This window comes from Macrosteles quadrilineatus, unplaced genomic scaffold (assembly GCF_028750875.1).
Source record: "Macrosteles quadrilineatus isolate MER2022 unplaced genomic scaffold, UCM_ALF_1.0 Scaffold_117__1_contigs__length_322204, whole genome shotgun sequence".
In the NCBI taxonomy this organism is placed as follows: domain Eukaryota; kingdom Metazoa; phylum Arthropoda; class Insecta; order Hemiptera; family Cicadellidae; genus Macrosteles; species Macrosteles quadrilineatus.
This window is the reverse complement of record NW_026542710.1, coordinates 164,001-236,089: the sequence shown is the minus strand read 5'-3', so window position 1 is coordinate 236,089 and position 72,089 is coordinate 164,001.

Below are 72,089 nucleotides of genomic sequence, written 5' to 3'. Positions count from 1 at the left end.
CATGATAAAATGTTACATTTTAACATGTTGCATTTTAACATGATAAAATGTTACATTTTAACATGTTTCATTTTAACATGATAAAATGTTACATTTTAACATGTTGCATTTTAACATGATAAAATGTTACATTTTATCATGTTAAAATGAAACATGTTAAAATGTAACATTTTATCATGTTAAAATGCAACATGTTAAAATGTAACATTTTATCATGTTAAAATGCAACATGTTAAAATGTAACATGTTAAAATGAAACATGTTAAAATGTAACATTTTATCATGTTAAAATGAAACGTTAAAATGTAACATTTGATCATGTTAAAATGAAACATGTTAAAATGTAACATTTTATCATGTTAAAATGAAACATGTTAAAATGTAACATTTTATCATGTTAAAATGCAACATGTTAAAATGTAACATTTTATCATGTTAAAATGCAACATGTTAAAATGTAACATATTAAAATGTAACATGTTCAAATGTAACATTTTAAAATGTAACATTTTATCATGTTAAATCGCAATATGTTAAAATGTAACATTTTATCATGTTAAAATGCAACATGTTAAAATGTAACATTTTATCATGTTAAAATGCAACATGTTAAAATGTAACATATTAAAATGTAACATGTTAAAATGTAACATTTTAAATTGTAACATTTTTAAATGAAACGTTAAAATGTAACATTTTATCATGTTAAAATGAAACATGTTAAAATGTAACATTTTATCATGTTAAAATGCAACATGTTAAAATGTAACATTTTATCATGTTGAAATGCAACATGTTAAAATGTAACATTTTATCATGTTGAAATGCAACATGTTAAAATGTAACATTTTATCATGTTAAAATGCAACATGTTAAAATGTAACATATTAAAATGTAACATGTTAAAATGTAACATTTTAAAATGAAACATGTTAAAATGTAACATATTATCATGTTAAAATGAAACATGTTAAAATGTAACATTTTATCATGTTAAAATGCAACATGTTAAAATGTAACATTTTTATCATGTTAAAATGCAACATGTAAAAATGTAACATTTTATCATGTTAAAATGCAACATGTTAAAATGTAACATTTTATCATGTTAAAATGAAACATGTTAAAATGTAACATTTTATCATGTTAAAATGAAACATGTTAAAATGAAACATGTTAAAATGTAACATTTTATTATGTTAAAATGCAACATGTTAAAATGTAACATTTTATCATGTTAAAATGCAACATGTTAAAATGTAACGTATTAAAATGTAATATGTTAAAATGTAAAATTTTAAAATTTAACATTTTTAAATGTAACATTTTAAAATGTAACATGTTAAAATGAAACATGTTAAAATGTAACATTTTATCATGTTAAAATGCAACATGTTAAAATGTAACATTTTATCATGTTAAAATGAAACATTAAAATGTAACATTTTATCATGTTAAAATGAAACATGTTAAAATGTAACATTTTATCATGTTAAAATGAAACATGTTAAAATGTAACATTATATCATGTTAAAATGAAACATGTTAAAATGTAACATTTTATCATGTTAAAATGCAACATGTTAAAATGTAACATTTTATCATGTTAAAATGCAACATGTTAAAATGTAACATTTTATCATGTTAAAATGCAACATGTTAAAATGTAACATTTTATCATGTTAAAATGAAAAATGTTAAAATGTAACATTATATCATGTTTAAATGAAACGTAAAAATGTAAAATTTTTAAATGTAACATTTTATCATGTTAAAATGAAACATGTTAAAATGTAACATTTTATCATGTTAAAATGCAACATGTTAAAATGAAACATTTTATCATGTTAAAATGCAACATGTAAAATGTAACATTTTATCATGTTAAAATGAAACGTTAAAATGTAACATTTTATCATGTTAAAATGAAACATGTTAAAATGTAACATATTAAAATGTAACATGTTAAAATGTTACATTTTAAAATGTAACATTTTAAAATGAAACATGTTAAAATGTAACATTTTATCATGTTAAAATGCAACATGTTAATATGTAACATTTTATCATGTTAAAATGAAACATGTTAAAATGTAACATTTTATCATGTTAAAATGTAACATTTTATCATGTTAAAATGAAACGTTAAAATGTAACATTTTATCATGTTAAAATGAAACATGTTAAAATGTAACATTTTATCATGTTAAAATGCAACATGTTAAAATGTAACATTTTATCATGTTAAAATGAAACGTTAAAATGTAACATTTTATCATGTTAAAATGAAACATGTTAAAATGTAACATTTTATTATGTTAAAATGACACATGTTAAAATGTAACATATTAAAATGCAACATGTTAAAATGTTACATTTTAAAATGTAACAATTTAAAATGAAACATGTTAAAATGTAACATTTTATCATGTTAAAATGCAACATGTTAAAATGTAACATTTTATCATGTTAAAATGAAACATGTTAAAATGTAACATTTTATCATGTTAAAATGAAACATGTTAAAATGTAACATTTTATCATGTTAAAATGAAACATGTTAAAATGTAACATTTTATCATGTTAAAATGAAACATGTTAAAATGTAACATTTTATCATGTTAAAATGAAACATGTTAAAATGTAACATTTTATCATGTTAAAATGAAACATGTTAAAATGTAACATTATATCATGTTAAAATGAAACATGTTAAAATGTAACATTTTATCATGTTAAAATGCAACATGTAAAAATGTAACATTTTTAAATGTAACATTTTATCATGTTAAAATAAAACATGTTAAAATGTAACATTTTATCATGTTAAAATGCAACATGTTAAAATGTAACATTTTATCATGTTAAATGCAACATGTTAAAATGTAACATTTTATCATGTTAAAATGCAACATGTTAAAATGTAACATTTTATCATGTTAAAATGCAACATGTTAAAATGTAACATTTTATTATGTTAAAATGAAACATGTTAAAATGTAACATATTAAAATGTAACATGTTAAAATGTTACATTTTAAAATGTAACATTTTAAAATTAAACATGATAAATTTTACATTTTATCATGTTAAAATGCAACATGTTAAAATGTAACATTTTATCATGTTAAAATGAAACATGTTAAAATGTAACATTTTATCATGTTAAAATGAAACATGTTAAAATGTAACATTTTATCGTGTTAAAATGAAACATGTTAAAATGTAACATTTTATCATGTTAAAATGAAACATGTTAAAATGTAACATTTTATCATGTTAAAATGAAACATGTTAAAATGTAACATTTTATCATGTTAAAATGAAACATGTTAAAATGTAACATTATATCATGTTAAAATGAAACATGTTAAAATGTAACATTTTATCATGTTAAAATGCAACATGTAAAAATGTAACATTTTTAAATGTAACATTTTATCATGTTAAAATAAAACATGTTAAAATGTAACATTTTATCATGTTAAAATGCAACATGTTAAAATGTAACATTTTATCATGTTAAATGCAACATGTTAAAATGTAACATTTTATCATGTTAAAATGCAACATGTTAAAATGTAACATTTTATCATGTTAAAATGCAACATGTTAAAATGTAACATTTTATTATGTTAAAATGAAACATGTTAAAATGTAACATATTAAAATGTAACATGTTAAAATGTTACATTTTAAAATGTAACATTTTAAAATTAAACATGATAAATTTTACATTTTATCATGTTAAAATGCAACATGTTAAAATGTAACATTTTATCATGTTAAAATGAAACATGTTAAAATGTAACATTTTATCATGTTAAAATGAAACATGTTAAAATGTAACATTTTATCGTGTAAAAATGAAACATGTTAAAATGTAACATTTTATCATGTTAAAATGAAACATGTTAAAATGTAACATTTTATCATGTTAAAATGAAACATGTTAAAATGTAACATTATATCATGTTAAAATGAAACATGTTAAAATGTAACATTTATCATGTTAAAATGCAACATGTTAAAATGTAACATTTTATCATGTTAAAATGCAGCATGTTAAAATGTAACATATTAAAATGTAACATGTTAAAATGTAACATTTTAAATTGTAACATTTTTAAATGAAACATGTTAAAATGTAACATTTTATCATGTTAAAATGAAACATGTTAAAATGTAACATTTTATCATGTTAAAATGCAACATGTTAAAATGTAACATTTTATCATGTTAAAATGCAACATGTTAAAATGTAACATTTTATCATGTTAAAATGCAACATGTTAAAATGTAACATATTAAAATGTAACATGTTAAAATGTAACATTTTATCATGTTAAAATGCAACATGTTAAAATGTAACATTTTATCATGTTAAAATGCAAAATGTTAAAATGTAACATATTAAAATGTAACATGTTCAAATGTAACATTTTAAAATGTAACATTTTATCATGTTAAAATGCAACATGTTAAAATGTAACATTTTTATCATGTTAAAATGCAACATGTAAAAATGTAACATTTTATCATGTTAAAATGCAACATGTTAAAATGTAACATTTTATCATGTTAAAATGAAACATGTTAAAATGTAACATTTTATCATGTTAAAATGCAACATGTTAAAATGTAACATATTAAAATATAACATGTTAAAATGTAACATTTTTTAATGTAACATTTTTAAATGAAACATGTTAAAATGTAACATGTTATCATGTTAAAATGAAACAAGTTAAAATGTAACATTTTACCATGTTAAAATGAGACATGTTAAAATGTAACATATTAAAATGTAACATGTTAAAATGTAAAATTTTTTAATGTAACATTTTTAAATGAAACATGTTAAAATGTAACATTTTATCATGTTAAAATGTAACATATTAAAATGTAACATGTTCAAATGTAACATTTTAAAATGTAACATTTTATCATGTTAAATCGCAATATGTTAAAATGTAACATTTTATCATGTTAAAATGCAACATTTTAAAATGTAACATTTTACTATGTTAAAATGCAACATGTTAAAATGTAACATATTAAAATGTAACGTGTACATTTTAACATGTTACATTTTAATACGTTACATTTTAACATGTTGCATTTTAACATGATAAAATGTTACATTTTAACATGTTGCATTTTAACATGATAAAATGCTACATTTTAACGTTTCATTTTAACATGATAAAATGTTACATTTTAACATGTTTCATTTTAAGATGATAAAATGTTACATTTTAACATGTTGCATTTTAACATGATAAAATGTTACATTTTTACATGTTGCATTTTAACATGATAAAAATGTTACATTTTAACATGTTGCATTTTAACATGATAAAATGTTACATTTTAAAATGTTACATTTGAACATGTTACATTTTAATATGTTACAATTTAAAATTTTGCATTTTAACATGATAAAATGTTACATTTTAACATGTTGCATTTTAACATGATAAAATGTTACATTTTAACATGTTACATTTTAATATGTTACATTTTAACATGTTGCATTTTAACATGATAAAATGTTACATTTTAACATGTTGCATTTTAACATGATAAAATGTTACATTTTAACATGTTGCATTTTAACATGATAAAATGTTACATTTTAACATGTTTCATTTTAACATGATAAAATGTTACATTTTAACATGTTTCATTTAAAAATGTTACAATTTAAAATGTTACATTTTAACATGTTACATTTTAATATGTTACATTTTAACATGCTGCATTTTAACATGATAAAATGTTACATTTTAACATGTTGCATTTTAACATGATAAATGTTACATTTTAACATGTTTCATTTTAACATGATATAATGTTACATTTTAACATGTTTCATTTTAACATGATAAAATGTTACATTTTAACATGTTTCATTTTAACATGATAAAATGTTACATTTTAACATGTTTCATTTTAACACGATAAAATGTTACATTTTAACAAGTTTCATTTTAACATGATAAAATGTTACATTTTAACATGTTTCATTTTAACATGATAAAATGTTACATTTTAACATGTTGCATTTTAACATGATAAAATGTAAAATTTATCATGTTTAATTTTAAAATGTTACATTTTAAAATGTAACATTTTAACATGTTACATTTTAATATGTTACATTTTAACATGTTTTATTTTAACATAATAAAATGTTACATTTTAACATGTTGCATTTTAACATGATAAAATGTTACATTTTAACATGTTGCATTTTAACATGATAAAATGTTACATTTTAACATGTTGCATTTAACATGATAAAATGTTACATTTTAACATGTTGCATTTTAACATGATAAAATGTTACATTTTAACATGTTTTATTTTAACATGATAAAATGTTACATTTAAAAATGTTACATTTTTACATGTTGCATTTTAACATGATAAAATGTTACATTTTAACATGTTTCATTTTAACATGATATAATGTTACATTTTAACATGTTTCATTTTAACATGATAAAATGTTACATTTTAACATGTTTCATTTTAACATGATAAAATGTTACATTTTAACATGTTTCATTTTAACATGATAAAATGTTACATTTTAACATGTTTCATTTTAACATGATAAAATGTTACATTTTAACATGTTTCATTTTAACATGATATAATGTTACATTTTAACATGTTGCATTTTAATATGTTACATTTTAACATGTGTCATTTTAACATAATAAAATGTTACATTTTAACATGTTTCATTTTAACATGATAAAATGTTACATTTTAACGTTTCATTTTAACATGATAAAATGTTACATTTTAACATGTTGCATTTTAACATGATAAAATGTTACATTTTAACATGTTTCATTTTAACATGATAAAATGTTACATTTTAACGTTTCATTTTAACATGATAAAATGTTACATTTTAACATGATAAAATGTTACATTTTAACATGTTTCATTTTGACATGATAAAATGTTACATATTAACATGTTGCATTTTAACATGATAAAATGTTACATTTTAACATGATTCATTTTAAAATGTTACATTTTAAAATGTAACATTTTAAAATGTTACATTTTAAAATGTAACATTTTAACATGTTACATTTTAATATGTTACATTTTAACATGTTTCATTTTAACATGATAAAATGTTACATTTTAACGTTTCATTTTAACATGATAAAATGTTACATTTTACATGTTGCATTTTAACATGATAAAATGTTTCATTTTAACATGTTGCATTTTAACATGATAAAATGTTACATTTTAACATGTTTCATTTTAACATGATAAAATGTTACATTTAAAAATTTTACATTTTTACGTTTCATTTAAACATGATATAATGTTACATTTTAACATTTTTCATTTTAACATGATAAAATGTTACGTTTTAACATGTTGCATTTTAACATGATAAAATGTTACATTTTAACATGTTGCATTTTAACATGATAAAATGTTACATTTTAACATGTTGCATTTTAACATGATAAAATGTTACATTTTAACATGTTTCATTTTAACATGATATAATGTTACATTTTAACATGTTTCATTTTAACATGATAAAATGTTACATTTTAACATGTTTCATTTTAACATGATAAAATGTTACATTTTAATGTTTCATTTTAACATGATAAAATGTTACATTTTAACATGTTGCATTTTAACATGATAAAATGTTACATTTTAACATGTTTCATTTTAAAATGTTACATTTTAAAATGTTACATTTAAAAATGTTAAATTTTAAAATGTTACATTTTAACATGTTACATTTTAATACGTTACATTTTAACATGTTGCATTTTAACATGATAAAATGTTACATTTTAACATGTTGCATTTTAACATGATAAAATGTTACATTTTAACATGTTTCATTTTAACATGATAAAATGTTACATTTTAACATGTTTCATTTTAACATGATAAAATGTTACATTTTAACATGTTGCATTTTAACATGATAAAATGTTACATTTTTACATGTTGCATTTTAACATGATAAAAATGTTACATTTTAACATGTTGCATTTTAACATGAAAAAATGTTACATTTTAAAATGTTACATTTGAACATGTTACATTTTAATGTTACATTTTAACATTTTGCGTTTTAACATGATAAAATGTTACATTTTAACATGTTGCATTTTAACATGATAAAATGTTACATTTTAACATGTTTCATTTTAACATGATAATATGTTACATTTTAACATGTTTCATTTTAAAATGTTACATTTTAACATGTTACATTTTAATATGTTACATTTTAACATGTTGCATTTTAACATGATAAAATGTTACATTTTAACATGTTGCATTTCAACATGATAAAATGTTACATTTTAACATGTTGCATTTCAACATGATAAAATGTTACATTTTAACATGTTGCATTTTAACATGATAAAATGTTACATTTTAACATGTTTCATTTTAACATGATAAAATGTTACATTTTAACGTTTCATTTAAAAATGTTACAATTTAAAATGTTACATTTTAACATGTTACATTTTAATATGTTACATTTTAACATGTTGCATTTTAACATGATAAAATGTTACATTTTAACATGTTGCATTTTAACATGATAAAATGTTACATTTTAACATGTTGCATTTAAACATGATAAAATGTTACATTTTAACATATTGCGATTTAACATGATAAAATGTTACATTTTATAATGTTACATTTGAACATGTTACATTTTAATATGTTACATTTTAACATGTTGCATTTTAACATGATAAAATGTTACATTTTAACATGTTGCATTTTAACATGATAAAATGTTACATTTTAACATGTTTCATTTTAACATGATCAAATGTTACATTTTAACGTTTCATTTTAACATGATAAAATGTTACATTTTAACATGTTTCATTTTAAGATGTTACATTTTAACATGTTGCATTTTAACATGATAAAATGTTACATTTTAACATGATAAAATGTTACATTTTAACATGTTGCATTTTAACATGATAAAATGTTACATTTTAACATGTTTCATTTTAACATGATAAAATGTTACATTTTAACATGTTGCATTTTAACATGATAAAATGTTACATTTTAACATGTTTCATTTTAACATGATAAAATGTTACATTTCAATATGTGTCATTTTAACATGATAAAATGTTACATTTTAACATGTTTCATTTAAACATGATAAAATGTTACATTTTAACATGTTTCATTTTAACATGATAAAATCTTACATTTTAACATGTTTCATTTTAACATGATAAAATGTTACTTTTTAACAAGTTGCATTTTAACATGATAAAATGTTACATTTTAACATGTTGCATTTTAACATGATAAAATGTTACATTTTAACTTGTTTCATTTTAACATGATAAAATGTTACATTTTAACATGTTTTATTTAAAAATGTTACATTAAAAAATGTTACATTTTAACATGTTATATTTTAATATGTTACATTTTAACATGTTGCATTTTAAAATGATAAAATGTTACATTTTAACATGTTGCATTTTAACATGATAAAATGTTACATTTTAACATGTTGCATTTTAACATGATAAAATGTTACATTTTAACATGTTGCATTTTAACATGATAAAATGTTACATTTTAACATGTTTCATTTTTACATGATAAAATGTTAAATTTAAAAATGTTACATTTTTACATGTTTCATTTAAACATGATAAAATGTTACATTTTAACATTTTTCATTTTAACATCATAAAATGTTACATTTTAACATGTTTCATTTTAACATGATAAAATCTTACATGTTAACATGTTTCATTTTAACATGATAAAATGTTACATTTTAACATGTTGCATTTTAACATGATTAAATGTTACATTTTAACATGTTTCATTTTAAAATGTTACATTTTAAAATGTTACATTTTAAAATGTTACATTTTAACATGTTGCATTTTAACATGATAAAATGTTACATTTTAACATGTTGCATTTTAACATGATAAAATGTTACATTTTAACATGTTGCATTTTAACATGATAAAATGTTACATTTTAACATGTTTCATTTTAACATGATAAAATGTTACATTTTAACATGTTTCATTTAAAAATGTTACATTTTAAAATGTTACATTTTAACATGTTACATTTTAACATGTTGCATTTTAACATAGTAAAATGGTACATTTTAACATGTTGCATTTTAACATGATAAAATGTTACATTTTAACATATTGCGATTTAACATGATAAAATGTTACATTTTAAAATGTTACATTTGAACATGTTACATTTTAATATGTTACATTTTAACATGATAAAATGTTACATTTTAACATGTTTCATTTAAAAATGTTACATTAAAAAATGTTACATTTTAACATGTTACATTTTAATATGTTACATTTTAACATGTTGCATTTTAACATGGTAAAATGTTACAGTTTAACATGTTGCATTTTAACATGATAAAATGTTACATTTTAACATGTTGCATTTTAACATGATAAAATACTACATTTTAACATGTTGCATTTTAACATGATAAAATGTTACATTTTAACATGTTTCATTTTAACATGATAAAATGTTAAATTTAAAAATGTTACATTTTTACATGTTTCATTTAAACATTATAAAATGTTACATTTTAACATTTTTCATTTTAACATCATAAAATGTTACATTTTAACATGTTACATTTTAATATGTCACATTTAAACACGTTGCATTTTAACATGATAAAATGTTACATTTTAACATGTTGTATTTTAACATGATAAAATGTAACATTTTAACATGTTGCATTTTAACATAATAAAATGTTACATTTTACATGTTTCATTTTAACATGAAAAAATGTTACATTTTAACATGTTTCATTTTAAAATGTTACATTTTAATATGTTACATTTTAACATGTTGCATTTTAACATGATAAAATGTTACATTTTAACATGTTTTATTTTAACATGATAAAATGTTACATTTTTACATGTTTCATTTTAACATGATAAAATGTTACATTTTAACATGTTGCATTTTAACATGATAAAATGTTACATTTTAACATGTTGCATTTTAACATGATAAAATGTTACATTTTAACATGTTTCATTTTAACATGATAAAATGTTACATTTTAAAATGTTTCATTTTAAAATGTTACATTTTAAAATGTTACATTTTAACATGTTACATTTTAATATGTTACATTTTAACATGTTGCATTTTAACATGATAAAATGTTACATTTTAACATGTTGCATTTTAACATGATAAAATGTTACATTTAAACATGTTTCATTTTAACATGATAAAATGTTACATTTTAACATGTTTCATTTTAAAATGTTACATTTTAAAATGTTACATTTTAACATGTTTTCTATTTTAACATGTTTCATTTTAACACGATAAAATGTTACATTTTAACATGTTTCATTTTAACATGATAAAATGTTACATTTTAACATGTTGCATTTTAACATGATAAAATGTTACATTTTAACATGTTGCATTTTAACATGTTGCATTTTAACATGATAAAATGTTACATTTTAACATGTTTCATTTTAAATTGTTACATTTTAAAATGTAACATTTTAACATGTTACATTTTAATATGTTACATTTTAACATGTTTCATTTTAACATAATAAAATGTTACATTTTAACATGTTTCATTTTAACATGATAAAATGTTACATTTTAACATGTTGCATTTTAACATGATAAAATGTTACATTTTAACATGTTGCATTTTAACATGATAAAATGTTACATATTTACATGTTGCATTTTAACATGATAAAATGTTACATTTTAAAATGTTACATTTTAAAATTTTACATTTAAACATGTTACATTTTAATACGTTACATTTTAACATGTTGCATTTTAACATGATAAAATGTTACATTTTAACATGTTGCATTTTAACATGATAAAATGCTACATTTTAACGTTTCATTTTAACATGATAAAATGTTACATTTTAACATGTTTCATTTTAACATGATAAAATGTTACATTTTAACATGTTGCATTTTAACATGATAAAATGTTACATTTTTACATGTTGCATTTTAACATGATAAAAATGTTACATTTTAACATGTTGCATTTTAACATGATAAAATGTTACATTTTAACATGTTGCATTTTAACATGATAAAATGTTACATTTTAACATGTTTCATTTTAACATGATAAAATGTTACATTTTAACATGTTTCATTTAAAAATGTTACAATTTAAAATGTTACATTTTACATGTTACATTTTAATATGTTACATTTTAACATGTTGCATTTTAACATGATAAAATGTTACATTTTAACATGTTGCATTTTAACATGATAAAATGTTACATTTTAACATGTTGCATTTTAACATGATAAAATGTTACATTTTAACATGTTTCATTTTAACATGATAAAATGTTACATTTTAACATGTTTCATTTAAAAATGTTACAATTTAAAATGTTACATTTTAACATGTTACATTTTAATATGTTACATTTTAACATGCTGCATTTTAACATGATAAAATGTTACATTTTAACATGTTGCATTTTAACATGATAAATGTTACATTTTAACATGTTTCATTTTAACATGATATAATGTTACATTTTAACATGTTTCATTTTAACATGATAAAATGTTACATTTTAACATGTTTCATTTTAACACGATAAAATGTTACATTTTAACATGTTTCATTTTAACATGATAAAATGTTACATTTTAACATGTTTCATTTTAACATGATAAAATGTTACATTTTAACATGTTGCATTTTAACATGATAAAATGTAAAATTTATCATGTTTAATTTTAAAATGTTACATTTTAAAATGTAACATTTTAACATGTTACATTTTAATATGTTACATTTTAACATGTTTCATTTTAACATAATAAAATGTTACATTTTAACATGTTGCATTTTAACATGATAAAATGTTACATTTTAACATGTTGCATTTTAACATGATAAAATGTTACATTTTAACATGTTGCATTTAACATGATAAAATGTTACATTTTAACATGTTGCATTTTAACATGATAAAATGTTACATTTTAACATGTTTTATTTTAACATGATAAAATGTTACATTTAAAAATGTTACATTTTTACATGTTGCATTTTAACATGATAAAATGTTACATTTTAACATGTTTCATTTTAACATGATATAATGTTACATTTTAACATGTTTCATTTTAACATGATAAAATGTTACATTTTAACATGTTTCATTTTAACATGATAAAATGTTACATTTTAACATGTTTCATTTTAATATGATAAAATGTTACATTTTAACATGTTTCATTTTAACATGATAAAATGTTACATTTTAACATGTTTCATTTTAACATGATAAAATGTTACATTTTAACATGTTGCATTTTAACATGATAAAATGTTACATTTTAACATGTTTCATTTTAAATTGTTACATTTTAAAATGTAACATTTTAACATGTTGCATTTTAATATGTTACATTTTAACATGTGTCATTTTAACATAATAAAATGTTACATTTTAACATGTTTCATTTTAACATGATAAAATGTTACATTTTAACGTTTCATTTTAACATGATAAAATGTTACATTTTAACATGTTGCATTTTAACATGATAAAATGTTACATTTTAACATGTTTCATTTTAACATGATAAAATGTTACATTTTAACGTTTCATTTTAACATGATAAAATGTTACATTTTAACATGATAAAATGTTACATTTTAACATGTTTCATTTTAACATGATAAAATGTTACATATTAACATGTTGCATTTTAACATGATAAAATGTTACATTTTAACATGTTTCATTTTAAAATGTAACATTTTAAAATGTAACATTTTAACATGTTACATTTTAATATGTTACATTTTAACATGTTTCATTTTAACATGATAAAATGTTACATTTTAACGTTTCATTTTAACATGATAAAATGTTACATTTTACATGTTGCATTTTAACATGATAAAATGTTTCATTTTAACATGTTGCATTTTAACATGATAAAATGTTACATTTTAACATGTTTCATTTTAACATGATAAAATGTTACATTTAAAAATTTTACATTTTTACGTTTCATTTAAACATGATATAATGTTACATTTTAACATTTTTTATTTTAACATGATAAAATGTTACATTTTAACATGTTGCATTTTAACATGATAAAATGTTACATTTTAACATGTTGCATTTTAACATGATAAAATGTTACATTTTAACATGTTGCATTTTAACATGATAAAATGTTACATTTTAACATGTTTCATTTTAACATGATATAATGTTACATTTTAACATGTTTCATTTTAACATGATAAAATGTTACATTTTAACATGTTTCATTTTAACATGATAAAATGTTACATTTTAATGTTTCATTTTAACATGATAAAATGTTACATTTTAACATGTTGCATTTTAACATGATAAAATGTTACATTTTAACATGTTTCATTTTAAAATGTTACATTTTAAAATGTTACATTTAAAAATGTTAAATTTTAAAATGTTACATTTTAGAATGTTACATTTTAATACGTTACATTTTAACATGTTGCATTTTAACATGATAAAATGTTACATTTTAACATGTTGCATTTTAACATGATAAAATGTTACATTTTAACATGTTTCATTTTAACATGATAAAATGTTACATTTTAACATGTTTCATTTTAACATGATAAAATGTTACATTTTAACATGTTGCATTTTAACATGATAAAATGTTACATTTTTACATGTTGCATTTTAACATGATTAAAATGTTACATTTTAACATGTTGCATTTTAACATGAAAAAATGTTACATTTTAAAATGTTACATTTGAACATGTTACATTTTAATATTTTGCATTTTAACATGATAAAATGTAACATTTTAACATGTTGCATTTTAACATGATAAAATGATACATTTTAACATGTTTCATTTTAACATGATAATATGTTACATTTTAACATGTTTCATTTTAAAATGTTACATTTTAACATGTTACATTTTAATATGTTACATTTTAACATGTTGCATTTTAACATGATAAAATGTTACATTTTAACATGTTGCATTTCAACATGATAAAATGTTACATTTTAACATGTTGCATTTCAACATGATAAAATGTTACATTTTAACATGTTGCATTTTAACATGATAAAATGTTACATTTTAACATGTTTCATTTTAACATGATAAAATGTTACATTTTAACGTTTCATTTAAAAATGTTACAATTTAAAATGTTACATTTTAACATGTTACATTTTAATATGTTACATTTTAACATGTTGCATTTTAACATGATAAAATGTTACATTTTAACATGTTGCATTTTAACATGATAAAATGTTACATTTTAACACATTGCGATTTAACATGATAAAATGTTACATTTTAAAATGTTACATTTGAACATGTTACATTTTAATATGTTACATTTTAACATGTTGCATTTTAACATGATAAAATGTTACATTTTAACATGTTGCATTTTAACATGATAAAATGTTACATTTTAACATGTTTCATTTTAACATGATAAAATGTTACATTTTAACATGTTTCATTTTAACATGATCAAATGTTACATTTTAACGTTTCATTTTAACATGATAAAATGTTACATTTTAACATGTTTCATTTTAACATGTTACATTTTAACATGTTGCATTTTAACATGATAAAATGTTACATTTTAACATGTTGCATTTTAACATGATAAAATGTTACATTTTAACATGTTTCATTTTAACATGATAAAATGTTACATTTTAACATGTTGCATTTTAACATGATAAAATGTTACATTTTAACATGTTTCATTTTAACATGATAAAATGTTACATTTCAATATGTGTAATTTTAACATGATAAAATGTTACATTTTAACATGTTTCATTTAAACATGATAAAATGTTACATTTTAACATGTTTCATTTTAACATGATAAAATGTTACATTTTAACATGTTTCATTTTAACATGATAAAATCTTACATTTTAACATGTTTCATTTTAACATGATAAAATGTTACTTTTTAACAAGTTGCATTTTAACATGATAAAATGTTACATTTTAACATGTTGCATTTTAACATGGTAAAGTGTTACATTTTAACTTGTTTCATTTTAACATGATAAAATGTTACATTTTAACATGTTTTATTTAAAAATGTTACATTAAAAAATGTTACATTTTAACATGTTATATTTTAATATGTTACATTTTAACATGTTGCATTTTAAAATGATAAAATGTTACATTTTAACATGTTGCATTTTAACATGATAAAATGTTACATTTTAACATGTTGCATTTTAACATGATAAAATGTTACATTTTAACATGTTGCATTTTAACATGATAAAATGTTACATTTTAACATGTTTCATTTTTACATGATAAAATGTTAAATTTAAAAATGTTACATTTTTACATGTTTCATTTAAACATGATAAAATGTTACATTTTAACATTTTTCATTTTAACATCATAAAATGTTACATTTTAACATGTTTCATTTTAACATGATAAAATCTTACATGTTAACATGTTTCATTTTAACATGATAAAATGTTACATTTTAACATGTTGCATTTTAACATGATAAAATGTTACATTTTAACATGTTGCATTTTAACATGATAAAATGTTACATTTTAACATGTTGCATTTTAACATGATAAAATGTTACATTTTATCATGTTTCATTTTAACATGATAAAATGTTACATTTTAACATGTTTCATTTAAAAATGTTACATTTTAAAATGTTACATTTTAACATGTTACATTTTAATATGTTACATTTTAACATGTTGCATTTTAACATAGTAAAATGGTACATTTTAACGTGTTGCATTTTAACATGATAAAATGTTACATTTTAACATATTGCGATTTAACATGATAAAATGTTACATTTTAAAATGTTACATTTGAACATGTTACATTTTAATATGTTACATTTTAACATGATAAAATGTTACATTTTAACATGTTTCATTTAAAAATGTTACATTAAAAAATGTTACATTTTAACATGTTACATTTTAATATGTTACATTTTAACATGTTGCATTTTAACATGGTAAAATGTTACAGTTTAACATGTTGCATTTTAACATGATAAAATGTTACATTTTAACATGTTGCATTTTAACATGATAAAATACTACATTTTAACATGTTGCATTTTAACATGATAAAATGTTACATTTTAACATGTTTCATTTCAACATGATAAAATGTTAAATTTAAAAATGTTACATTTTTACATGTTTCATTTAAACATTATAAAATGTTACATTTTAACATTTTTCATTTTAACATCATAAAATGTTACATTTTAACATGTTACATTTTAATATGTCACATTTAAACACGTTGCATTTTAACATGATAAAATGTTACATTTTAACATGTTGTATTTTAACATGATAAAATGTAACATTTTAACATGTTGCATTTTAACATGTTGCATTTTAACATAATAAAATGTTACATTTTAACATGTTTCATTTTAACATGATAAAATGTTACATTTTAAAATGTTTCATTTTAAAATGTTACATTTTAAAATGTTACATTTTAACATGTTACATTTTAATATGTTACATTTTAACATGTTGCATTTTAACATGATAAAATGTTACATTTTAACATGTTGCATTTTAACATGATAAAATGTTACATTTAAACATGTTTCATTTTAACATGATAAAATGTTACATTTTAACATGTTTCATTTTAAAATGTTACATTTTAAAATGTTACATTTTAACATGTTTTCTATTTTAACATGTTTCATTTTAACACGATAAAATGTTACATTTTAACATGTTTCATTTTAACATGATAAAATGTTACATTTTAACATGTTGCATTTTAACATGATAAAATGTTACATTTTAACATGTTGCATTTTAACATGTTGCATTTTAACATGATAAAATGTTACATTTTAACATGTTTCATTTTAAATTGTTACATTTTAAAATGTAACATTTTAACATGTTACATTTTAATATGTTACATTTTAACATGTTTCATTTTAACATAATAAAATGTTACATTTTAACATGTTTCATTTTAACATGATAAAATGTTACATTTTAACATGTTGCATTTTAACATGATAAAATGTTACATTTTAACATGTTGCATTTTAACATGATAAAATGTTACATATTTACATGTTGCATTTTAACATGATAAAATGTTACATTTTAAAATGTTACATTTTAAAATTTTACATTTAAACATGTTACATTTTAATACGTTACATTTTAACATGTTGCATTTTAACATGATAAAATGTTACATTTTAACATGTTGCATTTTAACATGATAAAATGCTACATTTTAACGTTTCATTTTAACATGATAAAATGTTACATTTTAACATGTTTCATTTTAACATGATAAAATGTTACATTTTAACATGTTGCATTTTAACATGATAAAATGTTACATTTTTACATGTTGCATTTTAACATGATAAAAATGTTACATTTTAACATGTTGCATTTTAACATGATAAAATGTTACATTTTAACATGTTGCATTTTAACATGATAAAATGTTACATTTTAACATGTTTCATTTTAACATGATAAAATGTTACATTTTAACATGTTTCATTTAAAAATGTTACAATTTAAAATGTTACATTTTACATGTTACATTTTAATATGTTACATTTTAACATGTTGCATTTTAACATGATAAAATGTTACATTTTAACATGTTGCATTTTAACATGATAAAATGTTACATTTTAACATGTTGCATTTTAACATGATAAAATGTTACATTTTAACATGTTGCATTTTAACATGATAAAATGTTACATTTTAACATGTTTCATTTTAACATGATAAAATGTTACATTTTAACATGTTTCATTTAAAAATGTTACAATTTAAAATGTTACATTTTAACATGTTACATTTTAATATGTTACATTTTAACATGCTGCATTTTAACATGATAAAATGTTACATTTTAACATGTTGCATTTTAACATGATAAATGTTACATTTTAACATGTTTCATTTTAACATGATATAATGTTACATTTTAACATGTTTCATTTTAACATGATAAAATGTTACATGATAAAATGTTACATTTTAACATGTTTCATTTTAACACGATAAAATGTTACATTTTAACATGTTTCATTTTAACATGATAAAATGTTACATTTTAACATGTTTCATTTTAACATGATAAAATGTTACATTTTAACATGTTGCATTTTAACATGATAAAATGTAAAATTTATCATGTTTAATTTTAAAATGTTACATTTTAAAATGTAACATTTTAACATGTTACATTTTAATATGTTACATTTTAACATGTTTCATTTTAACATAATAAAATGTTACATTTTAACATGTTGCATTTTAACATGATAAAATGTTACATTTTAACATGTTGCATTTTAACATGATAAAATGTTACATTTTAACATGTTGCATTTTAACATGATAAAATGTTACATTTTAACATGTTGCATTTTAACATGATAAAATGTTACATTTTAACATGTTTCATTTTAACATGATAAAATGTTACATTTTAACATGTTTCATTTTAACATGATAAAATGTTACATTTTAACATGTTGCATTTTAACATGATAAAATGTTACATTTTAACATGTTTCATTTTAAATTGTTACATTTTAAAATGTAACATTTTAACATGTTGCATTTTAATATGTTACATTTTAACATGTGTCATTTTAACATAATAAAATGTTACATTTTAACATGTTTCATTTTAACATGATAAAATGTTACATTTTAACGTTTCATTTTAACATGATAAAATGTTACATTTTAACATGTTGCATTTTAACATGATAAAATGTTACATTTTAACATGTTTCATTTTAACATGATAAAATGTTACATTTTAACGTTTCATTTTAACATGATAAAATGTTACATTTTAACATGATAAAATGTTACATTTTAACATGTTTCATTTTAACATGATAAAATGTTACATATTAACATGTTGCATTTTAACATGATAAAATGTTACATTTTAACATGTTTCATTTTAAAATGTAACATTTTAAAATGTAACATTTTAACATGTTACATTTTAATATGTTACATTTTAACATGTTTCATTTTAACATGATAAAATGTTACATTTTAACGTTTCATTTTAACATGATAAAATGTTACATTTTACATGTTGCATTTTAACATGATAAAATGTTTCATTTTAACATGTTGCATTTTAACATGATAAAATGTTACATTTTAACATGTTTCATTTTAACATGATAAAATGTTACATTTAAAAATTTTACATTTTTACGTTTCATTTAAACATGATATAATGTTACATTTTAACATTTTTTATTTTAACATGATAAAATGTTACATTTTAACATGTTGCATTTTAACATGATAAAATGTTACATTTTAACATGTTGCATTTTAACATGATAAAATGTTACATTTTAACATGTTGCATTTTAACATGATAAAATGTTACATTTTAACATGTTTCATTTTAACATGATATAATGTTACATTTTAACATGTTTCATTTTAACATGATAAAATGTTACATTTTAACATGTTTCATTTTAACATGATAAAATGTTACATTTTAATGTTTCATTTTAACATGATAAAATGTTACATTTTAACATGTTGCATTTTAACATGATAAAATGTTACATTTTAACATGTTTCATTTTAAAATGTTACATTTTAAAATGTTACATTTAAAAATGTTAAATTTTAAAATGTTACATTTTAGAATGTTACATTTTAATACGTTACATTTTAACATGTTGCATTTTAACATGATAAAATGTTACATTTTAACATGTTGCATTTTAACATGATAAAATGTTACATTTTAACATGTTTCATTTTAACATGATAAAATGTTACATTTTAACATGTTTCATTTTAACATGATAAAATGTTACATTTTAACATGTTGCATTTTAACATGATAAAATGTTACATTTTTACATGTTGCATTTTAACATGATTAAAATGTTACATTTTAACATGTTGCATTTTAACATGAAAAAATGTTACATTTTAAAATGTTACATTTGAACATGTTACATTTTAATATTTTGCATTTTAACATGATAAAATGTTACATTTTAACATGTTGCATTTTAACATGATAAAATGATACATTTTAACATGTTTCATTTTAACATGATAATATGTTACATTTTAACATGTTTCATTTTAAAATGTTACATTTTAACATGTTACATTTTAATATGTTACATTTTAACATGTTGCATTTTAACATGATAAAATGTTACATTTTAACATGTTGCATTTCAACATGATAAAATGTTACATTTTAACATGTTGCATTTCAACATGATAAAATGTTACATTTTAACATGTTGCATTTTAACATGATAAAATGTTACATTTTAACATGTTTCATTTTAACATGATAAAATGTTACATTTTAACGTTTCATTTAAAAATGTTACAATTTAAAATGTTACATTTTAACATGTTACATTTTAATATGTTACATTTTAACATGTTGCATTTTAACATGATAAAATGTTACATTTTAACATGTTGCATTTTAACATGATAAAATGTTACATTTTAACACATTGCGATTTAACATGATAAAATGTTACATTTTAAAATGTTACATTTGAACATGTTACATTTTAATATGTTACATTTTAACATGTTGCATTTTAACATGATAAAATGTTACATTTTAACATGTTGCATTTTAACATGATAAAATGTTACATTTTAACATGTTTCATTTTAACATGATAAAATGTTACATTTTAACATGTTTCATTTTAACATGATCAAATGTTACATTTTAACGTTTCATTTTAACATGATAAAATGTTACATTTTAACATGTTTCATTTTAACATGTTACATTTTAACATGTTGCATTTTAACATGATAAAATGTTACATTTTAACATGTTGCATTTTAACATGATAAAATGTTACATTTTAACATGTTTCATTTTAACATGATAAAATGTTACATTTTAACATGTTGCATTTTAACATGATAAAATGTTACATTTTAACATGTTTCATTTTAACATGATAAAATGTTACATTTCAATATGTGTAATTTTAACATGATAAAATGTTACATTTTAACATGTTTCATTTAAACATGATAAAATGTTACATTTTAACATGTTTCATTTTAACATGATAAAATGTTACATTTTAACATGTTTCATTTTAACATGATAAAATCTTACATTTTAACATGTTTCATTTTAACATGATAAAATGTTACTTTTTAACAAGTTGCATTTTAACATGATAAAATGTTACATTTTAACATGTTGCATTTTAACATGGTAAAGTGTTACATTTTAACTTGTTTCATTTTAACATGATAAAATGTTACATTTTAACATGTTTTATTTAAAAATGTTACATTAAAAAATGTTACATTTTAACATGTTATATTTTAATATGTTACATTTTAACATGTTGCATTTTAAAATGATAAAATGTTACATTTTAACATGTTGCATTTTAACATGATAAAATGTTACATTTTAACATGTTGCATTTTAACATGATAAAATGTTACATTTTAACATGTTGCATTTTAACATGATAAAATGTTACATTTTAACATGTTTCATTTTTACATGATAAAATGTTAAATTTAAAAATGTTACATTTTTACATGTTTCATTTAAACATGATAAAATGTTACATTTTAACATTTTTCATTTTAACATCATAAAATGTTACATTTTAACATGTTTCATTTTAACATGATAAAATCTTACATGTTAACATGTTTCATTTTAACATGATAAAATGTTACATTTTAACATGTTGCATTTTAACATGATAAAATGTTACATTTTAACATGTTGCATTTTAACATGATAAAATGTTACATTTTAACATGTTGCATTTTAACATGATAAAATGTTACATTTTATCATGTTTCATTTTAACATGATAAAATGTTACATTTTAACATGTTTCATTTAAAAATGTTACATTTTAAAATGTTACATTTTAACATGTTACATTTTAATATGTTACATTTTAACATGTTGCATTTTAACATAGTAAAATGGTACATTTTAACGTGTTGCATTTTAACATGATAAAATGTTACATTTTAACATATTGCGATTTAACATGATAAAATGTTACATTTTAAAATGTTACATTTGAACATGTTACATTTTAATATGTTACATTTTAACATGATAAAATGTTACATTTTAACATGTTTCATTTAAAAATGTTACATTAAAAAATGTTACATTTTAACATGTTACATTTTAATATGTTACATTTTAACATGTTGCATTTTAACATGGTAAAATGTTACAGTTTAACATGTTGCATTTTAACATGATAAAATGTTACATTTTAACATGTTGCATTTTAACATGATAAAATACTACATTTTAACATGTTGCATTTTAACATGATAAAATGTTACATTTTAACATGTTTCATTTCAACATGATAAAATGTTAAATTTAAAAATGTTACATTTTTACATGTTTCATTTAAACATTATAAAATGTTACATTTTAACATTTTTCATTTTAACATCATAAAATGTTACATTTTAACATGTTACATTTTAATATGTCACATTTAAACACGTTGCATTTTAACATGATAAAATGTTACATTTTAACATGTTGTATTTTAACATGATAAAATGTAACATTTTAACATGTTGCATTTTAACATGTTGCATTTTAACATAATAAAATGTTACATTTTACATGTTTCATTTTAACATGAAAAAATGTTACATTTTAACATGTTTCATTTTAAAATGTTACATTTTAATATGTTACATTTTAACATGTTGCATTTTAACATGATAAAATGTTACATTTTAACATGTTTTATTTTAACATGATAAAATGTTACATTTTAACATGTTGCATTTTAACATGAAAAAATGTTACATTTTAAAATGTTACATTTGAACATGTTACATTTTAATATTTTGCATTTTAACATGATAAAATGTTACATTTTAACATGTTGCATTTTAACATGATAAAATGATACATTTTAACATGTTTCATTTTAACATGATAATATGTTACATTTTAACATGTTTCATTTTAAAATGTTACATTTTAACATGTTACATTTTAATATGTTACATTTTAACATGTTGCATTTTAACATGATAAAATGTTACATTTTAACATGTTGCATTTCAACATGATAAAATGTTACATTTTAACATGTTGCATTTCAACATGATAAAATGTTACATTTTAACATGTTGCATTTTAACATGATAAAATGTTACATTTTAACATGTTTCATTTTAACATGATAAAATGTTACATTTTAACGTTTCATTTAAAAATGTTACAATTTAAAATGTTACATTTTAACATGTTACATTTTAATATGTTACATTTTAACATGTTGCATTTTAACATGATAAAATGTTACATTTTAACATGTTGCATTTTAACATGATAAAATGTTACATTTTAACATATTGCGATTTAACATGATAAAATGTTACATTTTAAAATGTTACATTTGAACATGTTACATTTTAATATGTTACATTTTAACATGTTGCATTTTAACATGATAAAATGTTACATTTTAACATGTTGCATTTTAACATGATAAAATGTTACATTTTAACATGTTTCATTTTAACATGATCAAATGTTACATTTTAACGTTTCATTTTAACATGATAAAATGTTACATTTTAACATGTTACATTTTAACATGTTACATTTTAACATGTTGCATTTTAACATGATAAAATGTTACATTTTAACATGTTGCATTTTAACATGATAAAATGTTACATTTTAACATGTTTCATTTTAACATGATAAAATGTTACATTTTAACATGTTGCATTTTAACATGATAAAATGTTACATTTTAACATGTTTCATTTTAACATGATAAAATGTTACATTTCAATATGTGTAATTTTAACATGATAAAATGTTACATTTTAACATGTTTCATATAAACATGATAAAATGTTACATTTTAACATGTTTCATTTTAACATGATAAAATGTTACATTTTAACATGTTTCATTTTAACATGATAAAATCTTACATTTTAACATGTTTCATTTTAACATGATAAAATGTTACTTTTTAACAAGTTGCATTTTAACATGATAAAATGTTACATTTTAACATGTTGCATTTTAACATGATAAAGTGTTACATTTTAACTTGTTTCATTTTAACATGATAAAATGTTACATTTTAACATGTTTTATTTAAAAATGTTACATTAAAAAATGTTACATTTTAACATGTTATATTTTAATATGTTACATTTTAACATGTTGCATTTTAAAATGATAAAATGTTACATTTTAACATGTTGCATTTTAACATGATAAAATGTTACATTTTAACATGTTGCATTTTAACATGATAAAATGTTACATTTTAACATGTTGCATTTTAACATGATAAAATGTTACATTTTAACATGTTTCATTTTTACATGATAAAATGTTAAATTTAAAAATGTTACATTTTTACATGTTTCATTTAAACATGATAAAATGTTACATTTTAACATTTTTCATTTTAACATCATAAAATGTTACATTTTAACATGTTTCATTTTAACATGATAAAATCTTACATGTTAACATGTTTCATTTTAACATGATAAAATGTTACATTTTAACATGTTGCATTTTAACATGATTAAATGTTACATTTTAACATGTTTCATTTTAAAATGTTACATTTTAAAATGTTACATTTTAAAATGTTACATTTTAACATGTTGCATTTTAACATGATAAAATGTTACATTTTAACATGTTGCATTTTAACATGATAAAATGTTACATTTTAACATGTTGCATTTTAACATGATAAAATGTTACATTTTATCATGTTTCATTTTAACATGATAAAATGTTACATTTTAACATGTTTCATTTAAAAATGTTACATTTTAAAATGTTACATTTTAACATGTTACATTTTAATATGTTACATTTTAACATGTTGCATTTTAACATAGTAAAATGGTACATTTTAACGTGTTGCATTTTAACATGATAAAATGTTACATTTTAACATATTGCGATTTAACATGATAAAATGTTACATTTTAAAATGTTACATTTGAACATGTTACATTTTAATATGTTACATTTTAACATGATAAAATGTTACATTTTAACATGTTTCATTTAAAAATGTTACATTAAAAAATGTTACATTTTAACATGTTACATTTTAATATGTTACATTTTAACATGTTGCATTTTAACATGGTAAAATGTTACAGTTTAACATGTTGCATTTTAACATGATAAAATGTTACATTTTAACATGTTGCATTTTAACATGATAAAATACTACATTTTAACATGTTGCATTTTAACATGATAAAATGTTACATTTTAACATGTTTCATTTTAACATGATAAAATGTTAAATTTAAAAATGTTACATTTTTACATGTTTCATTTAAACATTATAAAATGTTACATTTTAACATTTTTCATTTTAACATCATAAAATGTTACATTTTAACATGTTACATTTTAATATGTCACATTTAAACACGTTGCATTTTAACATGATAAAATGTTACATTTTAACATGTTGTATTTTAACATGATAAAATGTAACATTTTAACATGTTGCATTTTAACATGTTGCATTTTAACATAATAAAATGTTACATTTTACATGTTTCATTTTAACATGAAAAAATGTTACATTTTAACATGTTTCATTTTAAAATGTTACATTTTAATATGTTACATTTTAACATGTTGCATTTTAACATGATAAAATGTTACATTTTAACATGTTTTATTTTAACATGATAAAATGTTACATTTTAACATGTTTCATTTTAACATCATAAAATGTTACATTTTAACATGTTTCATTTTAACATGATAAAATGTTACATTTTTACATGTTTCATTTTAACATGATAAAATCTTACATTTTAACATGTTTCATTTTAACATGATAAAATGTTACATTTTAACATGTTGCATTTTAACATGATAAAATGTTACATTTTAACATGTTGCATTTTAACATGATAAAATGTTACATTTTAACATGTTTCATTTTAACATGATAAAATGTTACATTTTAAAATGTTTCATTTTAAAATGTTACATTTTAAAATGTTACATTTTAACATGTTACATTTTAATATGTTACATTTTAACATGTTGCATTTTAACATGATAAAATGTTACATTTTAACATGTTTCATTTTAACATGATAAAATGTAACATTAAAAAATGTTACATTTTTACATGTTTCATTTAAACATGATAAAATGTTACATTTTAACATTTTTCATTTTAACATCATAAAATGTTACATTTTAATATGTTACATTTTAATATGTAACATTTTAACATGTTGCATTTTAACATGATAAAATGTTACATTTTAACATGTTGCATTTCAACATGTTGAATTTTAACATGATAAAATGTTACATTTTAACATGTTGCATTTTTACATGATAAAATGTTACATTTTAACATGTTGCATTTTAACATGATAAAATGTTACATTTTAACATGTTGCATTTTAACATGATAAAATGTTACATTTTAACATGTTGCATTTTAACATGATAAAATGTTACATTTTAACATGTTGCATTTTAACATGATAAAATGTTACATTATAACATGTTTCAATTTAACATGATAAAATGTTACATTTTAACATGTTACATTTTTATATGTTACATTTTAACATGTTGCATTTTAACATGATAAAATGTTACATTTTAACATGTTGCATTTTAACATGATAAAATGTTACATTTTAACATGTTGCATTTTAACATGATAAAATGTTACATTTTAACATGTTTCATTTTAACATGATAAAATGTTACATTTTAACATGTTTCATTTAAAAATGTTACATTTTAAAATGTTACATTTTAACATGTTACATTTTAATATGTTACATTTTAACATGTTGCATTTTAACATAGTAAAATGTTACATTTTAACATGTTGCATTTTAACATGATAAAATGTTACATTTTAACATATTGCGATTTAACATGATAAAATGTTACATTTTAAAATGTTACATTTGAACATGTTACATTTTAATATGTTACATTTTACCATGATGCATTTTAACATGATAAAATGTTACATTTTAACATGTTGCATTTTAACATGATAAAATGTTACATTTTAACATGTTTCATTTTAACATGATAAAATGTTACATTTTAACATGTTTCATTTTAACATGATAAAATGTTACATTTTAACATGTTTCATTTTAACATGATAAAATGTTACATTTTAACATGTTTCATTTTAACATGATAAAATTTTACATTTTAACATGTTGCATTTTAACATGATAAAATGATACATTTTAACATGTTTCATTTTAACATGATAATATGTTACATTTTAACATGTTTCATTTTAAAATGTTACATTTTAACATGTTACATTTTAATATGTTACATTTTAACATGTTGCATTTTAACATGATAAAATGTTACATTTTAACATGTTGCATTTTAACATGATAAAATGTTACATTTTAACATGTTGCATTTTAACATGATAAAATGTTACATTTTAACATGTTGCATTTTAACATGATAAAATGTTACATTATAACATGTTTCAATTTAACATGATAAAATGTTACATTTTAACATGTTACATTTTTATATGTTACATTTTAACATGTTGCATTTTAACATGATAAAATGTTACATTTTAACATGTTGCATTTTAACATGATAAAATGTTACATTTTAACATGTTTCATTTTAACATGATAAAATGTTACATTTTAACATGTTTCATTTAAAAATGTTACATTTTAAAATGTTACATTTTAACATGTTACATTTTAATATGTTACATTTTAACATGTTGCATTTTAACATAGTAAAATGTTACATTTTAACATGTTGCATTTTAACATGATAAAATGTTACATTTTAACATATTGCGATTTAACATGATAAAATGTTACATTTTAAAATGTTACATTTGAACATGTTACATTTTAATATGTTACATTTTACCATGATGCATTTTAACATGATAAAATATTACATTTTAACATGTTGCATTTTAACATGATAAAATGTTACATTTTAACATGTTTCATTTTAACATGATAAAATGTTACATTTTAACATGTTTCATTTTAACATGATAAAATGTTACATTTTAACATGTTTCATTTTAACATGATAAAATGTTACATTTAAACATGTTTCATTTTAACATGATAAAATTTTACATTTTAACATGTTGCATTTTAACATGATAAAATGATACATTTTAACATGTTTCATTTTAACATGATAATATGTTACATTTTAACATGTTTCATTTTAAAATGTTACATTTTAACATGTTTCATTTTAACATGATAAAATGTTACATTTTAAAATGTTACATTTTAACATGTTACATTTTAATATGTTACATTTTAACATGTTGCATTTTAACATGATAAAATGTTACATTTTAACATGTTTCATTTTAACATGATAAAATGTTACATTAAAAAATGTTACATTTTTACATGTTTCATTTAAACATGATAAAATGTTACATTTTAACATTTTTCATTTTAACATCATAAAATGTTACATTTTAACATGTTACATTTTAATATGTAACATTTTAACATGTTGCATTTTAACATGATAAAATGTTACATTTTAACATGTTGCATTTCAACATGTTGAATTTTAACATGATAAAATGTTACATTTTAACATGTTGCATTTTTACATGATAAAATGTTACATTTTAACATGTTGCATTTTAACATGATAAAATGTTACATTTTAACATGTTGCATTTTAACATGATAAAATGTTACATTTTAACATGTTGCATTTTAACATGATAAAATGTTACATTTTAACATGTTTCATTTTAACATGATAAAATGTTACATTTTAACATGTTTCATTTAAAAATGTTACATTTTAAAATGTTACATTTTAACATGTTACATTTTAATATGTTACATTTTAACATGTTGCATTTTAACATAGTAAAATGTTACATTTTAACATGTTGCATTTTAACATGATAAAATGTTACATTTTAACATATTGCGATTTAACATGATAAAATGTTACATTTTAAAATGTTACATTTGAACATGTTACATTTTAATATGTTACATTTTACCATGATGCATTTTAACATGATAAAATGTTACATTTTAACATGTTGCATTTTAACATGATAAAATGTTACATTTTAACATGTTTCATTTTAACATGATAAAATGTTACATTTTAACATGTTACATTTTAATATGTTACATTTTAACATGTTTCATTTTAACATGATAAAATGTTACATTTTAACGTTTCATTTTAACATGATAAAATGTTACATTTTACATGTTGCATTTTAACATGATAAAATGTTTCATTTTAACATGTTGCATTTTAACATGATAAAATGTTACATTTTAACATGTTTCATTTTAACATGATAAAATGTTACATTTAAAAATTTTACATTTTTACGTTTCATTTAAACATGATATAATGTTACATTTTAACATTTTTTATTTTAACATGATAAAATGTTACATTTTAACATGTTGCATTTTAACATGATAAAATGTTACATTTTAACATGTTGCATTTTAACATGATAAAATGTTACATTTTAACATGTTGCATTTTAACATGATAAAATGTTACATTTTAACATGTTGCATTTTAACATGATAAAATGTTACATTTTAACATGTTGCATTTTAACATGATAAAATGTTACATTTTTACATGTTGCATTTTAACATGATTAAAATGTTACATTTTAACATGTTGCATTTTAACATGAAAAAATGTTACATTTTAAAATGTTACATTTGAACATGTTACATTTTAATATTTTGCATTTTAACATGATAAAATGTTACATTTTAACATGTTGCATTTTAACATGATAAAATGATACATTTTAACATGTTTCATTTTAACATGATAATATGTTACATTTTAACATGTTTCATTTTAAAATGTTACATTTTAACATGTTACATTTTAATATGTTACATTTTAACATGTTGCATTTTAACATGATAAAATGTTACATTTTAACATGTTGCATTTCAACATGATAAAATGTTACATTTTAACATGTTGCATTTCAACATGATAAAATGTTACATTTTAACATGTTGCATTTTAACATGATAAAATGTTACATTTTAACATGTTTCATTTTAACATGATAAAATGTTACATTTTAACGTTTCATTTAAAAATGTTACAATTTAAAATGTTACATTTTAACATGTTACATTTTAATATGTTACATTTTAACATGTTGCATTTTAACATGATAAAATGTTACATTTTAACATGTTGCATTTTAACATGATAAAATGTTACATTTTAACATATTGCGATTTAACATGATAAAATGTTACATTTTAAAATGTTACATTTGAACATGTTACATTTTAATATGTTACATTTTAACATGTTGCATTTTAACATGATAAAATGTTACATTTTAACATGTTGCATTTTAACATGATAAAATGTTACATTTTAACATGTTTCATTTTAACATGATAAAATGTTACATTTTAACATGTTTCATTTTAACATGATCAAATGTTACATTTTAACGTTTCATTTTAACATGATAAAATGTTACATTTTAACATGTTTCATTTTAACATGTTACATTTTAACATGTTGCATTTTAACATGATAAAATGTTACATTTTAACATGTTGCATTTTAACATGATAAAATGTTACATTTTAACATGTTTCATTTTAACATGATAAAATGTTACATTTTAACATGTTGCATTTTAACATGATAAAATGTTACATTTTAACATGTTTCATTTTAACATGATAAAATGTTACATTTCAATATGTGTAATTTTAACATGATAAAATGTTACATTTTAACATGTTTCATTTAAACATGATAAAATGTTACATTTTAACATGTTTCATTTTAACATGATAAAATGTTACATTTTAACATGTTTCATTTTAACATGATAAAATCTTACATTTTAACATGTTTCATTTTAACATGATAAAATGTTACTTTTTAACAAGTTGCATTTTAACATGATAAAATGTTACATTTTAACATGTTGCATTTTAACATGATAAAGTGTTACATTTTAACTTGTTTCATTTTAACATGATAAAATGTTACATTTTAACATGTTTTATTTAAAAATGTTACATTAAAAAATGTTACATTTTAACATGTTATATTTTAATATGTTACATTTTAACATGTTGCATTTTAAAATGATAAAATGTTACATTTTAACATGTTGCATTTTAACATGATAAAATGTTACATTTTAACATGTTGCATTTTAACATGATAAAATGTTACATTTTAACATGTTGCATTTTAACATGATAAAATGTTACATTTTAACATGTTTCATTTTTACATGATAAAATGTTAAATTTAAAAATGTTACATTTTTACATGTTTCATTTAAACATGATAAAATGTTACATTTTAACATTTTTCATTTTAACATCATAAAATGTTACATTTTAACATGTTTCATTTTAACATGATAAAATCTTACATGTTAACATGTTTCATTTTAACATGATAAAATGTTACATTTTAACATGTTGCATTTTAACATGATTAAATGTTACATTTTAACATGTTTCATTTTAAAATGTTACATTTTAAAATGTTACATTTTAAAATGTTACATTTTAACATGTTGCATTTTAACATGATAAAATGTTACATTTTAACATGTTGCATTTTAACATGATAAAATGTTACATTTTAACATGTTGCATTTTAACATGATAAAATGTTACATTTTATCATGTTTCATTTTAACATGATAAAATGTTACATTTTAACATGTTTCATTTAAAAATGTTACATTTTAAAATGTTACATTTTAACATGTTACATTTTAATATGTTACATTTTAACATGTTGCATTTTAACATAGTAAAATGGTACATTTTAACGTGTTGCATTTTAACATGATAAAATGTTACATTTTAACATATTGCGATTTAACATGATAAAATGTTACATTTTAAAATGTTACATTTGGACATGTTACATTTTAATATGTTACATTTTAACATGATAAAATGTTACATTTTAACATGTTTCATTTAAAAATGTTACATTAAAAAATGTTACATTTTAACATGTTACATTTTAATATGTTACATTTTAACATGTTACATTTTAATATGTTACATTTTAACATGTTGCATTTTAACATGATAAAATGTTACATTTTAACATGTTGCATTTTAACATGATAAAATACTACATTTTAACATGTTGCATTTTAACATGATAAAATGTTACATTTTAACATGTTTCATTTTAACATGATAAAATGTTAAATTTAAAAATGTTACATTTTTACATGTTTCATTTAAACATTATAAAATGTTACATTTTAACATTTTTCATTTTAACATCATAAAATGTTACATTTTAACATGTTACATTTTAATATGTCACATTTAAACACGTTGCATTTTAACATGATAAAATGTTACATTTTAACATGTTGTATTTTAACATGATAAAATGTAACATTTTAACATGTTGCATTTTAACATGTTGCATTTTAACATAATAAAATGTTACATTTTACATGTTTCATTTTAACATGAAAAAATGTTACATTTAAACATGTTTCATTTTAAAATGTTACATTTTAATATGTTACATTTTAACATGTTGCATTTTAACATGATAAAATGTTACATTTTAACATGTTTTATTTTAACATGATAAAATGTTACATTTTAACATGTTTCATTTTAACATCATAAAATGTTACATTTTAACATGTTTCATTTTAACATGATAAAATGTTACATTTTTACATGTTTCATTTTAACATGATAAAATCTTACATTTTAACATGTTTCATTTTAACATGATAAAATGTTACATTTTAACATGTTGCATTTTAACATGATAAAATGTTACATTTTAACATGTTGCATTTTAACATGATAAAATGTTACATTTTAACATGTTTCATTTTAACATGATAAAATGTTACATTTTAAAATGTTTCATTTTAAAATGTTACATTTTAAAATGTTTCATTTTAAAATGTTACATTTTAAAATGTTACATTTTAACATGTTACATTTTAATATGTTACATTTTAACATGTTGCATTTTAACATGATAAAATGTTACATTTTAACATGATAAAATGTTACATTAAAAAATGTTACATTTTTACATGTTTCATTTAAACATGATAAAATGTTACATTTTAACATTTTTCATTTTAACATCATAAAATGTTACATTTTAACATGTTACATTTTAATATGTAACATTTTAACATGTTGCATTTTAACATGATAAAATGTTACATTTTAACATGTTGCATTTCAACATGTTGAATTTTAACATGATAAAATGTTACATTTTAACATGTTGCATTTTTACATGATAAAATGTTACATTTTAACATGTTGCATTTTAACATGATAAAATGTTACATTTTAACATGTTGCATTTTAACATGATAAAATGTTACATTTTAACATGTTGCATTTTAACATGATAAAATGTTACATTTTAACATGTTGCATTTTAACATGATAAAATGTTACATTATAACATGTTTCAATTTAACATGATAAAATGTTACATTTTAACATGTTACATTTTTATATGTTACATTTTAACATGTTGCATTTTAACATGATAAAATGTTACATTTTAACATGTTGCATTTTAACATGATAAAATGTTACATTTTAACATGTTGCATTTTAACATGATAAAATGTTACATTTTAACATGTTTCATTTTAACATGATAAAATGTTACATTTTAACATGTTTCATTTAAAAATGTTACATTTTAAAATGTTACATTTTAACATGTTACATTTTAATATGTTACATTTTAACATGTTGCATTTTAACATAGTAAAATGTTACATTTTAACATGTTGCATTTTAACATGATAAAATGTTACATTTTAACATATTGCGATTTAACATGATAAAATGTTACATTTTAAAATGTTACATTTGAACATGTTACATTTTAATATGTTACATTTTACCATGATGCATTTTAACATGATAAAATGTTACATTTTAACATGTTGCATTTTAACATGATAAAATGTTACATTTTAACATGTTTCATTTTAACATGATAAAATGTTACATTTTAACATGTTTCATTTTAACATGATAAAATGTTACATTTTAACATGTTTCATTTTAACATGATAAAATGTTACATTTAAACATGTTTCATTTTAACATGATAAAATTTTACATTTTAACATGTTGCATTTTAACATGATAAAATGATACATTTTAACATGTTTCATTTTAACATGATAATATGTTACATTTTAACATGTTTCATTTTAAAATGTTACATTTTAACATGTTACATTTTAATATGTTACATTTTAACATGTTGCATTTTAACATGATAAAATGTTACATTTTAACATGTTGCATTTCAACATGATAAAATGTTACATTTTAACATGTTGCATTTCAACATGATAAAATGTTACATTTTAACATGTTGCATTTCAACATGATAAAATGTTACATTTTAACATGTTGCATTTTAACATGATAAAATGTTACATTTTAACATGTTTCATTTTAACATGATAAAATGTTACATTTTAACGTTTCATTTAAAAATGTTACAATTTAAAATGTTACATTTTAACATGTTACATTTTAATATGTTACATTTTAACATGTTGCATTTTAACATAATAAAATGTTACATTTTAACATGTTGCATTTTAACATGATAAAATGTTACATTTTAACATATTGCGATTTAACATGATAAAATGTTACATTTTAAAATGTTACATTTGAACATGTTACATTTTAATATGTTACATTTTAACATGTTGCATTTTAACATGATAAAATGTTACATTTTAACATGTTGCATTTTAACATGATAAAATGTTACATTTTAACATGTTTCATTTTAACATGATAAAATGTTACATTTTAACATGTTTCATTTTAACATGATCAAATGTTACATTTTAACGTTTCATTTTAACATGATAAAATGTTACATTTTAACATGTTTCATTTTAACATGTTACATTTTAACATGTTGCATTTTAACATGATAAAATGTTACATTTTAACATGTTGCATTTTAACATGATAAAATGTTACATTTTAACATGTTTCATTTTAACATGATAAAATGTTACATTTTAACATGTTGCATTTTAACATGATAAAATGTTACATTTTAACATGTTTCATTTTAACATGATAAAATGTTACATTTCAATATGTGTCATTTTAACATGATAAAATGTTACATTTTAACATGTTTCATTTAAACATGATAAAATGTTACATTTTAACATGTTTCATTTTAACATGATAAAATGTTACATTTTAACATGTTTCATTTTAACATGATAAAATCTTACATTTTAACATGTTTCATTTTAACATGATAAAATGTTACTTTTTAACAAGTTGCATTTTAACATGATAAAATGTTACATTTTAACATGTTGCATTTTAACATGATAAAGTGTTACATTTTAACTTGTTTCATTTTAACATGATAAAATGTTACATTTTAACATGTTTTATTTAAAAATGTTACATTAAAAAATGTTACATTTTAACATGTTATATTTTAATATGTTACATTTTAACATGTTGCATTTTAAAATGATAAAATGTTACATTTTAACATGTTGCATTTTAAAATGATAAAATGTTACATTTTAACATGTTGCATTTTAACATGATAAAATGTTACATTTTAACATGTTGCATTTTAACATGATAAAATGTTACATTTTAACATGTTGCATTTTAACATGATAAAATGTTACATTTTAACATGTTTCATTTTTACATGATAAAATGTTAAATTTAAAAATGTTACATTTTTACATGTTTCATTTAAACATGATAAAATGTTACATTTTAACATTTTTCATTTTAACATCATAAAATGTTACATTTTAACATGTTTCATTTTAACATGATAAAATCTTACATGTTAACATGTTTCATTTTAACATGATAAAATGTTACATTTTAACATGTTGCATTTTAACATGATTAAATGTTACATTTTAACATGTTGCATTTTAACATGATAAAATGTTACATTTTAACATGTTGCATTTTAACATGATAAAATGTTACATTTTAACATGTTGCATTTTAACATGATAAATGTTACATTTTAACATGTTTCATTTTAACATGATAAAATGTTACATTTTAACATGTTTCATTTAAAAATGTTACATTTTAAAATGTTACATTTTAACATGTTACATTGTAATATGTTACATTTTAACATGTTGCATTTTAACATAGTAAAATGGTACATTTTAACGTGTTGCATTTTAACATGATAAAATGTTACATTTTAACATATTGCGATTTAACATGATAAAATGTTACATTTTAAAATGTTACATTTGAACATGTTACATTTTAATATGTTACATTTTAACATGATAAAATGTTACATTTTAACATGTTTCATTTAAAAATGTTACATTAAAAAATGTTACATTTTAACATGTTACATTTTAATATGTTACATTTTAACATGTTGCATTTTAACATGGTAAAATGTTACAGTTTAACATGTTGCATTTTAACATGATAAAATGTTACATTTTAACATGTTGCATTTTAACATGATAAAATACTACATTTTAACATGTTGCATTTTAACATGATAAAATGTTACATTTTAACATGTTTCATTTTAACATGATAAAATGTTAAATTTAAAAATGTTACATTTTTACATGTTTCATTTAAACATTATAAAATGTTACATTTTAACATTTTTCATTTTAACATCATAAAATGTTACATTTTAACATGTTACATTTTAATATGTCACATTTAAACACGTTGCATTTTAACATGATAAAATGTTACATTTTAACATGTTGTATTTTAACATGATAAAATGTAACATTTTAACATGTTGCATTTTAACATGTTGCATTTTAACATAATAAAATGTTACATTTTACATGTTTCATTTTAACATGAAAAAATGTTACATTTTAACATGTTTCATTTTAAAATGTTACATTTTAATATGTTACATTTTAACATGTTGCATTTTAACATGATAAAATGTTACATTTTAACATGTTTTATTTTAACATGATAAAATGTTACATTTTAACATGTTTCATTTTAACATCATAAAATGTTACATTTTAACATGTTTCATTTTAACATGATAAAATGTTACATTTTTACATGTTTCATTTTAACATGATAAAATCTTACATTTTAACATATTTCATTTTAACATGTTGCATTTTAACATGATAAAATGTTACATTTTAACATGTTGCATTTTAACATGATAAAATGTTACATTTTAACATGATAAAATGTTACATTTTAACATGTTTCATTTTAACATGATAAAATGTTACATTTTAAAATGTTTCATTTTAAAATGTTACATTTTAAAATGTTTCATTTTAAAATGTTACATTTTAAAATGTTACATTTTAACATGTTACATTTTATTATGTTACATTTTAACATGTTGCATTTTAACATGATAAAATGTTACATTTTAACATGTTTCATTTTAACATGATAAAATGTTACATTAAAAAATGTTACATTTTTACATGTTTCATTTAAACATGATAAAATGTTACATTTTAACATTTTTCATTTTAACATCATAAAATGTTACATTTTAACATGTTACATTTTAATATGTAACATTTTAACATGTTGCATTTTAACATGATAAAATGTTACATTTTAACATGTTGCATTTTAACATGTTGAATTTTAACATGATAAAATGTTACATTTTAACATGTTGCATTTTTACATGATAAAATGTTACATTTTAACATGTTGCATTTTAACATGATAAAATGTTACATTTTAACATGTTGCATTTTAACATGATAAAATGTTACATTTTAACATGTTGCATTTTAACATGATAAAATGTTACATTTTAACATGTTGCATTTTAACATGATAAAATGTTACATTTTAACATGTTGCATTTTAACATGATAAAATGTTACATTATAACATGTTTCAATTTAACATGATAAAATGTTACATTTTAACATGTTACATTTTTATATGTTACATTTTAACATGTTGCATTTTAACATGATAAAATGTTACATTTTAACATGTTGCATTTTAACATGATAAAATGTTACATTTTAACATGTTTCATTTTAACATGATAAAATGTTACATTTTAACATGTTTCATTTAAAAATGTTACATTTTAAAATGTTACATTTTAACATGTTACATTTTAATATGTTACATTTTAACATGTTGCATTTTAACATAGTAAAATGTTACATTTTAACATGTTGCATTTTAACATGATAAAATGTTACATTTTAACATATTGCGATTTAACATGATAAAATGTTACATTTTAAAATGTTACATTTGAACATGTTACATTTTAATATGTTACATTTTACCATGATGCATTTTAACATGATAAAATGTTACATTTTAACATGTTGCATTTTAACATGATAAAACGTTACATTTTAACATGTTTCATTTTAACATGATAAAATGTTACATTTTAACATGTTTCATTTTAACATGATAAAATGTAACATTTTAACATGTTTCATTTTAACATGATAAAATGTTACATTTAAACATGTTTCATTTTAACATGATACAATTTTACATTTTAACATGTTTCATTTTAACATGATAAAATGTTACATTTTAACATGTTTCATTTTAACATGATAAAATGTTACATTTTAACATGTTGCATTTTAACATGATAAAATGTTACATTTTAACTTGTTTCATTTTAACATGATAAAATGTTACATTTTTACATGTTTCATTTAAAAATGTTACATTAAAAAATGTTACATTTTAACATGTTACATTTTAATATGTTACATTTTAACATGTTGCATTTTAACATGATAAAATGTTACATTTTAACATGTTGCATTTTAACATGATAAAATGTTACATTTTAACATGTTGCATTTTAACATGATAAAATGTTACATTTTAACATGTTTCATTTTAACATGATAAAATGTTACATTTAAAAATGTTACATTTTTACATGTTTCATTTAAACATGATAAAATGTTACATTTTAACATTTTCCATTTTAACATCATAAAATGTTACATTTTAACATGTTACATTTTAATATGTTACATTTAAACATGTTGCATTTTAACATGATAAAATGTTACATTTTAACATGTTGCATTTTAACATGATAAAATGTTACATTTAAACATGTTTCATTTTAACATGATAAAATTTTACATTTTAACATGTTTCATTTTAACATGATAAAATGTTACATTTTAACATGTTTCATTTTAACATGATAAAATGTTACATTTTAACATGTTTCATTTTAACATGATAAAATTCATTTTAACATCATAAAATGTTACATTTTAACATGTTTCATTTTAACATGATAAAATGTTACATTTTAACATGTTGCATTTTAACATGATAAAATGTTACATTTTAACATGTTTCATTTTAACATGATAAAATGTTACATTTTAACATGTTTCATTTAAAAATGTTACATTTTAAAATGTTACATTTTAACATGTTACATTTTAATATGTTACATTTTAACATGTTGCATTTTAACATAGTAAAATGTTACATTTTAACATGTTGCATTTTAACATGATAAAATGTTACATTTTAAAATGTTACATTTGAACATGTTACATTTTAATATGTTACATTTTAACATGTTGCATTTTAACATGATAAAATGTTACATTTTAACATGTTGCATTTTAACATGATAAAATGTTACATTTTAACATGTTTCATTTTAACATGATAAAATGTTACATTTTAACATGTTTCATTTTAACATGATAAAATGTTACATTTTAACATGTTTCATTTTAACATGATAAAATGTTACATTTAAACATGTTTCATTTTAACATGATAAAATTTTACATTTTAACATGTTTCATTTTAACATGATAAAATGTTCCATTTTAACATGTTTCATTTTAACATGATAAAATGTTACATTTTAACATGTTTCATTTTAACATGATAAAATGTTACATTTTAACATGTTGCATTTTAACATGATAAAATGTTACATTTTAACTTGTTTCATTTTAACATGATAAAATGTTACATTTTTACGTTTCATTTAAAAATGTTACATTAAAAAATGTTACATTTTAACATGTTACATTTTAATATGTTACATTTTAAAATGTTACATTTAAAAATGTTAAATTTTAAAATGTTACATTTTAACATGTTACATTTTAATACGTTACATTTTATCATGTTGCATTTTAACATGATAAAATGTTACATTTTAACATGTTGCATTTTAACATGATAAAATGTTACATTTTAAAATGTTAAATTTTAAAATGTTACATTTTAAAATGTTACATTTGAACATGTTACATTTTAATATGTTACATTTTATCATGTTGCATTTTAACATGATAAAATGTTACATTTTAACATGTTGCATTTTAACATGATAAAATGTTACATTTTAACATGTTTCATTTTAAAATGTTACATTTTAACATGTTACATTTTAATATGTTACATTTTAACATGTTGCATTTCAACATGATAAAATGTTACATTTTAACATGTTGCATTTCAACATGATAAAATGTTACATTTTAACATGTTGCATTTTAACATGATAAAATGTTACATTTAAACATGTTTCATTTTAACATGATAAAATGTTACATTTTAACATGTTTCATTTAAAAATGTTACAATTTAAAATGTTACATTTTAACATGTTACATTTTAATATGTTACATTTTAACATGTTGCATTTTAACATGATAAAATGTTACATTTTAACATGTTGCATTTTAACATGATAAAATGTTACATTTTAACATATTGTGATTTAACATGATAAAATGTTACATTTTAAAATGTTACATTTGAACATGTTACATTTTAATATGTTACATTTTAACATGTTGCATTTTAACATGATAAAATGTTACATTTTAACATGTTTCATTTTAACATGTTAAAATGTTACATTTTAACATGTTTCATTTTAACATGGTAAAATGTTACATTTTAACATGTTTCATTTTAACATGATAAAATGTTACATTTTAAAATGTTTCATTTTAAAATGTTACATTTTAAAATGTTACATTTTAACATGTTACATTTTAATATGTTACATTTTACATGTTGCATTTTAACATGATAAAATGTTACATTTTAACATGTTGCATTTTAACATGTTGCATTTTAACATGATAAAATGTTACATTTTAACATGTTGCATTTTTACATGATAAAATGTTACATTTTAACATGTTGCATTTTAACATGATAAAATGTTACATTTTAACATGTTGCATTTTAACATGATAAAATGTTACATTTTAACATGTTGCATTTTAACATGATAAAATGTTACATTTTAACATGTTGCATTTTAACATGATAAAATGTTACATTATAACATGTTTCAATTTAACATGATAAAATGTTACATTTTAACATGTTACATTTTTATATGTTACATTTTAACATGTTGCATTTTAACATGATAAAATGTTACATTTTAACATGTTGCATTTTAACATGATAAAATGTTACATTTTAACATGTTGCATTTTAACATGATAAAATGTTACATTTTAACATGTTGCATTTTAACATGATAAAATGTTACATTTTAACATGTTGCATTTAAAAATGTTACATTTTAAAATGTTACATTTTAACATGTTACATTTTAATATGTTACATTTTAACATGTTGCATTTTAACATAGTAAAATGTTACATTTTAACATGTTGCATTTTAACATGATAAAATGTTACATTTTAACATATTGCGATTTAACATGATAAAATGTTACATTTTAAAATGTTACATTTGAACATGTTACATTTTAATATGTTACATTTTACCATGTTGCATTTTAACATGATAAAATGTTACATTTTAACATGTTGCATTTTAACAAGATAAAATGTTACATTTTAACATGTTTCATTTTAACATGATAAAATGTTACATTTTAACACGTTTCATTTTAACATGATAAAATGTTACATTTTAACATGTTTCATTTTAACATGATAAAATTTTACATTTAAACATGTTTCATTTTAACATGATAAAATTTTACATTTTAACATGCTTCATTTTAACATGTTTCATTTTAACATGATAAAATGTTACATTTTAACATGTTTCATTTTAACATGATAAAATGTTACATTTTAACATGTTTCATTTTAACATGATAAAATGTTACATTTTAACATGTTGCATTTTAACATGATAAAATGTTACATTTTAACTTGTTTCATTTTAACATGATAAAATGTTACATTTTTACATGTTTCATTTAAAAATGTTACATTAAAAAATGTTACATTTTAACATGTTACATTTTAATATGTTACATTTTAACATGTTGCATTTTAACATGATAAAATGTTACATTTTAACATGTTGCATTTTAACATGATAAAATGTTACATTTTAACATGTTGCATTTTAACATGATAAAATGTTACATTTTAACATGTTTCATTTTAACATGATAAAATGTTACATTTAAAAATGTTACATTTTTACATGTTTCATTTAAACATGATAAAATGTTACATTTTAACATTTTCCATTTTAACATCATAAAATGTTACATTTTAACATGTTACATTTTAATATGTTACATTTAAACATGTTGCATTTTAACATGATAAAATGTTACATTTTAACATGTTGCATTTTAACATGATAAAATGTTACATTTAAACATGTTTCATTTTAACATGATAAAATTTTACATTTTAACATGTTTCATTTTAACATGATAAAATGTTACATTTTAACATGTTTCATTTTATCATGATAAAATGTTACATTTTAACATGTTTCATTTTAACATGATAAAATGTTACATTTTAATTGCTTCAGTTAAACATCATAAAATGTTACATTTTAACATGTTTCATTTTAACATGATAAAATGTTACATTTTAACATGTTGCATTTTAACATGATAAAATGTTAGATTTTAACATGTTTCATTTTAACATGATAAAATGTTACATTTTAACATGTTTCATTTAAAAATGTTACATTTTAAAATGTTACATTTTAACATGTTACATTTTAATATGTTACATTTTAACATGTTGCATTTTAACATAGTAAAATGTTACATTTTAACATGTTGCATTTTAACATGATAAAATGTTACATTTTAACATATTGCGATTTAACATGATAAAATGTTACATTTTAAAATGTTACATTTGAACATGTTACATTTTAATATGTTACATTTTAACATGTTGCATTTTAACATGATAAAATGTTACATTTTAACATGTTGCATTTTAACATGATAAAATGTTACATTTTAACATGTTTCATTTTAACATGATAAAATGTTACATTTTAACATGTTTCATTTTAACATGATAAAATGTTACATTTTAACATGTTTCATTTTAACATGATAAAATGTTACATTTAAACATGTTTCATTTTAACATGATAAAATTTTACATTTTAACATGTTTCATTTTAACATGATAAAATGTTACATTTTAACATGTTTCATTTTAACATGATAAAATGTTACATTTTAACATGTTTCATTTTAACATGATAAAATGTTACATTTTAACATGTTGCATTTTAACATGATAAAATGTTACATTTTAACTTGTTTCATTTTAACATGATAAAATGTTACATTTTTACGTTTCATTTAAAAATGTTACATTAAAAAATGTTACATTTTAACATGTTACATTTTAATATGTTACATTTTAACATGTTGCATTTTAACATGATAAAATGTTACATTTTAACATGTTGCATTTTAACATGATAAAATGTTACATTTTAACATGTTGCATTTTAACATGATAAAATGTTTCATTTTAACATGTTGCATTTTTACATGATAAAATGTTACATTTTAACATGTTGCATTTTAACATGATAAAATGTTACATTTTAACAGGTTTCATTTTAACATGATATAATGTTACATTTTAACATGTTTCATTTTAACATGATAAAATGTTACATTTTAACATGTTTCATTTTAACATGATAAAATGTTACATTTTAACGTTTCATTTTAACATGATAAAATGTTACATTTTAACATTTTGCATTTTAACATGATAAAATGTTACATTTTAACATGTTTCATTTTAAAATGTTACATTTTAAAATGTTACATTTAAAAATGTTAAATTTTAAAATGTTACATTTTAACATGTTACATTTTAATACGTTACATTTTAACATGTTGCATTTTAACATGATATAATGTTACATTTTAACATGTTGCATTTTAACATGATAAAATGTTACATTTTAAAATGTTAAATTTTAAAATGTTACATTTTAAAATGTTACATTTGAACATGTTACATTTTAATATGTTACATTTTATCATGTTGCATTTTAACATGTGCATTTTAACATGATAAAATGTCACATTTTAACATGTTTCATTTTAACATGATAAAATGTTACATTTTAACATGTTTCATTTTAACATGATAAAATGTTACATTTTAACATGTTTCATTTTAACATGATAATATGTTACATTTTAACATGTTTCATTTTAAAATGTTACATTTTATCATGTTACATTTTAATATGTTACATTTTAACATGTTGCATTTTAACATGATAAAATGTTACATTTTAACATGTTGCATTTCAACATGATAAAATGTTACATTTTAACATGTTGCATTTTAACATGATAAAATGTTACATTTAAACATGTTTCATTTTAACATGATAAAATGTTACATTTTAACATGTTTCATTTAAAAATGTTACAATTTAAAATGTTACATTTTAACATGTTACATTTTAATATGTTACATTTTAACATGTTGCATTTTAACATGATAAAATGTTACATTTTAACATGTTGCATTTTAACATGATAAAATGTTACATTTTAACATATTGTGATTTAACATGATAAAATGTTACATTTTAAAATGTTACATTTTAATATGTTACATTTTAACATGTTACATTTTAATATGTTACATTTTAACATGTTGCATTTTAACATGATAAAATGTTACATTTTAACATGTTTCATTTTAACATGATAAAATGTTACATTTTAACATGTTTCATTTTAACATGATAAAATGTTACATTTTAACGTTTCATTTTTAACATGATAAAATGTTACATTTTAACATGTTTCATTTTAACATGTTACATTTTAACATGTTGCATTTTAACATGATAAAATGTTACATTTTAACATGTTGCATTTTAACATGATGAAATGTTACATTTTAACATGTTTCATTTTAACATGATAAAATGTTACATTTTAACATGTTGCATTTTAACATGATAAAATGTTACATTTTAACATGTTTCATTTTAACATGATAAAATGTTACATTTTAACATGTTTCATTTTAACATGGTAAAATGTTACATTTTAACATGTTTCATTTTATCATGATAAAATGTTACATTTTAACAAGTTTCATTTTAACATGATAAAATGTTACATTTTAACATGTTTCATTTTAACATGATAAAATGTTACATTTTAACATGTTTCATTTTAACATGATAAAATCTTACATTTTAACATGTTTCATTTTAACATGATAAAATGTTACTTTTTAACATGTTGCATTTTAACATGATAAAATGTTACATTTTAACATGTTGCATTTTAACATGATAAAATGTTACATTTTAACTTGTTTCATTTTAACATGATAACATGTTACATTTTAACATGTTTCATTTAAAAATGTTACATTAAAAAATGTTACATTTTAACATGTTATATTTTAATATGTTACATTTTAACATGTTGCATTTTAACATGATAAAATGTTACATTTTAACATGTTTCATTTTAACATGATAAAATGTTACATTTTAACATGTTTCATTTTAACATGGTAAAATGTTAAATTTTAACATGTTTCATTTTAACATGATAAAATGTTACATTTTAACATGTTTCATTTTAACATGATAAAATGTTACATTTTAACATGTTTCATTTTAACATGATAAAATGTTACATTTTAACATGTTTCATTTTAACATGATAAAATGTTACATTTTAACATGTTTCATTTTAACATGATAAAATCTTACATTTTAACATGTTTCATTTTAACATGATAAAATGTTACTTTTTAACATGTTGCATTTTAACATGATAAAATGTTACATTTTAACATGTTGCATTTTAACATGATAAAATGTTACATTTTAACTTGTTTCATTTTAACATGATAACATGTTACATTTTAACATGTTTCATTTAAAAATGTTACATTAAAAAATGTTACATTTTAACATGTTATATTTTAATATGTTACATTTTAACATGTTGCATTTTAACATGATAAAATGTTACATTTTAACATGTTGCATTTTAACATGATAAAATGTTACATTTTAACATGTTGCAATTTAACATGATAAAATGTTACATTTTAACATGTTGCATTTTAACATGATAAAATGTTACATTTTAACATGTTTCATTTTAACATGATAAAATGTTAAATTTAAAAATGTTACATTTTTACATGTTTCATTTAAACATGATAAAATGTTACATTTTAACATTTTTCATTTTAACATCATAAAATGTTACATTTTAACATGTTTCATTTTAACATGATAAAATCTTACATTTTAACATGTTTCATTTTAACATGATAAAATGTTACATTTTAACATGTTGCATTTTAACATGATAAAATGTTACATTTTAACATGTTGCATTTTAACATGATAAAATGTTACATTTTAACATGTTTCATTTTAACATGATAAAATGTTACATTTTAACATGTTTCATTTTAAAATGTTACATTTTAAAATGTTACATTTTAACATGTTACATTTTAATATGTTACATTTTAACATGTTGCATTTTAACATAGTAAAATGTTACATTTTAACATGTTGCATTTTAACATGATAAAATGTTACATTTTAACATATTGCGATTTAACATGATAAAATGTTACATTTTAAAATGTTACATTTGAACATGTTACATTTTAATATGTTACATTTTAACATGTTGCATTTTAACATGATAAAATGTTACATTTTAACATGTTGCATTTTAACATGATAAAATGTTACATTTTAACATGTTTCATTTTAACATGATAAAATGTTACATTTTAACATGTTTCATTTTAACATGATAAAATGTTACATTTTAACATGTTTCATTTTAACATGATAAAATGTTACATTTAAACATGTTTCATTTTAACATGATAAAATTTTACATTTTAACATGTTTCATTTTAACATGATAAAATGTTACATTTTAACATGTTTCATTTTAACATGATAAAATGTTACATTTTAACATGTTTCATTTTAACATGATAAAATGTTACATTTTAACATGTTGCATTTTAACATGATAAAATGTTACATTTTAACTTGTTTCATTTTAACATGATAAAATGTTACATTTTTACGTTTCATTTAAAAATGTTACATTAAAAAATGTTACATTTTAACATGTTACATTTTAATATGTTACATTTTAACATGTTGCATTTTAACATGATAAAATGTTACATTTTAACATGTTGCATTTTAACATGATAAAATGTTACATTTTAACATGTTGCATTTTAACATGATAAAATGTTTCATTTTAACATGTTGCATTTTTACATGATAAAATGTTACATTTTAACATGTTGCATTTTAACATGATAAAATGTTACATTTTAACATGTTTCATTATAACATGATATAATGTTACATTTTAACATGTTTCATTTTAACATGATAAAATGTTACATTTTAACATGTTTCATTTTAACATGATAAAATGTTACATTTTAACGTTTCATTTTAACATGATAAAATGTTACATTTTAACATTTTGCATTTTAACATGATAAAATGTTACATTTTAACATGTTTCATTTTAAAATGTTACATTTTAAAATGTTACATTTAAAAATGTTAAATTTTAAAATGTTACATTTTAACATGTTACATTTTAATACGTTACATTTTAACATGTTGCATTTTAACATGATATAATGTTACATTTTAACATGTTGCATTTTAACATGATAAAATGTTACATTTTAAAATGTTAAATTTTAAAATGTTACATTTTAAAATGTTACATTTGAACATGTTACATTTTAATATGTTACATTTTATCATGTTGCATTTTAACATGTTGCATTTTAACATGATAAAATGTTACATTTTAACATGTTTCATTTTAACATGATAAAATGTCACATTTTAACATGTTTCATTTTAACATGATAAAATGTTACATTTTAACATGTTTCATTTTAACATGATAAAATGTTACATTTTAACATGTTTCATTTTAACATGATAATATGTTACATTTTAACATGTTTCATTTTAAAATGTTACATTTTATCATGTTACATTTTAATATGTTACATTTTAACATGTTGCATTTTAACATGATAAAATGTTACATTTTAACATGTTGCATTTCAACATGATAAAATGTTACATTTTAACATGTTGCATTTTAACATGATAAAATGTTACATTTAAACATGTTTCATTTTAACATGATAAAATGTTACATTTTAACATGTTTCATTTAAAAATGTTACAATTTAAAATGTTACATTTTAACATGTTACATTTTAATATGTTACATTTTAACATGTTGCATTTTAACATGATAAAATGTTACATTTTAACATGTTGCATTTTAACATGATAAAATGTTACATTTTAACATATTGTGATTTAACATGATAAAATGTTACATTTTAAAATGTTACATTTTAATATGTTACATTTTAACATGTTACATTTTAATATGTTACATTTTAACATGTTGCATTTTAACATGATAAAATGTTACATTTTAACATGTTGCATTTTAACATGATAAAATGTTACATTTTAACATGTTTCATTTTAACATGATAAAATGTTACATTTTAACATGTTTCATTTTAATATGATAAAATGTTACATTTTAACGTTTCATTTTAACATGATAAAATGTTACATTTTAACATGTTTCATTTTAACATGTTACATTTTAACATGTTGCATTTTAACATGATAAAATGTTACATTTTAACATGTTGCATTTTAACATGATGAAATGTTACATTTTAACATGTTTCATTTTAACATGATAAAATGTTACATTTTAACATGTTGCATTTTAACATGATAAAATGTTACATTTTAACATGTTTCATTTTAACATGATAAAATGTTACATTTTAACATGTTTCATTTTAACATGGTAAAATGTTACATTTTAACATGTTTCATTTTAACATGATAAAATGTTACATTTTAACATGTTTCATTTTAACATGATAAAATGTTACATTTTAACATGTTTCATTTTAACATGATAAAATGTTACATTTTAACATGTTTCATTTTAACATGATAAAATCTTACATTTTAACATGTTTCATTTTAACATGATAAAATGTTACTTTTTAACATGTTGCATTTTAACATGATAAAATGTTACATTTTAACATGTTGCATTTTAACATGATAAAATGTTACATTTTAACTTGTTTCATTTTAACATGATAACATGTTACATTTTAACATGTTTCATTTAAAAATGTTACATTAAAAAATGTTACATTTTAACATGTTATATTTTAATATGTTACATTTTAACATGTTGCATTTTAACATGATAAAATGTTACATTTTAACATGTTTCATTTTAACATGATAAAATGTTACATTTTAACATGTTTCATTTTAACATGGTAAAATGTTACATTTTAACATGTTTCATTTTAACATGATAAAATGTTACATTTTAACATGTTTCATTTTAACATGATAAAATGTTACATTTTAACATGTTTCATTTTAACATGATAAAATGTTACATTTTAACATGTTTCATTTTAACATGATAAAATCTTACATTTTAACATGTTTCATTTTAACATGATAAAATGTTACTTTTTAACATGTTGCATTTTAACATGATAAAATGTTACATTTTAACATGTTGCATTTTAACATGATAAAATGTTACATTTTAACTTGTTTCATTTTAACATGATAACATGTTACATTTTAACATGTTTCATTTAAAAATGTTACATTAAAAAATGTTACATTTTAACATGTTATATTTTAATATGTTACATTTTAACATGTTGCATTTTAACATGATAAAATGTTACATTTTAACATGTTGCATTTTAACATGATAAAATGTTACATTTTAACATGTTGCAATTTAACATGATAAAATGTTACATTTTAACATGTTGCATTTTAACATGATAAAATGTTACATTTTAACATGTTTCATTTTAACATGATAAAATGTTAAATTTAAAAATGTTACATTTTTACATGTTTCATTTAAACATGATAAAATGTTACATTTTAACATTTTTCATTTTAACATCATAAAATGTTACATTTTAACATGTTTCATTTTAACATGATAAAATCTTACATTTTAACATGTTTCATTTTAACATGATAAAATGTTACATTTTAACATGTTGCATTTTAACATGATAAAATGTTACATTTTAACATGTTGCATTTTAACATGATAAAATGTTACATTTTAACATGTTTCATTTTAACATGATAAAATGTTACATTTTAACATGTTTCATTTTAAAATGTTACATTTTAAAGTGTTACATTTTAACATGTTACATTTTAATATGTTACATTTTAACATGTTGCATTTTAACATGATAAAATGTTACATTTTAACATGTTGCATTTTAACATGATAAAATGTTACATTTTAACATGTTGCATTTTAACATGATAAAATGTTACATTATAACATGTTTCATTTTAACATGATAAAATGTTACATTTTAACATGTTTCATTTTAAAATGTTACATTTTAAAATGTTACATTTTAACATGTTGCATTTTAACATTATAAAATGTTACATTTTAACATGTTGCATTTTAACAAGATAAAATGTTACATTTTAACATGTTGCATTTTAACATGATAAAATGTTACATTTTAACATGTTTCATTTTAACATGATAAAATGTTACATTTTAACATGTTTCATTTTAACATGATAAAATGTTACATTTTAACATGTTTCATTTAAAAATGTTACATTTTAAAATATTACATTTTAACATGTTACATTTTAATATGTTACATTTTAACATGTTGCATTTTAACATAGTAAAATGTTACATTTTAACATGTTGCATTTTAACATGATAAAATGTTACATTTTAACATATTGCGATTTAACATGATAAAATGTTACATTTTAAAATGTTACATTTGAACATGTTACATTTTAATATGTTACATTTTAACATGATAAAATGTTACATTTTAACATGTTTCATTTAAAAATGTTACATTAAAAAATGTTACATTTTAACATGTTACATTTTAATATGTTACATTTTAACATGTCTCATTTAAACATGGTAAAATGTTACATTTTAACATGTTGCATTTTAACATGATAAAATGTTACATTTTAACATGTTGCATTTTAACATGATAAAATGTTACATTTTAACATGTTGCATTTTAACATGATAAAATGTTACATTTTAACATGTTGCATTTTAACATGATAAAATGTTACATTTTAACATGTTTCATTTTAACATGATAAAATGTTAAATTTAAAAATGTTACATTTTTACATGTTTCATTTAAACATTATAAAATGTTACATTTTAACATTTTTCATTTTAACCTCATAAAATGTTACATTTTAACATGTTACATTTTAATATGTCACATTTAAACATGTTGCATTTTAACATGATAAAATGTTACATTTTAACATGTTGTATTTTAACATGATAAAATGTTACATTTTAACATGTTGCATTTTAACATGTTGCATTTTAACATGATAAAATGTTACATTTTACATGTTTCATTTTAACATGATAAAATGTTACATTTTAACATGTTTCATTTTAAAATGTTACATTTTAATATGTTACATTTTAACATGTTGCATTTTAACATGATAAAATGTTACATTTTAACATGTTTTATTTTAACATGATAAAATGTTACATTTTAACATGTTTCATTTTAACATGATAAAATGTTACATTTTAACATGTTTCATTTTAACATGATAAAATGTTACATTTTAACATGTTTCATTTTAACATGATAATATGTTACATTTTAACATGTTTCATTTTAAAATGTTACATTTTAACATGTTACATTTTAATATGTTACATTTTAACATGTTGCATTTTAACATGATAAAATGTTACATTTTAACATGTTGCATTTTAACATGATAAAATGTTACATTTTAACATGTTGCATTTTAACATGATAAAATGTTACATTATAACATGTTTCATTTTAACATGATAAAATGTTACATTTTAACATGTTTCATTTTAAAATGTTACATTTTAAAATGTTACATTTTAACATGTTGCATTTTAACATTATAAAATGTTACATTTTAACATGTTGCATTTTAACAAGATAAAATGTTACATTTTAACATGTTGCATTTTAACAAGATAAAATGTTACATTTTAACATGTTGCATTTTAACATGATAAAATGTTACATTTTAACATTTTTCATTTTAACATCATAAAATGTTACATTTTAACATGTTTCATTTTAACATGATAAAATCTTACATTTTAACATGTTTCATTTTAACATGATAAAATGTTACATTTTAACATGTTGCATTTTAACATGATAAAATGTTACATTTTAACATGTTGCATTTTAACATGATAAAATGTTACATTTTAACATGTTTCATTTTAACATGATAAAATGTTACATTTTAACATGTTTCATTTTAAAATGTTACATTTTAAAATGTTACATTTTAACATGTTACATTTTAATATGTTACATTTTAACATGTTGCATTTAAACATGATAAAATGTTACATTTTAACATTTTTCATTTTAACATCATAAAATGTTACATTTTAACATGTTTCATTTTAACATGATAAAATCTTACATTTTAACATGTTTCATTTTAACATGATAAAATGTTACATTTTAACATGTTGCATTTTAACATGATAAAATGTTACATTTTAACATGTTGCATTTTAACATGATAAAATGTTACATTTTAACATGTTTCATTTTAACATGATAAAATGTTACATTTTAACATGTTTCATTTTAAAATGTTACATTTTAAAATGTTACATTTTAACTTGTTACATTTTAATATGTTACATTTTAACATGTTACATTTTAACATGATAAAATGTTACATTTTAACATGTTGCATTTTAACATGATAAAATGTTACATTTAACATGTTGCATTTTAACATGATAAAATGTTACATTATAACATGTTTCATTTTAACATGATAAAATGTTACATTTTAACATGTTTCATTTTAAAATGTTACATTTTAAAATGTTACATTTTAACATGTTGCATTTTAACATTATAAAATGTTACATTTTAACATGTTGCATTTTAACAAGATAAAATGTTACATTTTAACATGTTGCATTTTAACAAGATAAAATGTTACATTTTAACATGTTGCATTTTAACATGATAAAATGTTACACTTTAACATGTTTCATTTTAACATGATAAAATGTTACATTTTAACATGTTTCATTTTAACATGATAAAATGTTACATTTTAACATGTTTCATTTAAAAATGTTACATTTTAAAATATTACATTTTAACATGTTACATTTTAATATGTTACATTTTAACATGTTGCATTTTAACATAGTAAAATGTTACATTTTAACATGTTGCATTTTAACATGATAAAATGTTACATTTTAACATATTGCGATTTAACATGATAAAATGTTACATTTTAAAATGTTACATTTGAACATGTTACATTTTAATATGTTACATTTTAACATGATAAAATGTTACATTTTAACATGTTTCATTTAAAAATGTTACATTAAAAAATGTTACATTTTAACATGTTACATTTTAATATGTTACATTTTAACATGTCTCATTTAAACATGGTAAAATGTTACATTTTAACATGTTGCATTTTAACATGATAAAATGTTACATTTTAACATGTTGCATTTTAACATGATAAAATGTTACATTTTAACATGATAAAATGTTAAATTTAAAAATGTTACATTTTTACATGTTTCATTTAAACATTATAAAATGTTACATTTTAACATTTTTCATTTTAACAAAAATGTTACATTTTAACATGTTACATTTTAATATGTCACATTTAAACATGTTGCATTTTAACATGATAAAATGTTACATTTTAACATGTTGTATTTTAACATGATAAAATGTTACATTTTAACATGTTGTATTTTAACATGATAAAATGTTACATTTTAACATGTTGCATTTTAACATGTGGCATTTTAACATGATAAAATGTTACATTTTACATGTTTCATTTTAACATGATAAAATGTTACATTTTAACATGTTTCATTTTAAAATGTTACATTTTAATATGTTACATTTTAACATGTTGCATTTTAACATGATAAAATGTTACATTTTAACATGTTTTATTTTAACATGATAAAATGTTACATTTTAACATGTTTCATTTTAACATGATAAAATGTTACATTTTAACATGTTTCATTTTAACATGATAAAATGTTACATTTTAACATGTTTAATTTTTAACATGTTTCATTTTAAAATGTTACATTTTACATGTTACATTTTAATATGTTACATTTTAACATGTTGCATTTTAACATGATAAAATGTTACATTTTAACATGTTGCATTTCAACGTGATAAAATGTTACATTTTAACATGTTGCATTTTAACATGATAAAATGTTACATTTAAACATGTTTCATTTTAACAAAATAAAATGTTACATTTTAACATGTTTCATTTAAAAATGTTACAATTTAAAATGTTACATTTTAACATGTTACATTTTAATATGTTACATTTTAACATGTTGCATTTTAACATGATAAAATGTTACATTTTAACATGTTGCATTTTAACATGATAAAATGTTACATTTTAACATATTGTGATTTAACATGATAAAATGTTACATTTTAAAATGTTACATTTGAACATGTTACATTTTAATATGTTACATTTTAACATGTTACATTTTAATATGTTACATTTTAACATGTTGCATTTTAACATGATAAAATGTTACATTTTAACATGTTGCATTTTAACATGATAAAATGTTACATTTAAACATGTTTCATTTTAACATGATAAAATGTTACATTTTAACATGATAAAATGTTACATTTTAACATGTTTCATTTTAACATGATAAAATGTTACATTTTAACGTTTCATTTTAACATGATAAAATGTTACATTTTAACATGTTTCATTTTAACATGTTACATTTTAACATGTTGCATTTTAACATGATAAAATGTTAAATTTTAACATGTTGCATTTTAACATGATGAAATGTTACATTTTAACATGTTTCATTTTAACATGATAAAATGTTACATTTTAACATGTTGCATTTTAACATGATAAAATGTTACATTTTAACATGTTTCATTTTAACATGATAAAATGTTACATTTTAACATGTTTCATTTTAACATGGTAAAATGTTACATTTTAACATGTTTCATTTTAACATGATAAAATGTTACATTTTAACATGTTTCATTTTAACATGATAAAATGTTACATTTTAACATGTTTCATTTTAACATGATAAAATGTTACATTTTAACATGTTTCATTTTAACATGATAAAATCTTACATTTTAACATGTTTCATTTTAACATGATAAAATGTTACTTTTTAACATGTTGCATTTTAACATGATAAAATGTTACATTTTAACATGTTGCATTTTAACATGATAAAATGTTACATTTTAACTTGTTTCATTTTAACATGATAACATGTTACATTTTAACATGTTTCATTTAAAAATGTTACATTAAAAAATGTTACATTTTAACATGTTATATTTTAATATGTTACATTTTAACATGTTGCATTTTAACATGATAAAATGTTACATTTTAACATGTTGCATTTTAACATGATAAAATGTTACATTTTAACATGTTGCAATTTAACATGATAAAATGTTACATTTTAACATGTTGCATTTTAACATGATAAAATGTTACATTTTAACATGTTTCATTTTAACATGATAAAATGTTAAATTTAAAAATGTTACATTTTTACATGTTTCATTTAAACATGATAAAATGTTACATTTTAACATTTTTCATTTTAACATCATAAAATGTTACATTTTAACATGTTTCATTTTAACATGATAAAATCTTACATTTTAACATGTTTCATTTTAACATGATAAAATGTTACATTTTAACATGTTTCATTTTAACATGATAAAATCTTACATGATAACATGTTACATTTTAACATGTTTCATTTAAAAATGTTACATTAAAAAATGTTACATTTTAACATGTTATATTTTAATATGTTACATTTTAACATGTTGCATTTTAACATGATAAAATGTTACATTTTAACATGTTGCATTTTAACATGATAAAATGTTACATTTTAACATGTTGCAATTTAACATGATAAAATGTTACATTTTAACATGTTGCATTTTAACATGATAAAATGTTACATTTTAACATGTTGCATTTTAACATGATAAAATGTTACATTTTAACATGTTTCATTTTAACATGATAAAATGTTACATTTTAACATGTTTCATTTTAAAATGTTAAATTTTAAAATGTTACATTTTAAAATGTTACATTTTAAAATGTTACATTTTAACATGTTGCATTTTAACATTATAAAATGTTACATTTTAACATGTTGCATTTTAACAAGATAAAATGTTACATTTTAACATGTTGCATTTTAACATGATAAAATGTTACATTTTAACATGTTTCATTTTAACATGATAAAATGTTACATTTTAACATGTTTCATTTTAACATGATAAAATGTTACATTTTAACATGTTTCATTTAAAAATGTTACATTTTAAAATATTACATTTTAACATGTTACATTTTAATATGTTACATTTTAACATGTTGCATTTTAACATAGTAAAATGTTACATTTTAACATGTTGCATTTTAACATGATAAAATGTTACATTTTAACATATTGCGATTTAACATGATAAAATGTTACATTTTAAAATGTTACATTTGAACATGTTACATTTTAATATGTTACATTTTAACATGATAAAATGTTACATTTTAACATGTTTCATTTAAAAATGTTACATTAAAAAATGTTACATTTTAACATGTTACATTTTAATATGTTACATTTTAACATGTCTCATTTAAACATGGTAAAATGTTACATTTTAACATTTTGCATTTTAACATGATAAAATGTTACATTTTAACATGTTGCATTTTAACATGATAAAATGTTACATTTTAACATGTTGCATTTTAACATGATAAAATGTTACATTTTAACATGTTTCATTTTAACATGATAAAATGTTAAATTTAAAAATGTTACATTTTTACATGTTTCATTTAAACATTATAAAATGTTACATTTTAACATTTTTCATTTTAACATCATAAAATGTTACATTTTAACATGTTACATTTTAATATGTCACATTTAAACATGTTGCATTTTAACATGATAAAATGTTACATTTTAACATGTTGTATTTTAACATGATAAAATGTTACATTTTAACATGTTGCATTTTAACATGTTGCATTTTAACATGATAAAATGTTACATTTTACATGTTTCATTTTAACATGATAAAATGTTACATTTTAACATGTTTCATTTTAAAATGTTACATTTTAATATGTTACATTTTAACATGTTGCATTTTAACATGATAAAATGTTACATTTTAACATGTTTTATTTTAACATGATAAAATGTTACATTTTAACATGTTTCATTTTAACATCATAAAATGTTACATTTTAACATGTTTTATTTTAACATGGTAAAATGTTACATTTTTACATGTTTCATTTTAACATGATAAAATCTTACATTTTAACATGTTTCATTTTAACATGATAAAATGTTACATTTTAACATGTTGCATTTTAACATGATAAAATGTTACATTTTAACATGTTGCATTTTAACATGATAAAATGTTACATTTTAACATGTTTCATTTTAACATGATAAAATGTTACATTTAAACATGTTTCATTTTAACATGATAAAATGTTACATTTTAACATGTTTCATTTTAACATGATAAAATGTTACATTTTAACATGTTTCATTTTAACATGATAAAATGTTATATTTTAACATGTTGCATTTTAACATGATAAAATGTTACATTTTAACTTGTTTCATTTTAACATGATAAAATGTTACATTTTTACATGTTTCATTTAAAAATGTTACATTAAAAAATGTTACATTTTAACATGTTACATTTTAATATGTTACATTTTAACATGTTGCATTTTAACATGTTGCATTTTAACATGATAAAATGTTACATTTTAACATGTTGCATTTTAACATGATAAAATGTTACATTTTAACATGTTTCATTTTAACATGATAAAATGTTACATTTAAAAATGTTACATTTTTACATGTTTCATTTAAACATGATAAAATGTTACATTTTAACATTTTTCATTTTAACATCATAAAATGTTACATTTTAACATGTTACATTTTAATATGTTACATTTAAACATGTTGCATTTTAACATGATAAAATGTTACATTTAAACATGTTGCATTTTAACATGATAAAATGTTACATTTTAACATGTTTCATTTTAACATGATAAAATGTTACATTTTAACATGTCTCATTTAAACATGGTAAAATGTTACATTTTAACATTTTGCATTTTAACATGATAAAATGTTACATTTTAACATGTTGCATTTTAACATGATAAAATGTTACATTTTAACATGTTGCATTTTAACATGATAAAATGTTACATTTTAACATGTTTCATTTTAACATGATAAAATGTTACATTTTAACATGTTGCATTTTAACATGATAAAATGTTACATTTTAACATGTTGCATTTTAACATGATAAAATGTTACATTATAACATGTTTCAATTTAACATGATAAAATGTTACATTTTAACATGTTTTATTTTAAAATGTTACATTTTAAAATGTTACATTTACATGTTACATTTTTATATGTTACATTTTAACATGTTGCATTTTAACATGATAAAATGTTACATTTTAACATGTTGCATTTTAACATGTTGCATTTTAACATGTTGCATTTTAACATGATAAAATGTTACATTTTACATGTTTCATTTTAACATGATAAAATGTTACATTTTAACATGTTTCATTTTAAAATGTTACATTTTAATATGTTACATTTTAACATGTTGCATTTTAACATGATAAAATGTTACATTTTAACATGTTTTATTTTAACATGATAAAATGTTACATTTTAACATGTTTCATTTTAACATCATAAAATGTTACATTTTAACATGTTTCATTTTAACATGGTAAAATGTTACATTTTTACATGTTTCATTTTAACATGATAAAATCTTACATTTTAACATGTTTCATTTTAACATGATAAAATGTTACATTTTAACATGTTGCATTTTAACATGATAAAATGTTACATTTTAACATGTTGCATTTTAACATGATAAAATGTTACATTTTAACATGTTGCATTTTAACATGATAAAATGTTACATTTTAACATGTTGCATTTTAACATGATAAAATGTTACATTATAACATGTTTCAATTTAACATGATAAAATGTTACATTTTAACATTTTTCATTTTAACATCATAAAATGTTACATTTTAACATGTTACATTTTAATATGTTACATTTTAACATGTTGCATTTTAACATGTTGCATTTTAACATGATAAAATATTACATTTTAACATGTTGCTTTTTTACATGATAAAATGTTACATTTTAACATGTTGCATTTTAACATGATAAAATGTTACATTTTAACATGTTGCATTTTAACATGATAAAATGTTACATTTTAACATGTTGCATTTTAACATGATAAAATGTTACATTTTAACATGTTGCATTTTAACATGATAAAATGTTACATTATAACATGTTTCAATTTAACATGATAAAATGTTACATTTTAACATGTTTTATTTTAAAATGTTACATTTTAAAATGTTACATTTACATGTTACATTTTTATATGTTACATTTTAACATGTTGCATTTTAACATGATAAAATGTTACATTTTAACATGTTGCATTTTAACATGATAAAATGTTACATTTTAACATGTTTTATTTTAAAATGTAACATGTTAAAATGTAACATTTTATGATGTTAAAATGAAAAATGTTAAAATGTAACATTTTATAATGTTTAAATGAAACATGTAAAAATGTAACATTTTTAAATTTAACATTTTATCATGTTAAAATGAAACATGTTAAAATGTAACATTTTATCATGTTAAAATGCAACATGATATATTGCATTTTAACATGTTACATTTTAATATGTTACATTTTAACATGTTGCATTTTAACATGATAAAATGTTACATTTTAAAATGTTTCATTTTAACATGATAAAATGTTACATTTTAACATGTTTCATTTTAACATGATAAAATGTTACATTTTAACATGTTGCATTTTAACATGATAAAATGTTACATTTTAACATGTTGCATTTTAACATGATAAAATGTTACATTTTAACATGTTTCATTTTAACATGATAAAATGTTACATTTAAAAATGTTACATTTTTACATGTTTCATTTAAACATGATAAAATGTTACATTTTAACATTTTTCATTTTAACATCATAAAATGTTACATTTTAACATGTTACATTTTAATATGTTACATTTAAACATGTTGCATTTTAACATGATAAAATGTTACATTTAAACATGTTGCATTTTAACATGATAAAATGTTACATTTTAACATGTTTCATTTTAACATGATAAAATGTTACATTTTAACATGCTTCATTTTAACATCATAAAATGTTACATTTTAACGTTTCATTTTAACAAGATAAAATGTTACATTTTAACATGTTTCATTTTAACATGATAAAATGTTACATTTTAACATGTTGCATTTTAACATGATAAAATGTTACATTATAACATGTTTCAATTTAACATGATAAAATGTTACATTTTAACATGTTTTATTTTAAAATGTTACATTTTAAAATGTTACATTTACATGTTACATTTTTATATGTTACATTTTAACATGTTGCATTTTAACATGATAAAATGTTACATTTTAACATGTTGCATTTTAACATGTTGCATTTTAACATGTTGCATTTTAACATGATAAAATGTTACATTTTACATGTTTCATTTTAACATGATAAAATGTTACATTTTAACATGTTTCATTTTAAAATGTTACATTTTAATATGTTACATTTTAACATGTTGCATTTTAACATGATAAAATGTTACATTTTAACATGTTTTATTTTAACATGATAAAATGTTACATTTTAACATGTTTCATTTTAACATCATAAAATGTTACATTTTAACATGTTTCATTTTAACATGGTAAAATGTTACATTTTTACATGTTTCATTTTAACATGATAAAATCTTACATTTTAACATGTTTCATTTTAACATGATAAAATGTTACATTTTAACATGTTGCATTTTAACATGATAAAATGTTACATTTTAACATGTTGCATTTTAACATGATAAAATGTTACATTTTAACATGTTGCATTTTAACATGATAAAATGTTACATTTTAACATGTTGCATTTTAACATGATAAAATGTTACATTATAACATGTTTCAATTTAACATGATAAAATGTTACATTTTAACATTTTTCATTTTAACATCATAAAATGTTACATTTTAACATGTTACATTTTAATATGTTACATTTTAACATGTTGCATTTTAACATGTTGCATTTTAACATGATAAAATATTACATTTTAACATGTTGCTTTTTTACATGATAAAATGTTACATTTTAACATGTTGCATTTTAACATGATAAAATGTTACATTTTAACATGTTGCATTTTAACATGATAAAATGTTACATTTTAACATGTTGCATTTTAACATGATAAAATGTTACATTTTAACATGTTGCATTTTAACATGATAAAATGTTACATTATAACATGTTTCAATTTAACATGATAAAATGTTACATTTTAACATGTTTTATTTTAAAATGTTACATTTTAAAATGTTACATTTACATGTTACATTTTTATATGTTACATTTTAACATGTTGCATTTTAACATGATAAAATGTTACATTTTAACATGTTGCATTTTAACATGATAAAATGTTACATTTTAACATGTTTTATTTTAAAATGTAACATGTTAAAATGTAACATTTTATGATGTTAAAATGAAAAATGTTAAAATGTAACATTTTATAATGTTTAAATGAAACATGTAAAAATGTAACATTTTTAAATTTAACATTTTATCATGTTAAAATGAAACATGTTAAAATGTAACATTTTATCATGTTAAAATGCAACATGATATATTGCATTTTAACATGTTACATTTTAATATGTTACATTTTAACATGTTGCATTTTAACATGATAAAATGTTACATTTTAAAATGTTTCATTTTAACATGATAAAATGTTACATTTTAACATGTTTCATTTTAACATGATAAAATGTTACATTTTAACATGTTGCATTTTAACATGATAAAATGTTACATTTTAACATGTTGCATTTTAACATGATAAAATGTTACATTTTAACATGTTTCATTTTAACATGATAAAATGTTACATTTAAAAATGTTACATTTTTACATGTTTCATTTAAACATGATAAAATGTTACATTTTAACATTTTTCATTTTAACATCATAAAATGTTACATTTTAACATGTTACATTTTAATATGTTACATTTAAACATGTTGCATTTTAACATGATAAAATGTTACATTTAAACATGTTGCATTTTAACATGATAAAATGTTACATTTTAACATGTTTCATTTTAACATGATAAAATGTTACATTTTAACATGCTTCATTTTAACATCATAAAATGTTACATTTTAACGTTTCATTTTAACAAGATAAAATGTTACATTTTAACATGTTTCATTTTAACATGATAAAATCTTACATTTTAACATGTTTTATTTTAACATGATAAAATGTTACATTTAAAAATGTTACACTTTGCATACATGTTGCATTTTAACATGATATAATGTTACATTTTAACATGTTTCATTTTAACATGATAAAATGTTACATTTTAACATGTTTCATTTTAACATGATAAAATGTTACATTTTAACATGTTTCATTTTAACATGATAAAATGTTACATTTTAACATGTTTCATTTTAACATATTAAAATGTAACATTTTATCATGTTAAAATGCAACATGTTAAAATGAAACATATAAAAATGTAACATGTAAATGTAACATTTTAAAATGTAACATTTTAAAATAAAACATGTTAAAATGTAACATTTTATCATGTTAAAATGCAACATGTTAAAATGTAACATTTTAACATGTTGCATTTTAACATGATAAAATGTTACATTTTAACATGTTGCATTTTAACATGATAAAATGTTACATTTTAACATGTTGCATTTTAACATGATAAAATGTTACATTATAACATGTTTCAATTTAACATGATAAAATGTTACATTTTAACATGTTTTATTTTAAAATGTTACATTTTAAAATGTTACATTTACATGTTACATTTTTATATGTTACATTTTAACATGTTGCATTTTAACATGATAAAATGTTACATTTTAACATGTTGCATTTTAACATGATAAAATGTTACATTTTAACATGTTTTATTTTAAAATGTAACATGTTAAAATGTAACATTTTATGATGTTAAAATGAAAAATGTTAAAATGTAACATTTTATAATTTTTAAATGAAACATGTAAAAATGTAACATTTTTAAATTTAACATTTTATCATGTTAAAATGAAACATGTTAAAATGTAACATTTTATCATGTTAAAATGCAACATGATATATTGCATTTTAACATGTTACATTTTAATATGTTACATTTTAACATGTTGCATTTTAACATGATAAAATGTTACATTTTAAAATGTTTCATTTTAACATGATAAAATGTTACATTTTAACATGTTTCATTTTAACATGATAAAATGTTACATTTTAACATGTTGCATTTTAACATGATAAAATGTTACATTTTAACATGTTGCATTTTAACATGATAAAATGTTACATTTTAACATGTTTCATTTTAACATGATAAAATGTTACATTTAAAAATGTTACATTTTTACATGTTTCATTTAAACATGATAAAATGTTACATTTTAACATTTTTCATTTTAACATCATAAAATGTTACATTTTAACATGTTACATTTTAATATGTTACATTTAAACATGTTGCATTTTAACATGATAAAATGTTACATTTAAACATGTTGCATTTTAACATGATAAAATGTTACATTTTAACATGTTTCATTTTAACATGATAAAATGTTACATTTTAACATGCTTCATTTTAACATCATAAAATGTTACATTTTAACGTTTCATTTTAACAAGATAAAATGTTACATTTTAACATGTTTCATTTTAACATGATAAAATCTTACATTTTAACATGTTTTATTTTAACATGATAAAATGTTACATTTAAAAATGTTACACTTTGCATACATGTTGCATTTTAACATGATAAAATGTTACATTTTAACATGTTTCATTTTAACATGATATAATGTTACATTTTAACATGTTTCATTTTAACATGATAAAATGTTACATTTTAACATGTTTCATTTTAACATGATAAAATGTTACATTTTAACATGTTTCATTTTAACATGATAAAATGTTACATTTTAACATGTTTCATTTTAACATATTAAAATGTAACATTTTATCATGTTAAAATGCAACATGTTAAAATGAAACATATAAAAATGTAACATGTAAATGTAACATTTTAAAATGTAACATTTTAAAATAAAACATGTTAAAATGTAACATTTTATCATGTTAAAATGCAACATGTTAAAATGTAACATTTTAACATGTTGCATTTTAACATGATAAAATGTTACATTTTAACATGTTGCATTTTAACATGATAAAATGTTACATTTTAACATGTTGCATTTTAACATGATAAAATGTTACATTATAACATGTTTCAATTTAACATGATAAAATGTTACATTTTAACATGTTTTATTTTAAAATGTTACATTTTAAAATGTTACATTTACATGTTACATTTTTATATGTTACATTTTAACATGTTGCATTTTAACATGATAAAATGTTACATTTTAACATGTTGCATTTTAACATGATAAAATGTTTTATTTTAACATGTTTTATTTTAAAATGTTACATTTTAAAATGTTACATTTACATGTTACATTTTTATATGTTACATTTTAACATGTTGCATTTTAACATGATAAAATGATACATTTTAATATGTTACATTTTAACATGTTGCATTTTAACATGATAAAATGTTACATTTTAACATGTTGTATTTTAACATGATAAAATGTTACATTTTAACATGTTGCATTTTAACATGTTGCATTTTAACATGATAAAATGTTACATTTTACATGTTTCATTTTAACATGATAAAATGTTACATTTTAACATGTTTCATTTTAAAATGTTACATTTTAATATGTTATAAAATGTAACATTTTAAAATGAAACGTTAAAATGTAACATTTTATCATGTTAAAATGAAACATGTAAAATGTAACATTTTATCATGTTAAAATGCAACATGTTAAAATGCAACATGTTAAAATGTAACATTTTATCATGTTAAAATACAACATGTTAAAATGTAACATTTTATCATGTTAAAATGCAACATGTTTAAATGTGACATATTAAAATGTAACATGTTAAAATGTAACATTTTATGATGTTAAAATGAAAAATGTTAAAATGTAACATTTTATAATGTTTAAATGAAACATGTAAAAATGTAACATTTTTAAATTTAACATTTTATCATGTTAAAATGAAACATGTTAAAATGTAACATTTTATCATGTTAAAATGCAACATGATATATTGCATTTTAACATGTTACATTTTAATATGTTACATTTTAACATGTTGCATTTTAACATGATAAAATGTTACATTTTAACATGTTTCATTTTAACATGATAAAATGTTACATTTTAACATGTTTCATTTTAACATGATAAAATGTTACATTTTAACATGTTTTATTTTAACATGATAAAATGTTACATTTTAACATGTTTCATTTTAACATGATAAAATGTTACATTTAAACATGTTTCATTTTAACATGATAAAATGTTACATTTTAACATGTTTCATTTTAACATGATATAATGTTACATTTTAACATGTTTCATTTTAACATGATAAAATGTTACATTTTAACATGTTTCATTTTAACATGATAAAATGTTACATTTTAACATGTTTCATTTTAACATGATAAAATGTTACATTTTAACATGTTTCATTTTAACATATTAAAATGTAACATTTTATCATGTTAAAATGCAACATGTTAAAATGAAACATATAAAAATGTAACATGTAAATGTAACATTTTAAAATGTAACATTTTAAAATAAAACATGTTAAAATGTAACATTTTATCATGTTAAAATGCAACATGTTAAAATGTAACATTTTAACATGTTGCATTTTAACATGATAAAATGTTACATTTTAACATGTTGCATTTTAACATGATAAAATGTTACATTTTAACATGTTGCATTTTAACATGATAAAATGTTACATTATAACATGTTTCAATTTAACATGATAAAATGTTACATTTTAACATGTTTTATTTTAAAATGTTACATTTTAAAATGTTACATTTACATGTTACATTTTTATATGTTACATTTTAACATGTTGCATTTTAACATGATAAAATGTTACATTTTAACATGTTGCATTTTAACATGATAAAATGTTACATTTTAACATGTTTTATTTTAAAATGTTACATTTTAAAATGTTACATTTACATGTTACATTTTTATATGTTACATTTTAACATGTTGCATTTTAACATGATAAAATGATACATTTTAATATGTTACATTTTAACATGTTGCATTTTAACATGATAAAATGTTACATTTTAACATGTTGTATTTTAACATGATAAAATGTTACATTTTAACATGTTGCATTTTAACATGTTGCATTTTAACATGATAAAATGTTACATTTTACATGTTTCATTTTAACATGATAAAATGTTACATTTTAACATGTTTCATTTTAAAATGTTACATTTTAATATGTTATAAAATGTAACATTTTAAAATGAAACGTTAAAATGTAACATTTTATCATGTTAAAATGAAACATGTAAAATGTAACATTTTATCATGTTAAAATGCAACATGTTAAAATGCAACATGTTAAAATGTAACATTTTATCATGTTAAAATACAACATGTTAAAATGTAACATTTTATCATGTTAAAATGCAACATGTTTAAATGTGACATATTAAAATGTAACATGTTAAAATGTAACATTTTATGATGTTAAAATGAAAAATGTTAAAATGTAACATTTTATAATGTTTAAATGAAACATGTAAAAATGTAACATTTTTAAATTTAACATTTTATCATGTTAAAATGAAACATGTTAAAATGTAACATTTTATCATGTTAAAATGCAACATGATATATTGCATTTTAACATGTTACATTTTAATATGTTACATTTTAACATGTTGCATTTTAACATGATAAAATGTTACATTTTAACATGTTTCATTTTAACATGATAAAATGTTACATTTTAACATGTTTCATTTTAACATGATAAAATGTTACATTTTAACATGTTTTATTTTAACATGATAAAATGTTACATTTTAACATGTTTCATTTTAACATGATAAAATGTTACATTTAAACATGTTTCATTTTAACATGATAAAATGTTACATTTTAACATGTTTCATTTTAACATGATAAAATGTTACATTTTAACATGTTTCATTTTAACATGATAAAATGTTACATTTTAACATGTTGCATTTTAACATGATAAAATGTTACATTTTAACTTGTTTCATTTTAACATGATAAAATGTTACATTTTTACATGTTTCATTTAAAAATGTTACATTAAAAAATGTTACATTTTAACATGTTACATTTTAATATGTTACATTTTAACATGTTGCATTTTAACATGATAAAATGTTACATTTTAACATGATAAAATGTTACATTTTAACATGTTGCATTTTAACATGATAAAATGTTACATTTTAACATGTTGCATTTTAACATGATAAAATGTTACATTTTAACATGTTTCATTTTAACATGATAAAATGTTACATTTAAAAATGTTACATTTTTACATGTTTCATTTAAACATGATAAAATGTTACATTTTAACATTTTTCATTTTAACATCATAAAATGTTACATTTTAACATGATAAAATGTTACATTTAAACATGTTGCATTTTAACATGATAAAATGTTACATTTAAACATGTTGCATTTTAACATGATAAAATGTTACATTTTAACATGTTTCATTTTAACATGATAAAATGTTACATTTTAACATGCTTCATTTTAACATCATAAAATGTTACATTTTAACGTTTCATTTTAACAAGATAAAATGTTACATTTTAACATGTTTCATTTTAACATGATAAAATCTTACATTTTAACATGTTTTATTTTAACATGATAAAATGTTACATTTAAAAATGTTACACTTTGCATACATGTTGCATTTTAACATGATAAAATGTTACATTTTAACATTTTTCATTTTAACATCATAAAATGTTACATTTTAACATGTTTCATTTTAACATGATAAAATCTTACATTTTAACATGTTTCATTTTAACATGATAAAAAGTTACATTTTAACATGTTGCATTTTAACATGATAAAATGTTACATTTTAACATGTTGCATTTTAACATGATAAAATGTTACATTTTAACATGTTTCATTTTAACATGATAAAATGTTACATTTTAACATGTTTCATTTTAAAATGTTACATTTTAAAATGTTACATTTTAACATGTTACATTTTAATATGTTACATTTTAACATGTTGCATTTTAACATGATAAAATGTTACATTTTAACATGTTGCATTTTAACATGATAAAATGTAACATTTTAACATGTTGCATTTTAACATGATAAAATGTTACATTATAACATGTTTCATTTTAACATGATAAAATGTTACATTTTAACATGTTTCATTTTAAAATGTTACATTTTAAAATGTTACATTTTAACATGTTGCATTTTAACATAATAAAATGTTACATTTTAACATGTTGCATTTTAACATGATGAAATGTTACATTTTAACATGTTGCATTTTAACATGATAAAATGTTACATTTTAACATGTTTCATTTTAACATGATAAAATGTTACATTTTAACATGTTTCATTTTAAAATGTTACATTTTAAAATGTTACATTTTAACATGTTTCATTTTAACATCATAAAATGTTACATTTTAACATGTTTCATTTTAACATGGTAAAATGTTACATTTTTACATGTTTCATTTTAACATGATAAAATGTTACATTTTAACATGTTTCATTTTAACATGATAAAATGTTACATTTTAACATGTTGCATTTTAACATGATAAAATGTTACATTTTAACATGTTGCATTTTAACATGATAAAATGTTACATTTTAACATGTTGCATTTTAACATGATAAAATGTTACATTTTAACATGTTGCATTTTAACATGATAAAATGTTACATTATAACATGTTTCAATTTAACATGATAAAATGTTACATTTTAACATTTTTCATTTTAACATCATAAAATGTTACATTTTAACATGTTACATTTTAATATGTTACATTTTAACATGTTGCATTTTAACATGTTGCATTTTAACATGATAAAATATTACATTTTAACATGTTGCATTTTTACATGATAAAATGTTACATTTTAACATGTTGCATTTTAACATGATAAAATGTTACATTTTAACATGTTGCATTTTAACATGATAAAATGTTACATTTTAACATGTTGCATTTTAACATGATAAAATGTTACATTATAACATGTTTCAATTTAACATGATAAAATGTTACATTTTAACATGTTTTATTTTAAAATGTTACATTTTAAAATGTTACATTTACATGTTACATTTTTATATGTTACATTTTAACATGTTGCATTTTAACATGATAAAATGTTACATTTTAACATGTTGCATTTTAACATGTTTCATTTTAACATGATAAAATGTTACATTTTAACGTTTCATTTTAACATGATAAAATGTTACATTTTAACGTTTCATTTTAACATGATAAAATGTTACATTTTAACGTTTCATTTTAACATGATAAAATGTTACATTTTAACGTTTCATTTTAACATGATAAAATGTTACATTTTAACGTTTCATTTTAACATGATAAAATGTTACATTTTAACATGATAAAATGTTACATATTAACATGTTGCATTTTAACATGATAAAATGTTACATTTTAACATGTTTCATTTTAACATGTTTCATTTTAAAATGTTACATTTTAAAATGTAACATTTTAACATGTTACATTTTAATATGTTACATTTTAACATGTTTCATTTTAACATGATAAAATGTTACATTTTAACGTTTCATTTTAACATGATAAAATGTTACATTTTAACATGTTGCATTTTAACATAAAAAAATGTTTCATTTTAACATGTTGCATTTTAACATGATAAAATGTTACATTTT